General features: G+C 41.4%; 2 protein-coding genes and 1 pseudogene across 8 annotated transcripts; 1 reads left to right on the forward strand and 2 right to left on the reverse strand.

Moving 5' to 3' along the window:
- Window positions 1-5,036: 5,036 nt before the first annotated feature.
- LOC121492664 lies at window positions 5,037-5,662 on the reverse strand (annotated as a pseudogene).
- A 7,471-nt stretch (window positions 5,663-13,133) lies between these two features.
- HNRNPDL (heterogeneous nuclear ribonucleoprotein D like) lies at window positions 13,134-18,350 on the reverse strand. 5 transcript variants are annotated; one of them, XR_005988374.1, is made up of 9 exons: window positions 17,764-18,348; window positions 16,811-16,979; window positions 16,553-16,714; window positions 15,939-16,070; window positions 15,678-15,792; window positions 15,001-15,171; window positions 14,558-14,650; window positions 14,078-14,182; window positions 13,134-13,395 (listed from the first exon to the last, which is right to left on the reverse strand). XR_005988374.1 is itself a non-coding variant. In XM_041758671.1 (8 exons), the coding sequence occupies exons 1-7, from the start codon at window positions 18,204-18,206 to the stop codon at window positions 14,580-14,582; spliced, it is 1,263 nt and encodes a 420-aa protein (XP_041614605.1). In that variant the 5' UTR covers window positions 18,207-18,348; the 3' UTR covers window positions 13,134-14,182; window positions 14,558-14,579. The 5 variants fall into 5 exon arrangements, 4 of the variants coding, with proteins under 4 accessions (XP_041614605.1, XP_041614606.1, XP_041614607.1 ...); XM_041758671.1 differs by having other exon boundaries at window positions 13,134-14,182; XM_041758672.1 differs by lacking the exon at window positions 14,078-14,182 and having other exon boundaries at window positions 17,764-18,212.
- An 817-nt stretch (window positions 18,351-19,167) lies between these two features.
- Window positions 19,168-59,137, forward strand: ENOPH1 (enolase-phosphatase 1). 3 transcript variants are annotated; one of them, XM_041758675.1, is made up of 6 exons: window positions 19,168-19,475; window positions 37,644-37,745; window positions 46,353-46,555; window positions 49,125-49,257; window positions 52,553-52,676; window positions 58,004-59,137. In XM_041758675.1, exons 1-6 carry the CDS (start codon window positions 19,392-19,394, stop codon window positions 58,141-58,143), a joined length of 786 nt encoding a protein of 261 aa, XP_041614609.1. In that variant the 5' UTR covers window positions 19,168-19,391; the 3' UTR covers window positions 58,144-59,137. The 3 variants fall into 3 exon arrangements, with proteins under 3 accessions (XP_041614609.1, XP_041614612.1, XP_041614611.1); XM_041758678.1 differs by having other exon boundaries at window positions 19,168-19,446; XM_041758677.1 differs by lacking the exons at window positions 19,168-19,475; window positions 37,644-37,745 and adding an exon at window positions 40,593-40,724.
- The last annotated feature ends 1,811 nt before the right edge of the window (window positions 59,138-60,948 follow it).

Raw genomic sequence — 60,948 nt, forward strand, 5'->3', positions numbered from 1 at the left:
AGAAAGGTTTTTTTTTTTTAATTTTTATTTTTTATTTCAAAGTAATCTCTACCTACCAATGTGGGGCTTGAACTCATGACTCCAAGATCAAGGGGTGCATGCTCCACCAACTGAGCTAGCCAGGTATCCCTCTTCATAGAAAGTTTTAAAAAATTATTAATTCAATCTCTTGTTCAATTTGTTTCTTTTTGTGTGTGTGTCTGTTTCTTTTTATGTAGTTTTAGTAGTTCTTACCTTTCTAGGAATTTGTTCATTTCACCTAGGTATCTAATTTGTTGGTATAAAATTGTTCATTGTATTTCCTCAAAGGGAAGTTACATCATAAAGTTCTCTGTTCTGAGACTCATTTAAAAAAAATGCACCTTGGATTGTTACTTTATTTCTAGAGTTCTAAAAAAGTTGATTTTGACAGTTTATTTGGCATTGGCCTCATTGCTTTTATGGTGAAGTGAAATTTTGAATGCCTTCACTCCACTGTTCTGGAAGTATTTCTGATTAATAAGTCTGTTTTTTTTTTTTTTTTAAGACTTTATTCACGAGAGATACACAGAGAGAGAGGCAGAGATAGAAGTAGGCTCCATGCAGGGAGCCCAATGTGGGGCTCAATTCCGGGACTCCAGGATCACACCCTGAGCCAAAGGCAGATGCTTTAACTGCCAATCCACCTGGGTGTCCCAATAAGTCTGTTGTATATCTATACCTATATATATTTAGCTAAAAATGAATTTAATAATGGCTATTTTAGGACCTCACACCCTCTAAGAGAGTTGTAAAGCCACAGTTGGGAACTCTCATCCTGCAACGATTTCCAAATCCCATCACAAAATTGGTTCTGTAGGGACACCTGGATGGCTCAGCAGTTGGGCGTTGGCCTTCAGCCCAGGTTGTGATCCAGGATCTGGGATGGAGTCCCACATCGGGCTCCCTGCATGGAGCCTGCTTCTCCCTCTGCCTATGTCTCTGCCTCTCTCTCTCTGTGTCTCTCATGAATAAATAGATAAAATCTTTTTTAAAAATTGGTTCTGTAAAGATGCTTCTGTTTCAACTGCTGCTACTCCTGGTGTACAGAGATGTTGCTGCTTTCAACATTGACATTATCCATGCTAGAAACTGGATGCTGCTGCTAGAACCTTTAGGAAAGTACCTCTATTAAGAAAGTAGCTGACGGATGCCTGGGTGGCTCAGTGGTTGAGCATCTGCCTTCGGCTCAGGGCATGATCCCAGGGTCCTGGGATTGGGTTTCACATTGAGCTCCCTGCATGGAGCCTGCTTCTGTCTCCGCCTATGTCTCTGCCTCTCTCTCTGTGTCTCTCATTCATAAATAAATAAAGTCTTAAAAAAAAATAAAAAAATAAAGTAGCTGCCATCATGGCTGCCACTTGTCCTAATATTAACTCCATTAAATCAATTTGATTTACTAGCTCCTGTCTCCAAGTCTAATGTAGGAGAATTCTTATTGATAGGCCACTATCAATATCTGTGCTCTGGCTATAATGGAGTTTGGAAAGTGATTATTAAATTTCTGTTTTGAGTTTTACTCTTTGTTTCCCACCAAGACTCATATGATGAGAATTCTCCAGACATGGTAAGGCTGTCTTCATTTTCCATCTAGCCCATACAATGTCATAATGAAGGCAAAGTGATTTGCACATTAAAATGCTTGCTTACCATAATAAATCTTGCTTTCCATAAGTCTTTTTTAATCTTAGAACCACTTCACTCCACACTTTTCTTTTTTTTTTTTTAAATTATTTTTTTTTAAAGATTTTATTTATTTATTCTTGAGAGATAGAAGGAGAGACAGAGCCAGAGACACAGGCAGAGACAGAGCCAGAGACACAGGCAGAGGGAGAAGCAGGCTCCATGCACCGGGAGCCTGACGTGGGATTCGATCCTGGGTCTCCAGGATCGCGCCCTGGGCCAAAGGTAGGCGCCAAACCGCTGCGCCACCCAGGGATCCCTCACTCCACACTTTTCATTTATTTATTGAAGAAATGAAATATTTTAACTGTTGAATTCTCCACATTCTAGATTTGAATGGTTGCATTCTTAGTTTTTTAAAAATTTATTTATTTGAGAGAGAGAGAGAGAGAGAGAGAGAGAGAAAGCATGAGCAGGGGGACTGACACAGGGAGAAAGAAAGGGAGGAAATCTCCAGTAAACTCCTCCCTGAGTGTGGAACTGGACATGGGCCTCAATCTCCTGATTCTGAGATCATGACCTGGGCCAAAATCAAGTCGGATGCTCAACCAATGAGCCGCCCAGGCGCCCCTGGATGGTTGCATTCTCATGATAGTTTAACATGTATTTCTATTTCCTGCATTTCCTGCCTACTGGTAGTTGGATCTAGATTTAGCTGCTTTTAAGGTTTTTCTTTCTCTCTTTTAAGATTGATGCATTTTATTGTTTGTAAATGACATTTAAAAGACACCTCAATTTAAAAAAGCAGAAACAAAACAAAGAAACAAAAAAGTCAGGGGCATAAAAAAAATTAAAAAAAAAACAAAACAAAAAAGACCAAAAAAACAAAACAAAACAAAACACAAATAAGCCAGGGGCAAAGGAGAACAAAAAATGCAGATGGCAGGTCCTGTAGTTAGAAAATTAAATTGAGGGTAGCCTGGGAGGCTCAGTGGTTGAGCACCTGCCTTTGGCTCAGGGCGTGATCCCGGGAACTGGGATGAGTCCCACATCAGGCTCCTTGAGGGGAGCCTGCTTCTCCCTCTGCCTGTGTCTTTGCCTCTCTGCATCTGTCTCTCATGAATAAATAAATAAAATCTTTTTAAAAAATCTTTTTTTTTTTAATCTTAAAGAAAATTACATTTTCTTTCTCTGGCGTCGTGCCAGCGAAACATGACCACTACCTGATTTTGCTTTAGATCTGAAAATAATTTCTCTTATGTACTTTCAATGAGGGATAGTACCCTTGAGGATAACTCTGTAGCATGTACATTAACAGGTTTCCTAAGACCATCCCTGACTGTATATATCAGTGTTAGCCCAACTGAACATTTCTGGAGTTGGGAGTGGGATGGGCGGGCAGTGTTAAATCAAATGAGCAGTGTGGAGGCTCAAATGAGACAAGGACAAAGAACTCAGAAACCGTGAACCCTTAGGGGACGGTTGCAGAATTGACTGCTTAGTGTGACTAAACCAGCTAATCTCACAAGTGGCTCTGGCATCTGCCTTATCTCAATGCAATTCACAAACAAATGGCTTCATTACAGGTGGTACTCCACAAAATAACAACCAAGCACTCCTGGGCACATCCATTGAGCTCCATATAGCAGAGGCCCCTTACTGAGTCCCCACCTCCATTTTCTCCTTCATCTTTTAATCACAGAAGCCGGGGATCCCTGGTGGCTCAGCGGGTTGGCGCCTGCCTTTGGCCCAGGGCGCAATTCTGGAGTTCCAGGATGGAGTCCCACGTCGGGCTCCCTGCATGGAGCCTGCTTCTCCCTCGGCCTGTGTCTCTGCCCCTCTCTCTCTCTCTATCATAAATAAATAAATAAATCTTTAAAAAAATCACAGAAGCCCCTGAGTTTTAATTGGACACATGGACACCAAAGTAGGAGATGCTGTATGGCCCAGCATCCCTTCTAGCAAAGTGTGACCACACTGATTTGCGCGACTCCAGGTCATAGCCTTTTTTTATTTTTAAAGATTCTATTTTTTTTTAAAAAGATTATTTATTTATTTATTCATAGAGACACAGAGAGAGTGAGAGAGAGGCAGAGACACAGGCAGAGGGAGAAGCAGGCTCCATGCAGGGAGCCCGACGTGGGACTCCATCCCGGGTCTCCAGGATCACGCCCTGGGCTGCAGGCGGCGCTAAACCGCTGCGCCACCGGGGTTGCCCTAAAGATTCTATTTATTTATTCATGAGAGACACATAGAGAGGCAGAGACACAGGTAGAGGGAGAAACAAACTTCCCGCGGGAAGCCCGATATGGGACTTGATCCCAGGATCGCACCCTGAGCCGAAGGCAGATGCTCAATCACTGAGCCAGGGATCCCTGGGTGGTGCAGCGGTTTAGCGCCTGCCTTTGGCCCAGGGCGCGATCCTGGAGCCACGGGATCGAGGCCCACGTCGGGCTCCCGGTGCATGGAGCCTGCTTCTCCCTCTGCCTGTGTCTCTGCCTCTCTCTCTCTGTGTGACTATCATAAATAAATAAAAATTAAAAAAAAAAATCACTGAGCCACCCAGGCGTCCCTGGGTCCTATCCTTTAAAAAGAAACTGCTTTGTGCTCTCCTTCTCCAGTGTATTATTTACAGGAGCTGACCTTGTGGGCAAGGTCAACACCCCTGAATTGCCTGAACAGCGAGATGGAAGGAAACTGAGGTCTTGGTGACCTTGTACAGTGAAACCTGCCCCAGACCACTTGATTACACTTGTACTATTAGAAGAAAAGAATAAACTTCTAGGAGCCACTGTAGGTTAGATTCTCTTTGTTATAGCAGCTTAGCCTGTGGCGTCACCTCATTCACAACAGAATGGAAAGACGCCAGAGGGAGACTCCCAACTCAGGCAACACCCTAGAAAAGTCCACTCACAGTTCACCGCAGCAAACAGGTCAGAAAGTGATAGGCATCACACAGTTATGCCTCTTACTCCTTCTCCAGGAGAGGGCCAACTGCGTCCCTGGAGAAGAGGCCTTTATTATATCCAGTCTGTCCGCTGCAGACCTAGACCAAATCCTCAATAGGATTAGAGGCATGGCCTGCCTGCCCCACCAACACTAGGCAGGGACAGCCCTGTCGTACCTTTCCCCCCTATAGCAGGAAAGCTCCACACTTCTCCACTCTTCGTAATTACCATTCTTGAGAACAGACCAAGTCCTCTCAGGCATGGGGTGAGGGCAGCTGCTAGGGAGGGTCATCCAGAGCCCCAGAACAAATATCACAGCTGGAAAGAGGGAGAGAAGACTCCATGTCTGCCCTGGGTTTCTGGGGTCCAGGGGCCTCAGGATGCAGCAGCACCTGCTCCTCCTGTGCAGTCCGCCTGGTGAGAGCTCAGTCGGGCAGCTGTCAGCCACTAAAGAATCTCAACCACTGGCACCTGCTGCTGCTTAGGAATCTTACTGAAGAGTTCTGTGTGCTGGACCATGGTATCTGCTGGGCCGTGGATGGCATTGCATCTGTTCCCAGACACCATTCCCTGGTGTATGGCTGCCCAGAAAACTGTAGGAACTTGAGCAGCAAGCTCCAGATGCCGCTAGCTACCACAAAGGGGCCATACTCCACGGCAATGGAGATGCTTCAGGAATTGGGTCCCCTGGTGACTGTGCCCCCCTTCACTAGGAAGTCCCAGTACTAGTAACAGGTACCCCGGGTCTCAGTCTTGCTGGCCTTGGCACTCTGGAAAAAGCCCTTGAGCTTCACCATGAGCACATCAGAGTTGGTGTCGGCAATAAGGCGAGGGCCATTCTCAAAGAGGACCAAGCAGCTCAAAGGGTACGCTGAATTGTGCATCACTTACATCAGCTTCCTGGCCTGACCTTGGCTGCCAAAAATAGAGGCAGCTGCATGGCACGTTTCACAATCCACACAAAATATTCCTTGCTTCTCTGCCTCAAGCATCTCCAATTTCTGGGTGAGGAGCTCCACAGTCTGCTGGACACTCTTGCCCTCAGCCACAGGCATCTGGGACACACAGGTCACTCACAAAGTATCTGGTACAACAGTGGAATTGCAGTATTCTCCGGATGCCCACGCGAAGTGAAGCCCCCTGATGCAAGTTTCTGCCCAGGTTTTTCTCTTTTTTGTTAAGCATTTTAGTTTCACCAAGATGTATCTCTATAGATTTCTCTGTATTTGTCCTACTCGCAATTTGTTGGTATAATGAATCTGTAGATTGTCCTTTCATCACTTCTGGAAAAAGTTCAGCCATTTTCTCTTCATATATTGCTTCATTTTATCTTTTACCTTTTTTTGGGGGGGTGCTCCCCACCCCACAGGAAGAGCCTAAGGCTCCTCTGCATCTCTCCCGTGTGCCGAACTTGCCTTCTCAGGCGGGCTACTGTCTCTTCTAAAACTCCAATTAAACAGGTTATACCTACCTACTATAATCTTTATGTTACTGGTTCTCCACGGCAATTTTCATGTTTTTCTTTCCATGCTACATTTTGGATATTCTTCTTATCTATCCTTCAGTTTACTAATTAAGTTGCATCTACTGTCTTATTTAGACCCATCCATCTTTAGCTTTTTTAAAAAAAATTTTATTTATTTATGATAGTCATACACACACAGAGAGAGAGAGAGAGAGAGAGAGAGAGAGAGAAGCAGGCTCCATGCACCGGGAGCCCGACGTGGGATTCGATCCCTGGTCTCCAGGATCACGCCCTGGGCCAAAGGCAGGCACTAAACTGCTGTGCCACCCAGGGATCCCCATCTTTAGCTTCTAATTTCATTTGTTTTATTTGTATAAGTTTTTAAAAGGGATTTTGAGAGAGAGAGAGAGAGAAAGAGAAAGAGAGAGAAAGAGAGAGAAAGAGAAAGACAGAATTGGGCAGGGGCAGAGGGAGAGGGAGAAGCAGGCTTCCTGCCAAGCAGGGAGCCTGACCCAGGGAGCTCCATCCCAGAACCCTGGGATCATGACCTGAGCTGAAGGCAGACGCTTAACTGTCACCACTCAAGTGCCCCATGTTCTGTTTGAGGCTTTATCAGATCCACTGTGTTGCTTTAATACTTTCTTCTTCTCTGAGGTATTTTCAAGCTTATATTTTATTTCAACATAGTAAGCATGGAGGTCTGATTATCTACTGGATTTGTTCATTGTGTTGATTCTTACTCATGGTGGATTTTAATTTATTATGTATTGATCACTATATTTGAAAAAACACTCGTGGAAACCATCAGAAATCTAGGATAAAGAAAGGATTTTCATTTGCTTTTTCCAGGCTCTTGAGGCCCCTTATCTTACCAGAACTATTGTAATCTAAATTCTGAGGTTAAGGTTCTCTTAACTACCCCGGTGAGGAAACTGGATGCTCAGGTCTTTTGGAAGCCCTTAGTTTAATGGACTATTTGAGGTATTAGAGTCTCCACTTGGGGATGGCTTAGGCTTTTAACTTCTATGCCCTTTGTCTAGTAAGGCCATCAAACCCAACTTTGAGCACCAGGCTTACTTCTCTAGGTTTTGACCATCCCTTAGATTTTAGCCAGGTGAATTTTTCATTATATTTTTAGCTCTTTTAGTTCAAGAAGATTTAAAAATATATTTTACTGCTTGTCTTTGGAAGGATTGATTTGAATTACTTAAGCCACAGTTGCTGAAAATAGAGTATTTTTTGAAAAAATGTCTAATGAAAATTATATCTAATATAGATGTATACCTGAGTACATATTCTTACCCTATTGTATAGGAATGTGCTAATGCAAGGAAGGAAATGTAAATATGTACTGCTAAATAAACAATATGATCTTAGGAGCATTTTATGGAATAATTTAAGAACCACTGACATCTTTTTTTTTTTTTTTTTCTTTATGATAGTCACAGAGAGAGAGAGAGAGAGAGAGGCAGAGACACAGGCGGAGGAAGAAGCAGGCTCCACGCACCAGGAGCCCGATGTGGGATTCGATCCCGGGTCTCCAGGATCGCGCCCTGGGCCAAAGGCAGGCGCCAAACCGCTGCACCACCCAGGGATCCCCACCACTGACATCTTCATGTAAGGCTTTGTTTCCTCGTGGTTAACAAATGAGTTAATAAACTGTGACCATTGTTCTTAATCAAATTATACTAAAATTTTGCATACCTTTTCCAGAATTGTCAAGAGAACAGTAATTAAGGCCTGTATATTTCCTGGCTTAGAGTCTCTTGTTTCTGTTAAAGGCAGAGGAGAGAAATAGGCCCCCTCGTGTCCTTACTGGAGGATGACTTTGTCACGGGGCAAATATTTAAACCCAGGAGAATTGAAAATATTCAGATTAAACAACACTAGCCTGGTAGTACTGTGGATCTTGGCTATGGCAAGTCTCTGCACCTGCCACTAACACCAAGACCTCCTTTCTTGGGGATCAAAATAATAAATAAAAGAATCCCACTGTCAGTAGAGAACTGGAAGTGAGATGATGTCCCTGAATTTGTCATTGCGTTGGATTGGGAATAGAAGAAAAATAAAAATCCTTTTGTTGATATCTGTATCTTAGTGTTCTAAAATATATAATTAAAAAGAATAAGGGAAGACCTAGGCCAAAGTGAAGATTTTTTTAGTTTTGACAGGTTCTAAGTACTAGTTTACATAGAATGTAATTAAAGAATAAATATATAAAAACATAGAAGTATATATTAGAGCAGCCCAGGTGGCTCAGCAGTTTAGTGCCGCCTTCAGCCCAGGGTGTGATCCTGGAGACCTGGGATTAAGTCCCACATCAGGCTCTGTGTGAAGCCTGTCTCTTTGTCTCTCTCATGAATAAATAAAATCTTAAAAAACAAAATGCTTTTTAAATTAAATCAAAAGTATAATTTGGAGGTCTTTTTGTTTCTGATGAAGTCATTCAAATGCATGATTTAAGAAGTTAGAATTGTATCCATACTGTAGGCATTTTAAAATCACTTTTCCCGAGCAGCCCCGGTGGCTAAGTGGTTTAGCGCCTGCCTTTAGCCGAGGTTGTGATTCTGGAGACCTGGGATTGAGTCCCATGTCAGGCTCCCTGCATGAAGCCTGCTTCTCTCTCTGCCTGTGTGTCTGCCTCTCTGTCTCTCATGAATAAATAAAATTTTTTAAAAAATCACTTTTTCCCAGAATATGAAAGTAATGTATATGCAAAAATGCCTTTTCTTTTTCCTAATTTCCAATGATGTGTAGTGCTAAGGTCCTAGAAAGTGGTAATGAAAATTCTTTCAATATTTCAAATGTCTGATAGAAATCACTTGTTTTAAAAAATCTGCAGAAAAAAAAAGTCTGCAGAAACTAATGAAAATATTTGATTTTAGCTGGCATTACATATATTTGGTGGTATGGCATCATACCAACTGGTATGATGCCAGTTATCACTGTGGAAATCCTGACAGCTATATGCCTTTTTTAAGATTTTTAAAATATCTTTCATTTATTCATTAGAGACAGAGAGCACAAGCAGGGGGAAGAGGGAGAAGTAGACTCCCCACTAAGCTGGGAGCCCGAAGTGGGGCTTGATCCCAGGACCTGGAGACCATGACCCCAGCCAAAGGCAGATAGATAGATGCTCAACCATCTAAGCCACCCATGAGCCCTTAAGATACTAAGTAATCTCTACAACATGGGGCTTGACGCCAGCCACCCTATAAGCCTTAATAGAAATGTCATCATATGATGAGAGCAATATAGTCAGTAACTATAGCTGTTCAAAACACGCAGTCCAGGGGCACTTGGATGGCTCAATCAATTAAACATCTGACTCTTGATTTTTGGCTCAGGTCATGATCTCAGGGTTGAGATCAAGCTCATATTGGGCAAAACGAACCCCCCCTAAAGTCAATGAAAGAATATAAAGGTTGTCCTAGTTATGGAAACAGTTAAAGAACCCTAAAAATACCATTTAGCCCCCACTATTACTGTTCTTCCATCCCTCTGACTGCACTGTCTAGGAGAAACTGTCCCAACTGTCTCATGGTTCAAGACAACTTAAATAATCAGTCAATTCCATAGGACAGACCTCTCACGAGAATGAGTAGTTTGCTGCAGATGATCAAGACTCCATTGATCAAAAAAAAAAAAAAAAAAGACTCCATTGATCATTAGAGGGAAAAAAGTCAATTGTAACAAAAAGCTTACTTTCCAAAGATCTGAGCACTTAAAATGTATTAAAGACTGCTGACAGGTCATTCCTGGAGGTGACAAAAGCTTCTGCTCAAAATCTAAGACTCAGATGCTTAATGTGATAGAAATCAAGATTCCAAAATGTACAGAATTGCTACTTCCAATTAGCTAATTTCTCCAATTTGAAAAACCAGGGTTAATAAAAATTTTGCCTAGGGGCCTTTTGTGGGGTTGGTTGCTCTGATCTTTTACAACACTGTTAACCAGCCAACACACAAAGTAGAGAACATCTGAAGAAACCTTTTGTGCAACCTCATCAATAATCTGGAAATTTTAGTTATAAAAAAAAAGCCGACAACTTCAGGATACCTGGGTGGCTCAGCAGTTTAGCACCTGCCTTCAACCCAGGGTGTGATCCTGGAGTCCTGGGATCCAGTCCCACACACAGCTCCCCGCATGGAGCCTGCTTCTCCTTCTGCCTAGGTTTCTGTCTCTCATGAATAAATAAAATCTTAAAAAAAAAAAAGCCAACAACCTCATGAGCCTTTTTAAATTAGATGGCTTTCAAAGATATCTTTCTGAAACTACACTTAAATATTTATGTATAGACATAACCACTGGAACAGCTTATGTCAACTTGTCTACAGCACAGTGTTTCTCATGTTTTTCTCAGCTGCGTTGGCCTTTGGTAAGCCCGAACTTTAAACGTTGTTATTCAAAATTTCTATATTTTAAGTAAGAGGTACACTGAATATCCTTTTTCAAACTATGACTCGGTCCCAATACCTTGTGAGATGGTTAATATACCTCCCCCCAAATGGAGGTACACTTTTAACATATTTAAAAAGTAATCTCTACACCCAACATGGGGCTCAAACATACAACCCTGAGGATCAAGATGCACGCTTCCACTAAAGTACTCATCTTTTAAATAAAGACTAAAACCAGAGATTAAACTGCCATTTAAATACAAATCTTCAGAATGTCCATTAGCCTGTCAATTCCCAGGAAAGCACTATTTTCTACCCTAGTTTATAGACAGCAGTGGTTGAGAAGTCAAAGGTGAATTTTTATTTGCCATTCAACCAAAATTTGTTCAAATCCCACATCCAACTATTTCAAGACAAAACTATGAGATCCCAACTATAACCCTAAGACAACTCATATTTTTTTACGACAGTATTTTTGAATGACTTCATAGGAAAGGTAACAAAAGTTGCAGTACACCTGCAATGTCCTTGAATCACTTTTAATCAGTGAAACAGCATCCTGTGGTTGACATCCTATCAAAAAATCGTAATGGAAAGTGATGAAATTTTCAAGTATTAAAAATCATTAAAATTAACAATTAGCAAAAACCCAGCCCGTCACCATTTTGAAAGATGGAACAGGGAATGGGATAGATTAAAAACTCTGCTTATCCACGTTAGTATCTCAACAGACATCTTAACTCTTAAATATTCTTAATCTAATCAACAGGAGACTACAGAATATTAGCAAAATTAAAAGTTTCTATTAGGTAAGTGACACCATACAAAATGTGCTCAAAACCATTCAATCTTATTCTTGGTAACAAGATACACAGGTTACTTGAGTAGGTTTGTGGACTTCAGAATTTCAATCCTTACCCCTTTCAAATTAGTCAAATTATTTAGTTCTAAAAATACTTAAGGATGACACCTTGGTAAGTATCATTCAGCTAAAGTTAGTATGGACAGTTTAGCCTTGCCATATTAAAAACTTACATCAGTTGGCATCCATAGACCCTAAAATCTGAATTTTAGAGTCCAAAGCCCCTTGAGTAAGAATAGACAAATGCATTGTTTTTTGTAAATCTCAAACAATAATCTCTAGATGTAAGTATTTCTTCAGTCATATATATCAAGACTTGATTGAAAAGTTTGGATTTTGTTTAAAAAGCCTTTATTCATTTTTGCTCAGGGAAAGGACAATCTCAATGTCAACTTGTCACCTATTCATAAATTTGAACTTAACAGGATTCACTGCCCTAAAGACACTGCACCTACAGACTTTTGACAACATAACTTAAAATGAAAATCTCCCTTGTTCCCTAAGGTTGCATGTTTAAAGAATAAACAGTCCCTTGCAATAACCAACATTGATTGGTACTTGGCCTAGGTTTAAAGTCAAATAGCAAAACAAGAGCAAAAGGCGGCCAAGTGCATTGTAACTTGATAGCCAGCAAGTACAAACATCATTGAACAAAGGAAGTTGCAGGCACCAAATAAAACAAAAGGCAGGTTCATCAACGTGAAAAATTTACATTTTGAAGGTCAGATCAACTATTCCACAGGTGAACATGTAGGCCAAGGCTAAGGACTAATGTGGAACCAGAAACAAAACTGTTATCTTAGTACCAACTACACTGAATGTAAAACTCAAAACTTGAAATTACCCAGGAAATTCTCCAAAATCTAAAGCTAAAACTGCCTTTTGATGCACCAGGAAAATGTTTTAATAACTTGGTCACTTAGATTTGCACCGACATACATAAAATTTAAAGTGTATTTCCCCCCACTACTCTTTCCTATGTCTGAATCTGGGTATGCTTAACTACTCAGCTCATGCATTAAAAATGATGCAACCTACTACCATGACTTCTTAAACTCACACCACCTTAACAGTTAATACCCAAAATAGCTTCCTGAAAATGTCCCAATATTAAACATTTTGTTCAGTTTGGTGCTTGCTGTGACAATATGGAACAGAATACAACTAATTTCCTCAGGCACTACACTTCCAAGTAACTGAATCTAACTTTTGCTCAAGTTTCAACCTACCTATCTGCCAAAATGCTTGTTAAAATTTAACCATCTCTGATACTCTTAAACTGCAGCTCCTATATACAGTTTAACAGTGCCTTTCCCTGTGTATATCTGGACATTTTAATCAAGAGAATTAAAAGTCATGGTATTATGATTAGCCAAAGCTCTTCCTAACAGACCGATTCTGATTTAGCATAAAATAAATGGCTTCCCAGAGATAGAAACAAACCAATCTTTTCTATTCATGAAAGGAGCTACCAACATGCCTTGTGCCAAAAAGGTGCACTTTTCCAAAAACACAGTCCAGAAGATTGATGGTCAGCTGGAAATCTTCCACTAATGACATTATGACAAGCTCTCCAGATACACAGAGAAGAAACATTAAAAGTGTGGTGGAAACCTCAGCAGGGAAATGAAGCCTTAGAGAATAGTATACATCTAACAAAAATGGGGAACAGGGTGACACTGTAGCTGGCTATTCATAAAGGACCACAGTTTTTCCTCATGGACCAAATCTCCCTACAAAATAAACTGCGCCTCAATTATTGCTTATTTTAAATTACACTTTTACAGAGCTATTTAGTACCTGACGCAGAAAAACAATCACATAAGGAAGCATTTATTTGAGGTTTAACATGAAATCATACAAATAAAATTTGTATAAACACAAATCCACATCGAGTCGTAACACAGATAGCAAAAGACAAAGTAAAAACAAAGGAAACTAATTGGCGGCTATATACAGTTGGACACGGTTGTGTCTTGTACACTAAGAAAGTCTTTTACAAAATAATCATCTTAGATCAACAGAAGACCAATCTTCAATGTCGTCCTGCAAGATGGGTTAACTTTAAGCAATCTCCTCCTAAAAACAAAAACAAAATAGCAATTAGACTTGTGCAACTCTGAAAGCTTTCAAAGGTCCACTTTCATGAATTGTTTTAAGTCCTCAATTTATTCTTTTCTTCAATAATTAAAGATCACATGCATATTCAATAGCAAAATGTAATTTGGGTAATTAATAATAAATTTACCCTGGTGTTCCCAAATAATACAAAATTTAAATTTAGTAAAGAAATTGGGGAATACAATCTTCCCATATTCACAGGTTCAACTGTGCTAGATTAAGGTCTACTAGAAGCATCTCTAGTAAGCCAAAAAATATACTTACAAAAATGAATTTCTAATAGGCTTATTATGTTGTAAGAAACAAATTGCTGTGTGCATATGATCTTTAATTTATATTCCAGATTTTAAAGTTCTTGTTTTGGTTTGTAGATTTCACTATTAGCTATAAAAAGAAAAAGCAAGCATTAAATCTTAAAGAATGAACACTTAAAATGAGGCTCCACAATTGAAATACAACACTAAACAGAAGACCAAAATGATTAAGCTGTAAAAAGGCATTTATGTACTTTAACTCCTGTAAAAAACCATTTAAGTTAAGTTTAGACACTTAATCTTCAAAAAGATTAAAAAAGAAGCCAAAGTCTGAAGTTTTCCACTTTAATCTTTACGCTGGTACATGAAGTTGGAAGAGACCATACCACAGGACAGCGTTTTCTGGTGTATGCCTTGCGCTCTGCCCGCAACGTGCGACCCCCAGAGATAGACGTGGTCAGGGTGACACACGGCCTGCAATGAAGTTCCCGCTGGCGGGTACAAACAAGGTATAATGTCAGAGTTAGAAGACAACATTCTTGTTTTCCTTAAGTTGTACCCATTTCAGTACTTTACCTGTTAATAGTTCTAAAAAAGTTTAATTATTCCTCTAGACCACCTGGTACACAAAGCAAACAGAAAAACTCTTAAGTTTTTCTGTAATACTAAAGAAAGTGAGATAAGACTTTTAAAGTTAAAGATCTATAGACACTTTAGGCAAAACGGGCTCATAAAGCAATTAAAAATTAACAATTTAGTAAAAACAGACTACATAATATTTTGTTTTTACTTATTTTTCATTTGTCTATTGATCTTTAAATTAAATTATAGATATTTCCACTGGTTTCTTGTACTCTTACACACACCTGTTTTCTCCAATGTCCTCCTTTAGTATGGCTGGTAATTGTTTTGGTGATTGCCACCCCCTCTAGACGCCTTGCCGTAAGTGCTCTGTTGGCCTATTTTGAAAATACAAAAAAAATTATATTAAGATAGTTTTCCACAAAATGGTTTCATTATAAATACTTTAGAAGACTATTAAAAATGTACAACTCTGCATGCCAAATATTAAAATAGCAGATATACTAAATACCCATTATAAACTAGTCACATAACACATACTCTAAAATGTTTCTAACAACCAAAATATCTACATTAGGATAATCAACCTAGGACTATCAAATGCCTCAAAAACTTAACTCCAAAACACTTCAAGAATGGACTCCCCCCCCCCATTTCAGAATGAGAATGTACTTTAACATGGAATTCTAATACCATTGGTTTATGAGATTAAGTTAAATATTCTTACCACTGTAGTCTGCATATCCCTGTCCATATCCATAGTTCCCATAGTTATACCCAGTATAATCATAGCCGCCATAGCCACTATAGTTTTGATCACCACCATAGGCACTATTGTAATTTCCATATCCTTGATCATAATAGTTATTAAATCCTTGGTTCCAGTTTTGGCCCTGACCTGAAACAATGCACAATGATTGTTAGGAAACGACTTCTGACTCCCAATCCTAACACAATGTTGTGTTCCTGGCCCTCACTCTGAAAACCCTTAACAGGTGGAATGGACAGCTATATTGTTACCTGAGGAAGTTTTTATTCTAGTTGTGGTTAAAAGGGGGCAGAAAGTCCAATTGTGCCAGTTATCAAGCTTCCTAAATTTAAGGAAAATTAAGACAAAACAAGGACTCCTGCCCCCCCAGAAACTAGCATGCCATGGTGTATCATGTAATCTCAACTACATTAAATGGTCATCACTTTCCCATTAGTAAGGACACTGACAGTGTCCTAGTGGCCATTCTCTGAAGAGGCGAAACCAGTGAACAAAAACCCACCCACCAATGAGAGCATTTTTATGTTGGAAATCTGGCTTAATTTTCTTATGGGCTTATTCCTATGTAGCAGTTTACAGCCTAAACCATGGGGAGTCATATCCAAAGATTTAGGTCCCAAAGGATTAAGTCTCACCTCGTCCACGACCCCTAGTACCACCTCGTCCACCAGCTGCAGCACCTCTTCCTCCTTTTTGTTGTTGCTGTTGCTGCCTATATACCTCTTTGGGTTGTGCAACTTTGATTTCACACTATATACACATAAAGAAGAAAAAAAAAACCCTGGAGTTTTTACTGTAAGGTCAAGCCATTTTATTCTCATAAATTGAGAAATCTCATATTCGACAACAAAATACACCCTCTAAATTTTCACTTAATAAAAACAAAATGGCTTTACCTTCCCAGAACCAATTTGATGATATCTGCTTTCTAACAATTTCTTTACTGGCTCTTCGTCTGTATAGGTAATAAAACAAAATCCTCTTCTTTCGTTTGTTTTTGTATCCATGGGAAGTTCAATATTTTCAATCTGAAATCAAGAAGTACATTCAACATCATCCGGTAATGGTATAAGCTACCAAAGTGTTTTAGAACTCCAAAGATCCTTTTCAAACTTCAGTATAATATGTTGTCTGTTACTCTAGTCAGATTACTTCTGTACAGAAACACCTATTTTATTATCAGTATCACACCACAAAGATTCATCTGTGCAGCATTTAGAGAGCAAAACTTCATTTATTATCATTCTGTACCCAAGAGATGCCACTGGTTATTAATTCCAAATACTGTCCACTCCAAAGCACCTGTGCTTTGGCCAAAATAAATTAGATGTTGGTTTCTATCATAGCGCAGAAAACAGTAATTTAAGGTACAGTGACTAGAAGGGTCTCAAGCAGTTAATTTTAACCTGTTCCTCACCTGACAAATCAATCAATTCTGTAAAAGGCTGGGGACGAACACTCATGTATATAAACATTCCAAGTATGAAAGACATATAAAAACACAGCGCACCTCTCCAAAGGCTCCAAAATATTCTTTAATTTGTTCTTCGGAAGTATCTGGGCTCAATCCACCCACAAAAACCTTTTTTGGGGGTTCTTTCCCTTTTAAAGCTTTGGCCCTTTTGGGGTCTATCAACTTGCCATCCAGTTTGTGTTCTTTCAGTTCCAAAACCTAGAAGACAAGTGCATTTAATCTGACAATATACAACCAAGCCCCGAAACAATTTGCAAAAACACAGAAGCAGCACAATGCGGAACCTGCTCCTACCTTATCAACACTAGCAGCATCTTTGAAAAGCACAAATCCAAATCCTCTTGATCTTCCAGTCACTGGATCTGTTTTAATTGTACAGTCTACAACTTCCCCAAATCGAGACAAATATTCAGTCAGATCTTTCTTGCTTGTATCCCAGCTCAAGCCTCCAATAAACATTTTACTAGAAATAAAGACATTAAAAAAAGATTAGCAGCACCCCGCAGGATCACTTCAGTTGTGGAATTAGGTTTACGAAACGAACAGGAAGAAGCAATGTGTGTGCAAATAATTCAGTGTCTACAGATCACATATGAACAAAAGACCACGAAACCCCTCAAATTCCATCGAGGTCACTTATTCGAAACAACGAATGGACAGCTTGCTCACCATACCTCATAATACGAAGTTTCAACGAAGCCAAGAAAGCATATTCAACATCGCTTTAGCTTTAAAAATCCAACTTCCTAAAGTTGATCCCTCACAACTTAGATCTACCTCTTCCACAGCTGTCAAAGCAACGTTCCACCTCAAGAACTCCCAACGCATTCTGAAGGAGATCCGGGTACCAGTCACACACGGATTCCCAAAGCAAGAACTCCCTACACTCCACAGGGAAACTGTGCGGGGGCCCTAATACAGACACAATGAAAAGGCGGCGGCAGCTGCAGCATGTGGCGCAGCGAGGCCGGCCCCTCCCCCTCGGGCCCCACGCGGCGCCTGCGCACTCGGGACACAGACGCCGCCGCCCTCCTCCTCCAACTCCTCCGCCCTTCCCCCACCTTCCGCGGGCCTCTCGAGTCACCCCCTCTGTCTCCTACTTTCCTCTTCCCTCTAAGCTAGTGGGGCCCAGCGGGCACGCGGGGAATCGACTCGGGGCAAGAACTGGGGCAGCGCGCGGCTCCAGAGGGACGAAAGGCGCGTGCGGCGCGCTGGGGGAGGGGGAAAAGAAGAGAGGCGTGCGGTACCCGTCATCCTGCTGATTCTTGCTCGCGTTGATCTTGGATCCCTCTGCGAATTCCTCTATGTTGCTGTACTCGTTCATGTCCTCCATGGTGGCGGAGTTGTCGGCCGGGGGGTGCTGGCGCGCAGTCCGGGTCGCGGCAGCAGCGGCGGCGGAGCGTTGTATGGAGCTGGATTTAAAATGGCGGCGGAAGAGATCCGGGCGCCGCCTGCGCCCTCCCTTTATAGCCGCCCCGCCCGCCAATCGGGAGGGCTGCTGGGCGGTGACGTGGCGTTGGGCCCGGCGCGCCCCCTGCCGGGCCGAGCTGGAAGCGAGCGAAGGGAGGAGCGGGGCGAGCTGCCGCGGCGCCCGCGGCCGCCAATGGGAAAGGCTGCGGGAGGCTAAAGTAGCGGGAGCGGAGGGGAACAATGGCGGCGGCACATGGGAAAGCCGGGGCGGGACCTCCATCGCGGCCCTCCCGGCGAGGAGCGAGGTCGTGGGTGAGGGGACGCGGGCTTAAGAGGAGAGAAGCGTCAGAAGAGAAAAACGAAGGGGCGAAAAATCCTGGGCTCAAAATCCGAGCAGCGCCGTCGCAGGGCCACCGTCCCTCCGGTCTTGAGAGCCTTTGTCTCTGGCGTCCGGTCCAGCCCACTCCTAGCAAAGAGCCGTCAGCCCCGCCTTTTTCCAAAGCCCTCGGTCCCCCAGTGCGGACTGCTGCGGCGGCGGCTGCTGCTATCGATTAGCACCGTGGCCGGGCTGCTCCAAAAAAGGCGGACTGCGCCCGGCGCCGGCGGCCGAGACAGCGAGCGCGCCCTCCCGCCCGCCCGTCCGCCCGCCGCCGCGCGCACGCGTGTTTTGTCCTCGAGCTGGCTGGAACCAGCCGAACAGGAAGCGGGCGCGCGGTGGCCCCTCCGGGCAGCGGCGCGGCGCGGGCGCCTCCTCCGCTGCCGCCGCAGGCGCTCGGGCCGAGGAGGCGCCGCGGGCCCCCCAACCGGTCGGCCGGAGCCCGGGCCCGCGCAGTCAGGCCGGCCAGTCCCGGCACGGCCTCTTTTGCAGGCTGAGGGCGGGAGGAGGGGCGCGAGCCCGGCCCGGGTACTGTAAATACGCAAAAGCGGAGGCAGTGGGCGGGGAGGGGGTAGGTGCCGTAGAGGGCAAGGGGCACTCACATCCCCGGCGCGCCACTCGCGGGGCTCCCGTCTGCACGTGCCCCGGGCCGCTCCCGCTCGCTCAACCAGTCTGCGGAGAGCGCGCGCGCGCCCGCGCACCCGGCTCCCGCGCTCGCTTCTTTGTTCCCGCCCACGCGAGGCCCATATTGACGGATCGCGTTCGCGGCCCTCTGGTGGCCAATCGGCGTCGACGCCTTCGCCTCCCCCCCCCGCTCGGACTCCGCGAGGGCCGCCCCCTTCCCCTGCCCACGTGGTCTCGGCCTCGGGCCCCGGCTGCTAGGTGGTCGAGGACGCCTGTGCAGCGGCGCTCTCCAGCCTCAGCGGCGCGGCCGCGTTCCTCGTGCTCCGGGCCGCACGCGGTGGCCGGGTAGGACCCTCGTTCCTGTGGGGCTGCCGGAAGCCCAGGACGGTGCCGGGGGCGCAGTGGGCGCCGCCCTCCGCCCTTCCTCCGAGTAGGCCGAGTCCGGTAGTTGCATCCGGTAGGGAGATGGTCGTGCTTTCCGTGCCCGCCGAAGTCACTGTGATCCTGTTAGATATCGAAGGTACCACAACCCCGATCGCTTTCGTGAAGGTGAGGGGCGGAAGGGAGCGGGGAAGTGACTTGTGCTTAAAAGCAATTGAAAACATTTCTTTTTTTTTTTTTTTTAAGTGCTGTACACCTTGGACCAGAGACCTGAGGCGTGGGAGAGGCGGTGTGGCTCTGCCCTCGCTGTGGGGTGGGAGGAGGTAGAAAGGCTGCGGCGGGTCGCGGGGATATGCCTTCCGTCACCGCACCTGGTTTATCCTCCCCAGCCCCTGCTCCCGGTCAGATGCAGATGGGCGGGATAGCGGTGGGGGTGGGACGGTGGGTGGTGGCGGAAAGGGGCGGAGGAGGGCAGCCGCCCGCGTGCGGGGCCCGGACGGCCCGCTCCCTCCGCCAGGTGTGCTGCGTGCGCCTGGCTCGGTTGGCCTAGGCCAGGCGGCGGCTGCGATGGAGGAGTGGTCCTGGAGCCTCTAGTCCCTACGACGTCGACGGAGTGTCAGGAGGACTTTCAGGTAGCCGCGGTGTCTTGGGCCGCGGTGGTTACTCGCCCCTTTTCACTCCTGCTGGTAATGGCCGAACAGCGCTCCTCATGGTCTTGGACCAGGCACTGTGGAACGCTGGTTCATTAGCCTGTAGAACAAAAACGTCTAGATTCCGTTCGTTTTTCTCTGAAAATCATGGAAACTTGAAGCTCTTGCCCAAAGCCTCTATCCTAGGGCGTCACTATTAACCAAGCAACTGTCTACACCTGCTTCGTAGGCTTATTCGCGAGCTCTGCGTTATAGCAGGGCTTTAAAAAATATCTATATTCGGGCGGCCCGGGTGGCTCACTGGTTTAGCCAGGATGTGGTCCTGGAGTCCGGGGATCGAGTCCCGCATCAGGCTCCCCGCAGGGAGCCTGCTTCTCCCTCTCCTCTGCCTCTCTCTCTCTGTCTCTCATGAACAAATAAAAAGTCTTAAAAAAAAAAAAAACTATATTCTATTAGAATAAATATCAAAACAATGTTTAAGATTTTATTGATTCATGAGAGAGAGGCAGAGACCGGCTGAGGTCTGAAAAATTAATAAAATTTAAAAAATAAACAAAACACCCTAGATCACTTTTTGCAGCCTTCAGATTTAAATTCAACTTAGTATATTCGTATCAGCGTAGAGTTTAGTGATTCATCAGTTGAACGTAACACCCAATGTTCTGAAATGAAGGATAGATTCTTGTACTTGGTCTTGTTATTATTTTAGTTTTATTATTATTATTTTATTCAGATCTGTTATAATTTAATAACTTACTATTCATTTGTTACACATTAGTTTATCAAATCTGATGTTTCCAAAAGTATATTCAGAAGAAGTTAAGTCTGTTGGATATTTATAGTAATTCTGCAAAAAGGATTCCTTATTAAATGCACTTGGGGAAATGTTAGGCTATATAAGTTCAACTGGTTTCTTTATTGCACAATTTCTCAGAGCTTTTATATCATACACATACACACATAAATGCTTAATGCGTCTTCAAGAGAGTGACATTTAACAAATTTACTTGAACAATAAACTTTCAGCAGAGTATGTCAAGGACCAATCTTTTGAACACCTATTAAAGAGATACTAAATTATATCCTTGAACCTCTGAGCATGGAGGTGGGAATTGGAAGATGTTTGTTCTACTTGAAGATTTATTTTATTTATTTGAGAGCGAGCAAGAGTGAGGGGCGGGGGCTGGAGGCAGATGGAGAGGGAAAAGCACACTCCCTGCTGAGCAGGGATCCTGACTTGCGGCTTGATCCCAGTACCCTGAGATTATGACCTAAGCCAGGGGCAGACACTTAGTGGATTGAGCCTCCCAGGTGCCCGTTTGGTCTATTTTGGACTTTATGAGTCACATTAAGTATGTAGGACATACAGCCCTACTTTCTGTGGAAACAAACATTGATACGTGTGTGTATATATATATATATATATATGCAACTTGTGTGCTTAACTCATCCTGAGAACACTGTGAGGTGTGTGCATTGTCCACGTCATTGTCCACATTTTACTGATAGAAAACTAAGGTTCTTAAAAATTGAAAATTGGGATTTGAACCCAAACTGTCCTGACTCAAAAACTCTTACTCTTTAGATTATTGCACTTGACCTCCAAAATGAAACCACAGTGATTGCTGTGTCTTTGGCTTCTGTGTATGTGAAATGACACAGTTGATGTGAGAGCACTTTAGTTAACCAGAAGTACCTTAAAAGGGTATTGTAACAAAGTTCAGTTTATACTACCTCTTGGTGAGAGGTTTAGGAGTGAACTGGAACCGAACCACAGTAAGGATAGTTGAGTCTATAGAGATTTGGTTCTATAGTCCATGTATACTGTGAAAATTGTGTACTGTCAAAAATTGCCCTTGAAAGAAAGACCCTTAGGAAGTCATTCCTTTTGAGGAATCAATGGAGATTGATTTCCATTTTTCAGTAAGTCATGCTATCTCATGGGATTCCCTAGACTCTTCCCAGTCTGGGAAGTGGTGTTCTCTGGGCAGCCTGCTGCTCTATCACAACATGCCTCTCACATCAGACAACAAAAACTGGTTTTATTTACCAGCTGTTCTATCTTTTTCCGAGTTGTAGAATTATCAAATTCTAGGATGAGGGAGGCTCCTAGCTAGGATCATGCAGTGAATGTTGGAACCAGCTCATTAACTTCTCATAAACTGATGCCTGGAGGGAGGTCCTATATGAGGATCATCACAACTTGTTGGGGGCAGAGCAGCACTAGAGCCCAGCTTCCCTTCAATGTTTTCCCGTGCATATGAATTCTCAGCCTCCAGCCCTGCCCCTCACTGTAGGACACATGCTTCTGGAGTTGGTTTTCTTTTCAGGTACTGATTTTGATCGTTTATAGTGCTGATGATCTAACATTTTTTGGGCATGTACATCATCAACAGAATTGGAGCAGGCGCTGCCAACAGAATTTATAAATTGCGGGGGCTCCTGGGTGGCTCAGTCAAATGAGCGTCCGACTTTTGATTTCTGTTCAGGTCATGATCTCTCAGGGTCGTGGGAAATAAAGCCTTGCATCAGGCTTTGAGCTCAGCAGAGAGTCTGCTTGGAATTCTCTTTCTTTCCCTCTCTTCTCTCTCTCCTGAATAAGTAAATCTTTTAAAAAATTTATGTGTTATGTATGCATACTATTAAGTTATAAAATACATTAGAATTTGAAGTTGAGATTAAAATAATAAATGTGAACAAATGTTATTATGCTCTCTTCCCTTACTGCATTGAATTATCTTGCATGCACCATGGAGCCACCACTTGATTTTTGTCTGTGGTGTAGTATTTATTTTCTGACTTTGTATATTGTATTGTTCCAGTGTTTTTAGTCTGTTAGCCTATGAAATAACACCATCACCAGTTTCTGTAGTCATTCTGTCAGGAACTATTGTTTGTGGGTTTGGAGAAAATTATCCTCTTATTTCTGGAAGTAATCTTTAATTTAGTAGCTTTCCTATTATGTATTGACATCTACATGTAACACGTGTATGTAATAACAATAACGTGTAGTTATTTTCTGCAAAAAAAAAAAAAAGATAGTTAACGATTTCTACAAAGTCACTGAGAACCCTGTATTGGCAAATAATGAATCATTGCTCCTAAAGGACATACAGGGCTAGGTTCCTGTGGGCCTCTAATCACAACATTTCTGTGAGCTGATCAGTATGTAACCTTGTCTTATGTGTGTTTCTGTTTCTCTTATTTAATGTATATGGTTGATTGATTAACACTGAACTCACAGCCTGTGGTACTGTAACTCCTGCTTTAATGAAGCCTATCTAAACACATGTATTTTCTCCCTAAGGCATACAATTTCTTGTGCTTAGGAACACTAGGTCACACTTCAGCATTTTGCTTGGGGGCCATTTTGAACTGCAAAATCATCAACAGAAAGCACAAAATGCAAAAAAAAAAAAAAAAATACAGCACTAAATAGACTCTGAAAAGGATGCTTGTTTAAACTATGAGAGGTGAAATAAGAAAGCAGATAGTCACTTTGTGCTGGGAATGTGTATGATCAAGTGTTTACAGATTTTTGCCACCTTGCAGCAAGTATTGATTATGAGGTTACAAATACGTTTTGATTAGGATTAGGAGAATTTGCAAGTATGGAATTCACAAATAATGAAGATTGATAGTATCTAGTAGTATTTATGCGGATGGGCTTGAGCACTGTACAGGTCTGGATTAGCATTCTGGCTCCTCTCTGTTTTATGGCAAGTTAGTTAATAACTCTGAGTCAAGGTACATATTTCCTCAGCTATATGTTTTGTGAGGATGTCTACCTCATAAGGCTAATGTGGACATTTAATGAATGTTTAGCCCTTAAAAATTTTTTGTAAAATAAGTGAATCTGTTTACATCTATACTTCATCTACCATCCTAACAAACCTTGTTAGGGAATAGTGGGCAGGAGACATGTTTTCCATTTATGTCTTTGGAAAACTTTGTGCTTGAGAATAAAATCCTGTTAATAATTAAGAAGATCCCATTAACTGAAAATATGAATCTGATTGGGATTTTTGCCCCTAAAAATATTAAGTGAGGCATGGTGAGTACCCTAGCCAAAGGCTCTTGATATCTGTGCTTCTCAGACATCAGTGTGTCTACAAATCATTTAGGGATCTTGCTAAAATGTAGTTTCTGATTCAGAAGATCTGGTATTGGACTTGATGTTGAATTTCTCACAGAGGGATCCCTGGGTGGCGCAGCGGTTTAGCGCCTGCCTTTGGCCCAGGGCGCGATCCTGGAGACCCGGGATCGAATCCCACGTCGGGCTCCCGGTGCATGGAGCATGCTTCTCCTTCTGCCTATGTCTCTGCCTCTCTCTCTCTCTCTCTCTGTGTGACTATCATAAATAAATAAAAATTAAAAAAAAAAATTTCTCACAGAGCCCAGGTGATGTTGCTACTGATCTCTGTGTATCACACTTTAAGTATTTAGGCTTCATACAGATTTCTAAGTTATATCTATGTGTAGGCCGGTTAGCACTGCTCTCTTCTAATGGCTTGATAAAATAAAATAGATCAAGCAAGAGAGTATAGATGAATTAGAGAAGGTCTGTCATCATTAACAGAACCACAATCTCTCAAAGAGTTAAGCAAATTGGTTATGGATCAGTAAGGATGTATACAAGAGAGCAAAGTAATACAATAAGCCTAGTAGACACCAAAGCACTATGCAAGTGGCTACTTCCCAGTTTTTGCAAATTGTCTTTCAGAACTGATGTGTAAAGCAAAAGCACCTTTCTTAAAGGACAAATAGAATGTTAGCAAGGAGTTATGTGTACTTACAGGACTAACTAGATAGTACACTTAAATGTTTATTTAATTGAATATGTATGTACAGTAGGGACCTATGTAATAAGCCTTTGGGATAGTATCCTGGTAAATGGGCAGGTAAATCCTGGGTAAATGCTTGCTAAACCTGTTGTGTTAGTTTCTCATGGTTGCTGTAACAAAATTACCACAGACTTAGTGGTTTAAGACAATACAGATTTATCATGTTACACTTCTGGAGGGTCAACTCTGAAATGGATCTCATGGAATTCAAATCAAGGTTTTGGCTGGGTTATGTCCCTTCTGAAAATTCTAGAAAAACTTTTCTGCCTTTCCTAGTTTATAGAAGCTACCCACATTTCCTGGTTCATGGGCTTTTCCTCTGTCTTCAGAGCCAACCTCATACCATCTTTAGAACCAGTCTCTCACTCTCTGACTTTGACTTTCCTACTTCCTTTTGCCTTTAAGGATCCTTGTGATTGTATTAGGGCCAACCGCATAATCCAAGGATAATCTTCCCGTCTTGATTCTTTTTTTTTTTTTTTTTTAAAGATTTTATTTATTCATGGGAGACCGACAGAGAGTCAGAGACACAGGCAGAGGGAGAAGCAGGCTCCACGCAGGGAGCCCAACACGGGACTCGATCCTGGGTCCCCAGGATCAGGCCCTGGGCTGAAGGTGGCGCTAAACCGCTGAGCCACCCAGACTGCCCATTGATTCTTAATTTAATCATTTCTATAGTGCCTTTGCCATATAATGTAACATTCATAGGTTTTGGGGTTTAGGATATGGATATCTGAGAGTGGGAGAAATTTCCCCTTTACCATACTTGAATAGCACAAACATTTCTAATAGATGCCTTTATAGGTTCTAGGCTACATAGGAATGAAAATTTGTGATGGCTCCACTTTTGTTTTGAAATTTATCAGTAATGGTGTTAGATGAAATCTATAATATTTAAGATGTGACCTTTTTAAGATTGTTGTTGGTGTTTAAGGATTGTGCTGGTATGGAGGTTGGTAAAGACAAGTTTAGGGGCTGGAGTTTTACCTTAGAGAATGAAATATTTGGCAAGGTTTTGAATTAGACTAGGGGAAGAAAAGATCTCAAACTAAACTATTTTTTAAAGATTTTATTTATTTATTCATGAGAGACACAGGCAGAGGGAGAAGCGGCGGACTCCTTGCAGGGAGCGGAAAGTGGGACTCGATCCCAGGACTCCAGGATCATGCCCTGAGCCAAAGACAGACGCTCAATTGCTGAGCCACCCAGGCGTCCCTCAAACTAAACTTTATGTTAGGAAATATGAATTAGACAAATCCTTGATCCTATAAATAATATTTATTTGAAGTAGCAGATACCCATTTAATTGAAAATCAAAATGATAAATATTTTAATTGTATTTATTTTTGAAGATTATTTATTTAAAATATTTTTTTTATTATCCCGAGACCCATGAGATCATGACCTGAGCTGAAACCAAGAGTTAGACATTTGACTGAGCCATCTAGGCCCAAGCGCCTGTTTTTTAAGATATTATTATTGTTATTTTTTCTAAAGAATTCTGTTTTCTTTTTTTTTATTTTTAATATTTTATTTATTCATTCACTCAGAGAGAGCGAAGAGAGAGGCAGAGACACAGGCGGAGGGAGAAGCAGGCTCCACGCAGGAAGCCCGATGCGGGACTCGATCCCGGGTCTCCAGGATCACACCCCAGGCTGCAGGCAGTGCTAAACCGCTGCGCCACCGGGGCTGCCCTAAGATATTATTTTTAAGCAGACTCTACAACCAATATAAGGCCTGAAGAAATTATTTATTTATTTATGTGAGAGAGAGAACATGAGTGGGGAGCAGAGGGACAGAGGGAGAGGGAGAAGCTGGCTCTGCATTGAGCAGGGAACCTGTTGCGGGGCTTGATTCTGGGACTCCAGGATCATGACCTGAGCAAAGACAGATGCTTACCCCACTGAGCCACCCAGGTGCCTGCATTGTGGGACTTGAACTCAACCCCAAGATCAAGATTCGCACACTCCACAGACTGAGCCTGCTAGGTGCCCTCTTGATTCCCTTTAAAAACGTAATCCTGCTTGTATACTTTTCCTGGTGTTTAATAAATTTTTTTGAGATATATTTTATGTTAAAACACTTTTAGAAATGGATAATGTATTCTTGATTAACAATGGTTGTAATTTACTCTTTTATGTTCTTTTATATTTCAGCAGTATATTTTAGGGGATAATAATTGGGAAATGTTGAAGTTGACATTTCTTTCTCATGAAAACTGCTATGTTAATTTTATGGTCTTTCCGGGAAGAGAGCTTGTGTCGTCTGATAGTATATCCCAACTTCAGTTTAACATCCATTTGAATTATTTAATATCCATTGAAGTATTATTGCTTCTCATGTTTTCAGCATGAGAGGTATATGATGCCCATTCTGCCCTCAATAGGAAGCTACTAAAAGACAACCCTCAAGGCACAGAAAATTAGAAACTCTCTGTCTGTGCTGTTTATTATTGACACCAGTAACTGCAATTGAGTCATATTCCCTGTCTTCATTCACTCTATGAACTTAAGGCTTTTTCACCTGCAAGGATGAGGTAATAGGATCTGTTGTGCTTATAAGGTTGCGATGAAGACTGAATGAAGTGGAATGCAAAAGACTTTGAAAATTATAAAGTTCCAAAGAAACTGATTATAGGCGCACCTGAGCGGCTCAGTGGTTGAGTGTTTGCCTTTGGTTGAGGTTGTGATCCCGGGGTCCTGGGATCGAGTCCCACATCCGAGCCTGCTTCTCCCTCTGCCAATGTCTCTGCCTCCCTATCTGTGTTTCTCATGAATAAATAAACAAAATCTTAAAAAAAAAATAAAAGAAACAGTGAGAGTAATGCAAGAAGTGCCAGACTAATACAGAAAGTGCTTGTGAAGAGTCACTAAGGAAAAGTGACTTTACTGAAACCCACCTGCTTCACATTTTTTTTTTTTAATATTTTTTTATTATATTTATTTATTTATGATAGGAACACAGTGAGAGAGAGAGGCAGAGACACAGGCAGAGGGAGAAGCAGGCTCCATGCACCGGGAGCCTGACGTGGGATTCGATCCCGGATCTCCAGGATCGTGCCCTGGGCCAAACGCAGGCGCCAAACCGCTGCGCCACCCAGGGATCCCTGCTTCACATTTTTTTTACCATTTTTTTTACCTCCACCTTTGCTTATGACCCAAGTCAAACATATGGTAAGAACCGGACCCAGAACATGTCTAATCTCAAATAATTTGTGGAAGCATTGGAATGGCAGGACTTTCTTGAAAAGTAGCTGTTGGTGGTTTGTTTAACATTCCTCCAAACTTTCCCTATTGCTTAGTACTGTTTCCCAAAGGGAGATATACCCATAATGGTATGCGAGAGGATTTTTGTTGGTTCAACCAGAAGCAAAGGGAAGAGCCTTTGGAGAATCACTGTACTGGGTCTGAGTATATCAAGAAATGGATGGAGGGATGCCTAGGTGCCTCAGTGGTTGAGCATCTGCCTTTGGCTCAGGGTGTGATTCTGGAGTCCTGGGATTGAGTCCCGCATTGGGCTCCTTGCATGGAGTCTGCTTCTTCCTCTGCCTATGTCTCTGCCTCTCTCTGCCTCTCTGTGTCTCTCATGAATAAATAAATAAAATCTTAAAAAAAAAAAAGTGGATGGAAAGCACTACTGACCTGAATTTCTGGTCTCTTATTCTAGATCATTTTGTGTCACAGCACTTGCATAATCTTTCCTTCCCTCTGTCACATTTATTTGAATACCTGTCATGTGCCAGGCTCTGCTAGGGATCCAAAATCCTTAAGACCCAGCCATCATCTTCATGGAACCTGGTAAGGAAGACAGGTATATAAATGAGTTGTCTTTGCATCATGGAATTCCTTTGTGGTTTTCTGTTGGCTCAGAGATAAAGTTTCAATTCCTGAACTTCAGTGAACAGGTTTTTTTTTTTTTTGAACAGGGTTTTCCAATTTCCTATCCCACTATTCTGTTACACTTTTTTTTTTTTTTAAGATTTTATTTATTCATGAGAGACACTGAGAGAGAGAGGTGGAGACACAGGGAGATGGAGAAGCAGGCTCCCTGTGGGGAGCCCAATGTAGGACTTGATCCCAGGACCCCAAGATCATGCCTTGAGCCGAAGGCAGACGCTCAACCACTGAGCCACCCAGGTGTCCCTGTTACACTTATAGCTAAACATGCCTATTCAGGTCATGTTCTTTTATGCCACTACTGTTCCTCCGGCTTGGAATGTAATACTTTTTTCCTCTCCAAGTGCAGGTTGGTTCCATGTACTCATTAACTTAAGAAATATTTATTGTGCTAGGCCATGGGAATACATAGGTAAGACTTGACTTCTGCTCTTAAAGAACTTTGTTTAGGCAGGAATTTTAGAGTCCTCACATTTTTACGGGGCCATGCATTTGCATTTGAATTTGCATTTGCATTTGCAGCACATGCTGCCTTTGTTTTGTGTTGTATTTTTGTCCTTAAATACTTTATTTATATATTAGAGAGAGAGAGAGAGAGAGAGAGAGAGCATGCATGAGTGGAGGCTGGGGGCAGAGGAGAGAAGCAAACCCTCCCTGAGTAGAGGGCCAGATGCGGGCTCATTTCTAGGGTTCTGGGATCATGGCCTGGGCTGGAGGCAGACTTAACCAACTGCACCACCCAGGCACCCCTTTTTAAAATTTTAATAGCAACTGTTTAATTTCCTTATAAGATAGGAAGCCTGGTAGGTTATTAGGGTAATGGCCTACAGTTATATAGCTAAACTTTGTACATATGAATTGATTGGGACCCAATACAATCTAAAACCTAGAAATTCAAAATCACATAAGGCATTCAGTCGATGCTTTGTGATGTTGGTATGATGCATTCCAGAATGGGCATGGCTGAGATTAAGTTTCTCCTAGCCTCTGCTATCCTTGCTATTTCAGAATTTCTTTTCAAAGATAGAAGTCTTCAATACAGAAAAGGAGGATTCTTTGTCCTCAGGATGTATACATGAGGGTTGCATTAACTTGATTATTTTTTTCAATGATTCATTATGTGACCTTTTAACAAGTTCTTTAAGTATAAAAAGTGTGGGGCTGACACCCTTCACTGAGTAAAGAGACACTAAGATTCATAATTTGGAAACTAGTGGTAATCACGGCAGTGGGACCTGGGTGGGACTTTGGAGAGGAGCCATGGTCAGGCCAGTGTTGGGCAGTTCACTTGGTATGCTCCAAGAGGCTGGCTGACCCCTGGGCTGGGCCTTGTCTAAGTCATTGTAGGTTCAGTTAAGCTCATTAGATCCCTGTAGCCAGGAGGATGAAACTCCGGGATCTGGCTCTTCAAACCAAAAAAAAGGAAAAAAAAGACCGATTGATAAATTGTTACTGTGGTCTGTTTGTATTTAACCTTTATATGTGTGTGTAAAAAATGGAAGAAATAATAGTTGTTTCATAGGGTTATTATGAGATTTGAAATGAGATCTTTTAGACCATTCATTAATCAATTCATTGAATAAATTTAGAGTGCTTGGTAGTTCAGGGAGAAGGTCCATGCTAAAGCTATGGATTTGAGGATCATCAGCAATAGATAGTATTTAAAATCTTGAGATTAGATGAAGTCACTAAAGATTGAATATAGATAAAGGTGCTTGGAATAGTAAAGGCTCAGTAAATGTTGGCAGTTAACTCCCACTCTTACTATAACTGCTTGTATCATTGCTACTATTTATTAGAAATGTTACAGAACTGCCCCATAAACCCAAATTTCCCATTTTCTTAATACAAATGTATTTGAGAAACCAAAGGTTTATTAGAAATTTCTGTAGAAGGGCGCCTGGATGGCTCAGCGGGTAAGGACCTGCCTTTGGCTAAGGTTGTGATCCCGGGGTCCTGAGATCAAGTTCTACATCAGGCTCCCTGCAGGGAGCCTGCTTCTCCCTCTGCATGTGTCTCTGCCTCTCAATCTGTCTCTCATGGATAAATAAAATCTTTTTTTTTTTTTTTTTTAAAGAAATTTCTGTAGAGACTACCAGATCCAGGGAATTGGGTGGTCCCAGTGAGAAGTGCTCCCTGAAGTCATCCATCCACAGAGTTGGATAGGCTTAGGCATGGGTTTTGATAGCCTGGATTTGAATCCTGCCTTTACTTCTATACCAGCAGTGAAACCTTTTTTGGACCTCAGCTTCTTCATGTGTTCAGAGGGGTCACCTCATAGGGATGGCAGGTGGATTCAAAAAGGTAATTGTTAGGGTGCCTGGGTGACTCAATAGTTAATCCTCTGACTCTTGGTTTTGGCTCAGGGTTATGAGATTGAGCCCTGCGTTGGGCTCTCTGCTGGACGTGGAGCCTGCTTAAGCTTCTCTCCCTGCTCTCTTTCTGGGGTACAAAAAAAAAAAAAAAACCAAGTCAGTTCCTTCTATTTTCCTTCCACTGCTTAGGGGCTAGGACTCTAGGGCAATCAGGTTTCCTCCTCTGAAACTCGAGAGATACTGATATCTGTCTCTGTGCCTCTTTTTTATTATTATTATTATTATTTTAATTTTTATTTATTTATGATAGTCACATAGAGAGAGAGAGAGGCAGACACATAGGCAGAGGGAGAAGCAGGCTCCATGCACTGGGAGCCCAACGTGGGATTCGATCCCGGGTCTCCAGCATCGCGCCCTGGGCCAAAGGCAGGTGCTAAACCTCTGCGCCACCCAGGGATCCCCCTATTTTATTTTATTTTATTTTATTTTATTTTATTTTATTTTATTTTATTTATTTTATTTATTTGTTTATTGTTATTATTTTTAAAGATTTTATTTATTTATTCATGAGAGACACACAGAGAGAGGCAGAGACACAGGCAGAGGGAGGAGAAGCAGGCTCCATGCAGGAGCCCGATGCAGAACTCCATCCAGAACTCTGGGATCACGTCCTGAGCCAAAGGCAGACGCTCACCTGCTGAGCCACCCAGGTGTCCCTGTGCCTCTTTTTAAAACCATATCCCAGCTACTAGCCCCTTGTAATGATAACCTTTCCTTGTGTGATGTGATTCATTGCAGTTAATTATAGTTTATCTTTCTTAAATTGATCTCCTTAATGGGATTTAGAAGATAATTTTTTCTTATCTGGCAATGCACTTATTAATTCAATTTCAATGTAGATGATGAAATCTAATGTTCATTCCTAAAAGCTTCTGCTTTCCAAGGGGAAGGGTTACGTCCCTACTTGCCCCATTGAAGATAGAGCCTCTGTGGCCCCATATAGCAATGAGAGCACCAAACTTCTGGTAGTTGCTAGTATGGTCTTCAGGAAGGATATTTAAGGAGCAATTTTAATACCACAACTGCTGAAGGTGTCTGACAGATGGCATGGACCACTCCAAGAAGTAGCAAATTCCCATCATTCAAAGTGTTCAAGCGGGTACAAACTTCCAATTATAAAATAATTAAGCCCTGGCTTGTAATGTTCAGCATGGTGACTGTAGTTAATGATACTGTTATTGTATATTTGAAGGTTGCTTAGAAAGTAGATCTTAAAAGTTCTCATCACAAGAAAAAATTTGTGGTGATGGATGTTTAACTAGGCTTATGGTCATTTCACAATATTATATGCATATAACAAATCACTGTGTTGTACACCTGAAACTAATATATATCAGTTATACCTCAATTACAAAGATTATATACTGTCATTGCAGAAAATAGTCATGCAAAAAAGATTTTTCCTTGTAATTTCCTGACCCAGCGAGAAACTTTGTAAATAGCCATGTTCAAAAAAAAAAAAAAAAAAAAGAGAGAAAGAAAGAAAAAATAGCCATGTTCCCCTCGATTTTGTTCTGTGCATTAGATATTCCCTAGGATGGGTTTATGTAGTATATTTGTAACCTGTTTTCTTTCTTTTTTTTTTTTAACCTGTTTTATTTCTTATTTAGAGAATGTGATTTGTTTCTAAGACCCATCAAGCCACTTAATTTTCCTTTGCTTTTTACTTCTGAGATTAATAGAAAAATAGTCCATCAATACTGCCTTTGTGTTGTTTAATCTTCTGGCTGAAAAAGTTTTATTTGTTTATTTTTAACTTTTAAAAATATTTTATTTCATTTTTATTTGAAATAAGGCAGGCACCCCTGGATAAAAAAGTTTAAAGTTCTCAAATACTTGAAATCATTTGTTATGCTGTAGTGGTTCAGTGGAAGGCTTTTAAAATAGTTTCTTTAAATAGCAGTACTCTATGTATTACCCATTGCCTTTTTATTATCCATTTTCCTCAAAGGAGACTTGGGTAAACATTACAGCAACTATTTTATTCTTATTGATTCTATGACCTTTTTATTGAAACAATCACTTGACCATAGAGCAGATCCATATTTGGACTTCTAAACATTAATGAGGTGCCTTCTTTAATTAGATGTTCAGAAATGTTGTGGCCCTTCAGGAGCCTTAACGGGGCTCTTTCAGAAAGTTACCAGTGAGCTACGTGGAATAATAAAATTCCTGTTTGCATAGAATCCCCTCTAGCATTTAGTGGACCTTAACCATAGTCTCCTGAAACATGAATACTCTTATTTAGTTTTATGGTCTTTTGTTATGTGTACTACTTAACCATATCAGTGCCTTAGGTGCTTGGTGGACCAAAGTATTTCACACATTTATAGACCCCTTGGTTTATTGCAGCATTTTTTAATACTATAATATTCTGGAATTACCCATAGATGGCTTATGACTGAAGCTAAAACATTTGTCATCACAGTTTTTTCTGGAATTACTTTTAAAGCCTGAAAATGTTCAATGGGTAGGGTTGGGTGATAAACATTAGCTTTACAAAATCTGTTTTTATTAGAGCATTCTTAGGTATTATCAAAGCACATACAATTCATATAATTATTGGTTCTTTAAAAAATAAGCAACTTGAAGGCATTTTATTTATCTTATAAAAAATTTGCTCAAAAAGTATGTTGGAAGAAGAGGATAAAATCTTCATGATTTAGTTATTTGCACCATGTACTTTTATATGATGCAATAACACTTTTGCACTAAAATTGAAGTCTGCTATCATGTCAGTTCCAAGTCGTCTTGATATGCCACATGTTATACTAAATTCTGCCTTCATTGCCAAGCTTGTGTGTTTACTCAGTGCTGACGGTAGTTTTAGGTCTAGGGGAAAGGGGCAAATTGGATGATCAGGAATTCTGAAGTAATCTCTAACTTTTATTTGTATTTATTTCTTCACGAGACACAGAGAGAGGGGGCAGAGACACAGGCAGAGGGAGTAGCAGGCTCCATGCAGGAAGCCTGACACGGGACTCAGTCCCGGGTCTCCAGGATCACGCCCTGGGCTGAAGGCGGTGCTAAACCACTGAGCCACCCGGGCTGCCTTAATCTCTAACTTTTAAAGCTTTTCCTAAAAGTTTACAGTTATTTAAAACCTTGCACCCTTTATTTCTGTGAGTCCTCTGAGGAGAGAGGCTGTGTTCATAACTTAGTTATCAGAGGTGTCTGGCACTCAGTAGGTCCTCAGTAAAAGTTGAATGTATGAGTTGATTATCCTTGTGATTTATCCTCTGGGAACTTCTCTGCTATTATTTATTAGTAAATTTGGGTCAAAGGTGATCCTTGCCCAGTTTAAATGTTTGTTTGTACTGGAAAATATAGTAAGTGGTAAGGTCTAGGTGCTTTCTATCTCTGATTGCTATAATGACCATGCTTGGTACTATCATTCCCATTTAGCAGATGTGAAAACAGAGGCTTGGAGAAGTTAACTTGAACACAGCAATAAAAGGCAAAAGGTAGGACCCAGTCTAGCATACTGCCCAGAGTCTGTACTCTTCATCTCTTCTCCCCCAGAGGTTAAGGACTTTGGCTCTCAGGATTCACAGGCTCTTCATAAATTGTTTTTGGGACTAGTAAAACTGGATATGGGAAATTGGGCTTTGTGAAGCACAAGGTAGTCTGTAGCACTGCATGCATTTTTTTTTTTTAAGGTTCTTTTTAAAAAAAATTTTTTTAAGATTGTATTTATTTTTTCATGAGAGACATAGAGAGGGGGGCAGAGACACAGGCAGAGGGAGAAGCAGGCTCCCTGTGGGGAGCCCAATGTGGAACTCGATCCCAGGACCCTGGGATCACGACTTGAGCCAAAGGCAGATGCTCAACCACTGAGCCACCCCAGATGCCCCATTGTGTTTTTATACCTTTTGAGTATTTCAACTTTTCAGTTATTGGGAGGCCCTGAATCTAACCAACATCCCCCACTCCCTGGAGTGTTTCCAGTTGAGAGTTGGGGAATGGAGATAGGACATTGGAGGAGGATGACCAAGTGAGAAAGAAGCAGGTAGAGGATGAGGGATCAAAGTTGGCTTGTTTTTTAATTGTGAGACGTTTTAAATAAGGAAGAAAAAGGATTAATGTAGTGACCATGAACCCACCACAAAGCTAATTAGATTTTATATTATTTTGTTTCAGATCTTAAATCAAATATTAGATATAGCAGATTCTTGAGTACCTCTCATTTTGTTAGTTTATTTATATTAGAGTTTATATTCATGTTTATTATTATAATTTCAGTACATTGATTTTTAACTGCTATATATTGATTTAGAATATGAATGAATATACCTGAGTTTATCTCTTCTCTAGCTGATGAAGATTTAAGTTGCTTCCATTGATTTTTGTTACACCCAGTACTGCAATAAACATTTTTCTACTTTCCTTTTTGTGCACATGTGTTAGAGTTTGTGGTATGTGCTGAGGAGAGGACTGGCTGTGTGTGCACAAAATCTTCAGTTTTTCTCCATCCTCTCAGAGGGCATGCTTGAGTGGGGCAGGGGGAGCAGCTTTCGTCCTACCACAGTACATGAGTGGGGCAGAGTAAGTAGATGAAAGGAAGGATAAGGAGGGTCACGATGTAGGGCAGGATGAGAAAACCAAGTATTTAAAGAAAAGCAGAAGTATATCAGTATGGAAAAGGAATGTCTTAGAGAAAAAGCAAGCTGTCAATCTCAGCTCTTCATTTTCCTTCTTTGAGATCAGGAATGAGTTTTTATTGAGCTTAAACAAGACTGTTCTGTCAAGTACGCCGAACAGTTTACTTGTTGTATACTATTGAATATGGGGAATGATCCATTACTTACTGGGATGCCGCATGAGAACCAGCAAAATTGAATGACTTCTTTATTTTTACTAGGGCAGGTGAAATTTGAATAATGTATTATGAAGAGAGGTAAACGCTTCAGTCCTACTATTTATTCATTCATTGTTCTTTTTTTGTTGTTGATATATAGTTGACAAACGCTATTATATTAGTCTCAGGTGGACATTTATATACATTAGGAAATGATCACAATAGGCTTAATTATCCATAACCATACAAAGTTATTAGTGTTATTGACTATATTCTCTTGCTGTACTTTATATCCCTGTGAATTGTTTATTTTGTAACTGGAAGTTATAATGGGCATTCAGTAATATTTGAATAAATAAATAAGTGAATGAGTTTATTTATTTTTTTAATTTTTATTTATTATTTATGATAGTCACACACAGAGAGAGAGAGGCAGGACACAGGCAGAGGGAGAAGCAGGCTCCATGCACTGGGAGCCTGATGTGGGATTCGATCCTGGGTCTCCAGGATCACGCCCTGGGCCAAAGGCAGGCGCTAAACCGCTGCGCCACCCAGGGATCCCAGTGAATGAGTTTAAATACACAGATTCCTTGAGCTCTACTGGATTATATGGTTTTCCTTAAAATATAAGACCTCTGAGTTGTATACTTGGAGTCTACACTCCTAGTGTATTCATTTTCTGCTTTTTTAGATGGGTTATTGCTAAGACTGTTGCAGTCATCACACTCTAGGTTTGTACAGCATTCTGCTCCTCCTCTGCTTGTCTCACCCATTGCACCACATCGCAAGTCTTCATTTGCCTGCCATCTTCTTGTCCCCCCACTAGATTCCTAATCTTATTGAGAAAAGGGACTCAGATTTATTTTTTTCTTTTTGATTCTCTTTTCCATACCCCTCTAGTGGACACTGAAATAATTATTGAGTGTGCAACATTTGATCTGAAAAGGTACATATGCTCAATTGTAAGTAAATAAAAATTTTGACCTAAAAGAAATTACCTTGCCAACGTATGGATTACTGACAGGGAATTTATTTTTGAGTTGTCTTGCCCATCACTGTCTTATATGTGTTCTATAGGTAGTCTGATTAACAAGAAAGAATCATGGTGCTAAATTTTTTTAAAGCATTTGTTGTGCATGGACACCACTCTTGCAGATATTTGAGTCATGTCCTTATGCCAAATACTGTGTGTATCAACGATATAGCTATGAGCGAGGTGTACTTGATCCCTGCCCTCAAGGACCTGTGGTCTAGCAACGTAGTTTAGGAGTCTAGATTCTTTCTATAAAGGGCTAAACAAATAGACTTATGGACCGTGTGGTCTTGGTTACAAATATTCAACTCTACCATTGTGGCCCAAAAGTAGCCACTGATGCTGTAACCACGTGAGTGTGGCTGTTTCCAGTAAAACTTCACTTATAAGGGATGCCTGGCTGACTCAATCGGTAGAGCATGTGATTCTTGATCTCAGGGTTGTGAGTTCAAGCACCACGTTGGGTGTAGCGCTTACTTTAAAAAAAAAAAAAACAACTTTCATTTACAAAAGCAGGAGGTAGATTGATTTTGGTCCTCAAGCCATAGTTTTCTGACTCTTGACCTAGTTCATTTGTTTATTGCCCTTTGATTCTGTTTCACTCATATATACACAGCAGATATTTCATATTCCCAATGTAGTTTTCAGTGGCTTACTTGCTCCAGTTAGCAAAAATGAGATTGTTGAACTTAAATGACTAAAGCTAATCGTTTGTTTTGTTTTTTAACTTGTTTATCTAGGACATTTTATTTCCTTACATCAAAGAAAATGTTAAAGAGTATCTGCAGACACACTGGGAAGAAGAGGAGTGCCAGCAGGATGTCAGTCTTTTGAGGAAACAGGTTGGGCCATTTCTCTTCCATTGCTTCTACATTCCCTTGTGTCTGAGAATTGAGGATGCCTAGAGACTTAGAATGTGCTCTAAACATATTGTAAAATAAGCATTCTGGATTCACAGGACGTGGAAGTGGTAGCGACTTACCTGCTTAGGGATTCACACTACTTCATTAAACGACAAGATCATGGCAGTTTACTGTCTTTATAGTTGCCTCTCCCTGGAGCCATTTTGATTGCATAAATTTTTTTTTTTTTAAGAAATAAATAAAAACTTGAAAAAAAAAGAAAATAAAAAAATTTTTGTTTAAATTCAATTAATTAACATATAATGTATTATCAGCTTCATAGGTAGAGGTCAGTGATTCATCAGTCTTATATAACACCCAGTGCTCATTATATTACGTGCCCTCCTTAATGTCCATCACCCCGTTACCCCATCCTCTACCTTCCTCTCCTCCAGCAACCCTCAGTCTGTTTCCTATGATTAAGAGTCTTTTATGGTTTGTCTCCCTCTCTGATTTCGTTGTGTTTTATGTTTCCTCTTTGCCCCCATGAGCCTCCATTTTGTTTCAATTCCACATATAAGTGATACCATATTGTCTTTCTCTGATTGACTTATTTCATTTAGCATAATATCCTCTAGTTGTATCCATGTTGTTGCTAATGGCAAGATTTTGGTTTTTTGGTGGCTGAGTAGTATTCCTGTGTGTGTGTGTGTGTGTGTGTGTGTGTGTGTGTATACACACCACATCTTTTTTATCCATTAATCTATCGATGGACATCTGGGCTCTTAATTTGGCTCTTGTACACATTGCTGCTATAAACACTGGGGTGCAGGTGCCCCTTTGGATCACTGCATTTGTGTCTTTGGGGTAAATACCCAGTAGTGCAATTGCTGAGTTGTAGGGTAGCTCATTTTCAATTTTTTCAGAAACCTCCATACTGTTTTCCAGAGTGACTACACCAGCTTGCAATCCCAACAACATGAATGAGGGTTCCCCTTTCTCTGTATCCTCGCCAACATCTGTCGTTTCCTGACTTGTTGATTTTCACCATTCTGATTGGTTGAGGTGGTATCTCATGGTACTTTTTTTTTTTTACGATTTTATTTATTTATTCATGAGAGACACAGAGAGGCAGAGACATAGGCAGAGGGAGAAGCAGGCTCCTTGTGGGGAGCTTGATGTGGGACTTGGTCCTAGGACCCAAGGATCATGACCTGAGCCAAAGACAGACGCTCAACCATTGAGCTACCCAAGTGCCCCACTCACTGTACTTTTGATTTGTATTTCCCTGATGCTAAGTGATATTCAGCATTTTTTTATGTGTCTGTTGGCCATTTCTGTGTCTTTTTTGGAGAAATGTCTATTCATGTCTTCTGCCCATTTCTTGATTGGATTATTTGTTCTTTTGGTGTTGAATTTGATAAGTTCTTTATAGATCTTGGATATTAGCCCTCTATCTGATACGTCATTTGCAAATGTCTTCTCCCATTCTGTTGGTTTTTTGGTTTTGTCGACTGTTTCTGTACAAAAAGCTTTTTAGCTTGATGAAGTCCTAATAGTTCATTTTTGCCTTTGTTTCTGTTGCCTTTGGAGACATACCTAGCAAGAAGTTGATGCAGCCGAGGTCACAGAGGTTGCGGCCTGTGTTCTCCTCTAGGATTTTGATGGATTCCTGTCTCATGTTTAGGTCTTTCTTCCCATTTTGAGTCTTTTTTTTGTGTATGGTGTGAGGAAACGGTCCAGTTTCATTCTTCTGCATGTAGCTGTCCAGTTTTCCCAGCAGTATTTGTTGGAGAGACTTTTTTCCATTGGATATTCTTTCCTGCTTTGTCAAAGATGAGTTGACCATAGAGTCGGGGGGTCCATTTCTGGGTTTCCTGTTCTGTTCTATTGATCTATGTATCTATTTTTGTGCCAGTACCATGATGTCTTGATTACAGCTTTGTAATAGAGTTTGAAGTCCGGAATTGTGATGCCACCAGTTTTGGTTTTCTTTTTCAACAATCTTGGCTTTTAGTGGTCTTCTCTGGTTCCATAAAAATTTTAGGATTATTTGTTCCAATTCTTGTGAAAAATGTCTATGCTATTTTGATAAGGATTGCATTGAGTGTATAGATTGCTCTAGGTAGCATAGACATTTTAACAATAATTGTCCTTCCAAACCAATGAGCATGGAACATTTTTCTATTCCTTTGTATCTTCCTCAATTTCTTTCAGGGGTTTTGTAGTTTTATGAGTACAGATCCTTTGCCTCTTTGGTTAGGCTTATTCCTACGTATCTTACGGTTTTGGGTGCAATTGTAAATGGGATTGACTTTCTTAATTTCCCTTTCTCCTGTCTCATTGTTAGTGTATAGAAACACAACTGATTTCTGTGCATTGATTTTATATCCTGCCACTTTGCTGAATTCCTGTTGGGAGCCGTGTGCCAGGAAGGGGTTAATGGATCGAGCAATGGCTCTCTGTTGACTCTTCCAACCGAGGTCTCACCCTTGTTGAAGGCTTGTGGCTCAAGGACGCATACTATTGCTATCTATTCAAGGGCGCATACTGTTGCTATCTACTGTGAAAGGACATGTCTGGAGAACTAAGCTTAAAATATCCTGCTTGTTAAACAACCCTGCTTTATAAAAGAGTGAATAATACAAATAAAGTTGGCATTGTGGCTGAATCCGGCCATATGTCCCTCCTGCTCCCACTCTGTTTATGTCTCTTTTCTTTTCCTCATTCCCTTACCCTCATCCCTGGACGGTTGTCGCCCCCAGCGCGCACGACAAATTCCTGTATGAGTTCTAGCAGTTTTGGGGTGGAGTCTTTAGTGAGTGTCATGTCATCTGCAGGAAGTGAGTTTGACTTCTTTGCTGACTCAGATGTCTTTTATTTCTTTTTGTTGTCTGATTGCTGAGGCTAGGACTTCTAATACCATGTTGAGCAGCAGTGATGATAGTGGACATTCCTGTCATATTCCTGATCTTAGGGGTAAGGCTTCAGTTTTTCCCCATTGAGAATGATATTTGTTGTGGGCTTTTTGTAGATGCCTTTCATGATATTGAGGTATGTTCCCTCTCTCCTTACACTGAAGAGTTTTAATCAAGAACGAATGCTGTACTTTGTTAAATGCTTTTTCTGCATCTATTGAAAGGATTATATAGTTCTTGTTCTTTCTTTTGTTAATGTAGCATATCACGTTGACTGATTTGTGGATGTTGAACCATCCTTGCAGCCCAGGAATAAACCCACTTGGTTGTGGTGAATAATCCTTTTAATGTACTGTTGGATCCTGTTGGCTGGTATTTAAGTGAGAATTTTTGCATCCATGTTCATCAGGGATATTGGTCTGTAATTCTCCTTTTTGGTGGGGGTCTTTGTCTGGTTTGGGGATCAAAGTAATGCTGTCTTCATAGAAAGAGTTTGGAAGTTTTCCTTCCATTTCTGTTTTTTGAAACAACTTCAGGTATTAATTCTTCTTTAAATGTTTGGTAGAGAGACGCTTGCATAGCTTAGCAGTTGAGTGTCTGCCTTCAGCTCAGTGTGTGATCCCAAGTTTGGGGATCAAGTCCCGCATTGGGCTCCCTGTTAGGAGCCTGCTTCTCCCTCTATGTCTCTGCCTCTCTCTCTCTGTGTGTCTCTCATGAATAAAAAAATAAATGTTGGGATCCCTGGGTGGCTTAGCCGTTTAGCGCCTGCCTTTGGTCCAGGGCACGATCCTGGAGTCCCGGGATCAAGTCCCACGTCGGGCTCCTGGCATGGAGCCTGCTTCTCCCTCCTTCTGTGTCTCTGCCTCTCTCTCTCTATCATGAATAAATAAATAAATAATCTTAAAAAAAATAAATGTTTGGTAGAATTTTGTTGGGAAGCCATCTGACCCTGGATTCTTGTTTGTTGGGAGGTTTTTGATGACTGCTTCAATTTACGGACTGCTTCAATTTATGGGATTCTGTTCAGATCTTCTGTTTCTTCCTGTTTCGGTTTTGGTGGTTTATATGTCTCTAGGAATGTATCCATTTTTTCCAGATTGCCCAATTTGTTGTCATATAGTTGCTCATAATATGTTCTTATAATTGTTTGTATTTCTTTGATGTTGGTTGTGCTCTCTCCTCTTTCTTTCTTTCTTTCTTTTTTTTTTTTTTTTAAGGATTTTATTTATTTATCCATGAGGGACACAGAGAGAGAGAGGCAGAGACACAGGCAGAGGGAGAACCAGGCTCCATGCAGGGAGCCTGACGTGGGACTCGATTCCGGGTCTCCAGGATCACACCCCGGGCCAAAGGCAGTGCCAAACCTGCTGGGCCACCTGGGCTGCCCCAATTGTTAGATCTCCTTGTTGGATAGACTGTTTAATTATGATGTAGTATCCTTCCTCATCTCTTATTACTGTCTTTGGTTTATTTATTTATTTTTTTTAAGAGATTTTATTTATTTATTCATGAGAGACACACAGAGAGAGGCAGAGATACAGGCAGAGGGAAAAGCAGGCTCCTTGCAGGGAGCCCGATATGGGACTCAATCCCAGGACTCTAGGATTACGCCCTGAGCCGAAGGCAGATGCTTTAACCACTGACCCACCCAGGCATCCCCAGCTTTGGTTTAAAATCTAATTTGTTTAAAATCTAAAAGCCACCCCAGCTTTCTTTTGATGTCCATTAGCATAACAAGTGGTTCTCTACCCCCTCACTTTCAATCTGGAGGCATCTTTGGGTCTAAAGTGAGTCTCTTGCAGACAGCATATCAATCTTATACCGTATGTCTTTTGATTGGGGCATTTAGTCCATTTTACATTTAGAGTAACTATTGAAAGATATGAATTTAGTGCCACTGTATTACTTATAAAGTCACTGTTTCTGTATATTATCTCTACTTTTCTGGTTTATGTAACTTTTGGGCTCCCTCTTTGTTTGAAGGATCCCTTTTATTATTATTATTTTTTAAAGATTTTATTTATTTATTCATGAGAGACACACAGAAGAGAGGCAGAGACACAGGCAGAGGGAGAAGCAGGCTCCAGGCAGGGAACCCGATGTGGGACTCAATCCCAGGACTCCAGGATCACACCCTGGGCTGAAGGCAGGTGCTAAACTACTGAGCCACCCAAGGGATTCCTGAAGGATCCCTTTTAATATTTCTTGTAAGGCTGTTTGGTGATCATAAATTCTTTTCTTTCTGTTTGTCTTGGAAGCTTTTTATCTCTCCTCCTGTTTTGAAAGACATCATAGCTGCATAAAGTATTCTTGGATGTGTATTTTTTTCATTTAGTACCCTGAATAATATCATGCCAGTCCATTCTGGCCTTCGAGGTCTCTATGGGTAGGTCTGCTGCCAGTCTAATATTTCTACCCTTTTAGGTTACAGACCTCTTATCCCCAGGCTACTTTCAGGATTTTCTTTGTTTCTGAGATTTGTAACTATTTGCACTATTGTATGTTGGAGTATTGACCTATTTTTATTGGTTTTATTGGTGGTTCTCTGTGCTATCTGGACTTGAATGCCTCTTTCCTTCCATAGGTTAGGAATGTTCTCTGCTATAATTTGCTCCAATATACCTTCTGCTCCTCTCTCTCTTTCCTCTTCCTCTGGGACCCCAATTATTCTAATACTGTTTTGCTTTATGGTATCAATTCTCTCTCGAATTCTACCCTCGTGATTCAGTGGTTATTTATCTATTACTCAGCTTCTTTATTCTCTATCATTTTGTCTTCTATATCACTAATTTGCTCTTCTGCCTTATTTATCCTAGCAATTAGAGCCTCCATTTTTTTTATTGCATCTCATTAATGGCCTTTTTGATTTCAACTTGATTGGATTTTTAGTTCTTTTATTTCTCCAGAAAGGAATTCTCTAGTGTCTTCTTTACTTTTTTCAAGCTCAGCTAGTATCTTTATAATAGTTATTCTGAATTCTAGTTTCAACATCTTACTTATGTCCATACTGGCTAGGTCTCTGGCAATCAGTACTTCCTCTTTTCTCTCTCTTTTTTTTTAATTTATTTTAATTTTTATTTATTTATGATAGAGAGAGAGAGAGAGAGAGAGAGAGAGAGATTGGCAGAGACACAGGCAGAGAGAGAAGCAGGCTCCATGCACCAGGAGCCCGACATGGGATTCGATCCTGGGTCTCCAGGATCACGCCCTGGGCCAAAGGCAGGCGCTAAACCGCTGCGCCACCCAGGGATCCCTCTTTTCTCTTTTTTTGAGATGAGTTTTTCTGTCTTGTCATTCTGTCCAGAGAAGAATAGATGAACGACAGAACAAAATACTAAAATGGAAAGGACTCCAGGGAAATATACATTAAACCAATCAGAAGAGACCTGAAACCAAAAAATAAAAAGAGAGTGAGAATATACTGTATGAACATACTGTAATAGAGCAACATACTGTATCCTGTATATTTTGGTCTTTTTGTTAGAAAACTAGATCCCAAAATTGTAACTGTGTATTTTGGTCTTTTTGTTAGAAAACTAGATCCCAAAATTGTAACAAAAGAAAAACATGTATGTACAAAAAAAATAAAATACAATGAACGGATAGTCTGTAAAATGAAACTGTAAAAATGAAAATTAAAAGACAAAAATAAAGGAATATAAATTAAATACATTGAAAGAAAAAAATAAATACATTGAAGTGTTAGAATATAACTGTAAAGATGAAAATTAAAAAAGACTAACAAAATGGGGAAAAAAAAGTTGATATGAAATGACAGGTGAAGAGAACAGAGCCATATACTAGATTCTCGGTGTATTTTGGTCTGTTAGAAAAAACTGCATCCCAAAATTGTAAAGAAGGAAAAACTTTTATGTATATACAAAAATAAAATTAAATACAGTGAAAAGATAAATGTAACTGTAAAGATGAAAATTAAAAAAGATTTTTTAAAAAGTTGATAAAAATAAGTTGGTTGAAAAAAGAAGAAAAAAAATACTGAAAAACTAAAGAATCATGGAGAAAAAAAAAAACATTAATTCTGTATACTATTTTCCCCTAGTGCTGGAGTTTTGCAATTCAGTGTGATTGGTAAACTTGGTCTTGGCCAGACATTCTTACTGATCTTCTGGGGGAGGGGCCTGTTGCACCGATTCTCAGGTGTCTTTGCCCCATGTGAAACTGCGCTTGACAGGGGGCCAGGCTCTGTAATCTGCTTCAGATTGCTCTACAGTGGCTTTGGTTCCCTGAAGGCTTTCCACCCCACTTTAGAGGATGTGAGTGAAAATGGCGGCCTCCCATTCTCCAGCCCCAGAGCTGAAAGCTCGCACCCCCCACCCCTCAATGCACCCTCTAGGAAAAGGAATCAGTCGCCCCTGTCTGCGTGTTCCCCGTCCACCTTCCTTGCTCACCTCGCCTGTGACTGAGCGTTTCTGTCTCAGGGATGCACAACCCCCTTTCAGGTGTCCAAACTCTGGCATGCTGCTGTGCCGCTCTTCCCAGAGAAGGAAGGGAAGGGTTTTAAGGTTCTGCCACTTGCCTGGGCCCTTGCTCTGGGAGCAGTTGTGCCAACCCTGCTGTGGTTTGATGTTTATGGAGACCTGGAGTTGAGGGCCCACTCCTGGGCTCTCTGATTGCAGCTGGCTTCCCTGGTCCAATGCCTGGGAGCTCTCCGATGCCACACTCAGGCACCCTCCCTCCCCCCCTCCCCCCCTTCCCCCTCCCCAGCCCCCCTGTGATCCCGAGGATCCTGAAGCCACACTGTCCCACCTAGGATTTTGCTCCACTTGGCACCTGAGCACCTTTCTGGCAGGGACATCCCTCACCTCAACTGCTCTGTCACTTTTCAGTGCCAGCTGCTGGAGTCTTTTCCACCTGCAGTCAATCTTCCCATATATCGCCTCGGATTCACTTCTCCACACCTCTTACCTTGCCGAAAGTGGTCTCTTTTCTATGTGTAGAGTTGCAGCTATTCTTTCCTTAGAACTCTGGTTGAGTTTGCAGGTGTTCAGAATGATTTAATAGCTATCTAGTTGAATTCTTGGGACCAGACGAAACTAAGTAGATACTCCGCTGCCATCTTTGGCATAAACTAATTTGACATTTTCTTTGTTTCTTCCTCAGTTCATTATAGGACAGAGAAAATGATCAGATTTAATTGAAGTCTTGGTTTGTTGATCCTAGTAAGTGAATCGACACACTGGGTCTTACTATATCATTTTATCATTGTATGCTGTCTCTCTTCTCATGTACAACATGCCTCTCCATTTATTTATTTATTTTTATTTATGATAGTCACACAGAGAGAGATGAGAGAGAGGCAGAGACACAGGCAGAGGGAGAAGCAGGCTCCATGCACCAGGAGCCTGACGCAGGACTCGATCCCAGGTCACCAGGATCGCACCCTGGGCCAAAGGCAGGCGCCAAACCGCTGCGCCACCCAGGGATCCCTGCCTCTCCATTTAAATTTCAGCTATAACAATATAGGAAAAGCAAAGTAATTTATTAATTATAAGTCACTTTCTTTTAGGAAGCATTCATATCAGCCCCCCAAAATGTAAGACAGTTTAATTGTAACAGGGCTAGGTGTTAATGATAGTTGGAGAAAGTTGATTGGCTGGGTTTTCAGATCTTAAGTGATCTTTATAAAAAACAAGTAAGAAACAAATTTCATGTTGTTTGTGACTTAAAGGCTGAAGAGGATTCCCACCTGGATGGGGCTGTTCCCATCCCTGCTGCACCTGGGAATGGAGCAGATGACCTGCCGCAGATGATCCAGGCTGTGGTGGATAATGTGTGCTGGCAGATGTCTTTGGACCGAAAGACCACAGCACTGAAACAGCTGCAGGGCCACATGTGGAGGGCAGCATTCGCAGCTGGACGCATGAAAGCAGAGTATGTAGCTGCTCAAGTAACTCTAAACATTCCACCAGCCCTGAAACCAAATACATTTTTCCACTGGCTCGCTCTCTCCAATGTTGTTTGTGTGATTAGTAAAATAGATAAAATCAACACTCTTTTTATTTTAACAAGCAGGTGTTTGTTTTGTTTTTTTTCAAAGCCAGGATAAAGCGTTCCACCCAGCTAAGCTCCCCAGAGCTGCATGCCTGGCTTTGTGGGGTGGTTGAGGACTTTTAGCCCGGTTTAAAACAGGTACCTAGAAAATGGCGACTTCTTTGAGCTTGGTCATATTTGATCTTTTTTTTTTTAAAGATTTTATTTATTTATTCATAGAGATGCAGAGAGAGAGAGAGAGAGAGAGAGAGGCAGAGACACAGGCAGAGGGAGAAGCAGGCTCCATGCAGAGAGCCTGACGTGGGACTCGATCCAGGGTCTCCAGATCACGCCCTGGGCTGCAGGCGGCACTAAACCGCTGTGCCACTGGGGCTGCCCATATTTGATCTTTATTTTTTTTTATATATATTTGATCTTTAATAGGCAAGTGACAGCACTGTTCAGCTATTTCTCAGAACTGTCAAATTACCTGCTTTCTGCTCTGCTGCAGAAGTAAGAATGCTTTGAAATTATTTATGTGTCCTTTTATGGTTGCTCAAAATGTCAGGGGTATCACTCTGTCCTGTGCTGTTACAGCAACTTCCACAGACCCTCTGACTCTTGGTTGTGGTGTTCCTGAGAGCCCTCCTGTTGAAGGAAACTCATGAGTCCTGTATTGCTAAGGAATTTTTTTGTTAAGATTTTATTTTTAAGTGGTCTCTACACCTAACATGGGGGTCAAATTTACAACCCTGAGATTAAGAGTTGTATCCTCTACTGACTGAGCCAGTCAGGTGCCCTGCTAAGAATTTTTTTTTTTTAAGATTTTATTTATTTATTCATGAGAGACACAGAGAGAGAGAGACAGACAGACAGAGGGAGAAGCAGGCTCCATGCAGGGAGCCTGATGTGGGACTCGATCCCAGGTCTCCAGGATCATGCCCTGGGCTGAAGGTGGTGCTAAACCGCTGCGCCACCTAGGCTGCCCGGAAATTCTTTTTTTTTTTTTTGCCCAGAAATTCTTCCTAAGACAGTGCCACTAAGTATTTTAAGCCATTGCCTGATGTACACCCTAAGATTCAAGACTACTTCTAGTTGCTGCATTTCTTTTCCTGTCAAATGAGATGCCATTCCTTTATGTACTTTACAAGGGGCTTCCACTTTTTAATATATATACATATATATATATTAAGATTTTATTTATTTATTAGAGAGAGATTGCGAGGGATGCACATGTATGAGCAGGGGGAGGGGCAAAGGGAGAGGGATAAGCCGGCACCCTGCTGAGCGCAGGGCTCCATCCCAGGACTGCAGGGCTCCATCCCAGGACTGCGAGATGAACTTACTGAGCTACCCACACACCCTAGGGGGCTTCCACTTTTTAAAGGCTGCATTAGGATTTCAGGATAGGCCAGTCATCTGGTAATATCTGCTAGTTTACTTTGTAAAACTCAAAAGAGTGGAGGCAAGAGAGGATGCTCGGACTAGTCAGTCCTTCCTTCTCTCAGACTTTCCTTAATCACAAAACCAGGGACTTCTAAGCCCTGCATTGGAACAAAAAAATCTGCACAGTTCAACGTGGAAGAATCCTGTCTGTGATTGCAGAAAACGCACAGAGTAACCCACAGGTGTATGTGCTGGTTTCAAACTAGTTGATCTCTTTCCTTCAATTAGTGGAATATATTAAGCTGTTTTAGCCAGTAGGAGACTTTGCTGACATTTTCCAGTTCATCTGTTAAAGATGACTGGTTCCACATTCCAAGTTCCTTGTGCTTCTCTTTTCACCTGTTTTGCGACAATTTCACCACCAAATATGGAAGACCCTGTAGAATTGGGAAGCAGGCCTTAGTGTCAGGAGTCAGAAAAGCTAGACCCTGTTTGCTGGTAAGCTAATGCGAGATGACATAGTGTTCTAATAGATTTGTTATGTCATTTATTTCTGTATTGTAAAATTTTAGGTTTTCTTGGTTCTCAAGAAATGTAGTTCCATTTTCTAGCTAATCAAACATTAATAGCTTTGAACCCTCAAATGGTTTTCTTTTCATTGTCTGTGAGGAAATCTTTTTAAAGGTATTTCCATGCTTTCTGAAGGCACATCAGACATAATTTAACCTCTTATCATGAATTACATGGAAAATTATATAATTGCTACTTTTTTTTTCTAGTGGGAATTTCAATAAACACTTATTTCATCTCTTATTTGTTATCCACTCTTTATTGTCACGAGTGTCACTGCCTGTCAAAAACTGTTCTCCCCTCCACCTAAATTGTTGCTTCTAATCTGCGGGGATCCTGAAACTCCAGTGATGATAAGCTTGTTAGATAGGCAGCAGTTTGCAGTCTCTTGGAGGTGCTTCCCATGGTCACCCTTTGGGCACAAATAAAAGAACCCTGTTAGAACTATTTTGACTGGTTCTCACCTGGCTAGATAACGTGTTCCTGCATTTGAACTTGGTGGTCTTTCCTCTAGGTTCTTTGAAGATGTAGTTCCAGCAGTCAGGAAATGGAGAGAGGCTGGAATGAAGGTGTATATCTATTCTTCAGGGAGTGTAGAGGCCCAGAAACTATTATTTGGGCATTCTACGGAAGGAGATCTTCTTGAGGTAGGTCACCTGATTACTTTGTTTTTCTGACACTGTCAAAGCATGAAATAATGAATCTTAAAGGGATATCCTACAGTTATAAGCCAAATCAACATTCAGATCATTGCGTTTATGTATGCTAAGGAGGTGGTAAAGAGAAATAAATAAACTAGGGAATACATTGAAGGAGAAGGGTAAAATGTTTAGTCTTGGCATTGGCGGTTCTTAAGCTGTTGTGAATAATGATCACCTGGGGAGTGTGTTAAAAGTATAGCTCCCTGGGTCTTGCTTTCTAGCAAAGCTGCATTGGCAGGTATGGGAATGGCAGAAGGAGGGGCAGGGTCAGGAATATATATGTTTGTGTATATGTAAATGTAATATATGTACATCTAGATATATGTAATACAGCTAATAAGATATGAACTGGCTTATAAATCAGCTGTCTTGCCAGCATTAGAAAATTGTCAACTCAGATGAACTAGTGGCCCACTTCTTTTGGTTGTTTAAAGTAGCAGGTTAGCAGTACAGTAGTGGCACATACTCCATCCAAACATGCACACATAAGCTTCTTTAACGAAGCTTTAGTACAGGGTAGATTCATTTGTTTCTGAGATTTTGGAGAGAGAACAAATTTTATTTTAGCAGAAACCTCATTCTTCTACAAGAGCACTGGGGGCGGTTATTAAATGGTGATACGTTAAGGCCACCTGTTAATCTTATAGATGAAAAAATTCCTGCTAGTTCCTCTGTCCCACCATCGTGGCGCCCTCTGGAGGACAGGGCAGGCACTGCAAAAAGGGAAGGCATTTAGGACTTGAAGAAACGCCAACCAAATACAGGCAGAACTAAGTGATGTACAGTAGGTCACTCAGTCAGCTATCTTTTTTTTTTTTTAAATTTTTATTTATTTATGATAGTCACACAGAGAGAGAGAGAGAGGCAGAGACACAGGCAGAGGATGAAGCAGGCTCCATGCACCGGGAGCCCGACGTGGGATTCGATCCTGGGTCTCCAGGATCGCGCCCTGGGCCAAAGGCAGGCGCCAGACCGCTGCGCCACCCAGGGATCCCCTCAGTCAGCTATCTTTTAAATAAATATTTATTGAGCTTCTGCAATGTACAGAGAACACTTTGGCTTTTAAGATTGTAATATTCTCATTTTAGTATTTTCCTGTGTTTTATCTTAGCTTAAATCAAATTTTAAATCAGGAAAAAAACCCTTTAACTATTGGTGTACAAATATTTGTATCTCCTCTGAATACAGATGTAAACTACTTTTTTGTTCTCTCTAATGGAACAGACAATAAGGTGATAGATAATATACAGTAATAACTACTGAATTCAATGATAAAAATGTACTGAGTGAGGCAGACTTGAGAAAGAAAGAATATATAAAACCAATCTTAACTTTTTAAAAGTTAAATCTATAATATTAAAGTTACCATAATTTGTTTTTGGGTTATCTTTAGGCTTGTTTTTGGTTTGTGAAAGTTCTGAAAATATTCAAAAGATCACATCGTAATAGCTGATTCTAAAAATGGACTTATTTTAATTAATGTTGAGTAAATAAGCAAGTTACAAATTTGATCCCAGTTATTTCTAAAACAGCTAGGATATATACTAGCTCTTGAGTAGAATTTCAAAATGTTTTCATTAAAAAATGAAAGTTTCAAAAAACAAAAACAAAATAAAATTAAAAAAATGAAAGTTTCAGGGGTTAGGGAACAGGGTAACTGGGCAATGGACATTAAGGAGGACACTAGATGTAATGAGCACTGGGAATTATGTAAGACTAATGAATCACTGGCCTCTACCTCTAAAACCGATTATATATTATATGTTAATTAATTGAATTTAAATAAAATACTTTTATTTTTTTAAGATTTTTTTATTTTTAAAGATTTTATTTATTTATACATGATAGACACAGACAGAGGCAGAGACACAAGCAGAGAGAGAAGCAGGCTCCATGCAGGGAGCCTGATGTGGGACTTGATCCTGGGACTGCAGGATCACTCTCTGGGTCAAAGGCAGGCACTTAACTGCTGAGCCACCCAGGCATCTCTTTTTTTAAGATTTTATTTATTTATTCATGAGAGACACAGAGAGAGAGGCAGAGACATAGGCAGTGGGAGAAGCAGGCTCCATACAGGGAGCCCAATGTGAGACTCGATCCTTGGACTCCAGGATCATGCCCTGGGCCGAAGGCAGGCACTAAACTGCTGAGCCACCCAGGGATCCTAAAATTTTTTTTTTTTTAATGAAAGTTTCGGGGCAGCCCAGTTGGCTCAGCGGTTTAGTGCCACCTTTAGCCCAGGCCGTGATCCTGGAGCCCAGGATCGAGTCCCACATCCCGGCTCCCTGCATGGAGCCTGCTTCTCTCTCTGCCTATGTCCCTGCCTCTCTCTGTGTGTGTCTCATGAATAAATAAAAAAAAATATTTAAAAGTTTTGGGACGCCTGGATGGCTCAGCCGGTGAGCGTCTGCCTTGGGCTCAGGACATGATCCCAGGATCCAGGATTTAGTCCACATCGGGCTTCTAGCAGGGAGCCTGCTTCTCCCACTGCCTGTGTCTGCCTCTCTCTCTCTCCCTGTGTCTCTCATGAGTAAATAAATAAAACCCTTAAAAATAATAATAATTAAATTAAAGTTTCTTGAAAGTTAACTTAAGCTTATTAATGAGGCAGGTTAGAGAAATCTGCTCTTTCTGGGATCAAAAGGACAATGTTTAGGACATGTCTTTAGGAGTGAAACCCAGTCCAATAAGTAGTTTGAATGCAAATAGGGTTTTAAGGATAAAAAGCAGTGTATGTATATTTTAAAAGATTTTGTTTGTTTTTTTAAAGATTTTTATATTCATTTATTCATGAGAGACCCACAGAGAGAGAGAGAGAGAGAGACAGAGACACAGGTAGAGGGAGAAGCAGGCCCCATGCAGGGAGCCCGATGTGGGACTCGATCCTGGGACTCCAGAATCACGTCCTGGGCTGAAGGCAGGCACTAAACCCCTGAGCCACCCGGGCTGCCCTAAAAGATTTTGAATATAAAATTAATGCTAATCACAGAAAAAACAAAGTAAACTGTAACATTATTTTATATACATTGAATTGGTAGTTTTCTTCCAAATGTTTATTTCTATAAAATCATTATTTTCTGTAGCTTGCATAGTTATCTATTAAGTACACTTTCAGGGATTATTTATTGAGGGGATGAAATCACTATGATTGTCAAGTATTTTCAGAGCAAATGGAGGAGAGGCAAAGAGGTTGGGTGGCAAGGGTATTTATAACATCAGTCTTTTCTTTCCCTGTGTGCAGCTTGTTGATGGTCACTTTGATACCAAGATTGGACACAAAGTGGAGAGTGAGAGTTACCGAAAGATTGCAAACAGCATTGGATGTTCAACCAACAACATCTTGTTTCTGACAGACGTTACTCTAGGTGAGTAATTTGACTTCCTATATTGGATACTCCAGGGTAGGTAGGTGGATACTCCTGTAGGAGTAGGTCCCACTCCTGTGGGACTGTAGACACATGACCTCTATAAAGAAAGTTTGTGTGGACCTTTGAAAAATGAAACAGGTTTATAAAAAGAAGCCATGAGTCAGCTGATTCATATTTCTCTCCTTTTACCTATCGTTGGGGGTTGTGCGTGGGCGAGTGGCCCTGGAAAGACTAGATCTTCTCACTGTAACTCTTATCTGTGCTTTCCTACCCATCCTTCTGTACGCACACATACACATACACACGGATGAAATTATAAAATAATAAAGGACAGTTTAAGGGGTGTCACTGTGGGAAGAAGCATGTAGGCAACAAAGGAGGGTAGGTGCATGGTTGGCTAGGGACATAAAGTTATAGTGGACCAATCGTATGTATTTAACAGTGAGATGAGCTAAAACACAAAAGAAACAAAAAACTGTAGGGGAGGAGAACTCTGAATGATCAGAGCACTTTTGCCTCATTTTTCCAGTTGCTGAGCACTGCTGCACAGTGAGTGGGAGCCTCCTCTCCATCTTCCCTCAGGTGATCTCAGTCCCTGGGCACCCCTCATGCTCTGAACCTCTTGCCTTGTCATGCAGGGTATACCTATTTAAAGACAGACATCTTTTTTTTTTTTTTTTTTTTAACATAGAATGGCTGTCTTTATTACATATGGTACATTAGCAGATGCATTATTAAAGATTGAACGTACATAGCAGCACATACTGTACTGTGTTGGTAATTTAAGTGATTTCAAGAATACTTTTGACCAAATGTAAAACTCACAGTCCAGCTCCTACATAAGAATGTTGACTCTCTAGAGAATGACAGCAGGAAACTACCGTGAATGAGGAAAGAAGCAGTAGCAGATGAAGAGGTGGTGGGTGCTGGTGGAAAGTTGGGCTCTGGTTTTTCTCTGACAGCCTCTACTTGGGAAGGCTTTCCCACACACCTACCTGGCTCTGGCTTTGGGTGGCATGCTCATTGTCCTTAGAGTTTGTGCATCTCCCGGGGGCGCCTGCTTTTGGTGTGTTTATAATTGCATCTGTATTTGAGGGCAGTTCTTTATATTACTGTTTTCTGCTCACCTTCTTCATCTTCTGCATACCCCAGAGCAGGACTTTGTGTATCGTGCTGCTGCCCTGACTTACTGTGTCTGGGCTGGTAGACTGGGGAAGGGCATTAGGGAAAGAGGCCGAGGGCTGGATGTTCTCTTGCCTGGTTGGCTCCACGTGACTCCTGGGCCCCTCGGAGCCTGTAGGCCATATCCCTCTCTCTGGTCCTTCCTATCTTGTCAGGGAACTAGAATCACCCCCAACCACTGGGACTTTCAGAGATAGGGCCCAAAGGCATATCCAAGCTGCTGACAAAGATATCTTACCAGAAGTAATGTGTATGAATTGTATTCTTTCTCTGCTGCTGATCTTTGGGCTCTTGGTCTGTTATGTTAGACAAGAGTTACAGGTATATAAGCAAGTACTGATTTGTTAAGTTGTTTTAAAAAAAATCTTAACGGGCCCAGATCATATAATGCCTTCGAAAAGTTATAATAGTGTTTTCTAGAGAAAGAAAGACTTAATTTTACCTGACATACAGTAGATATCCAGTAATTGTTAACGTCTTTGTTAAATTTCAGGCCATGGTGAATGTAGACTGAAATTTCTGATCCAGGTAGATGGTGCCAAATCACAGCCATTTGTTATCTTGAGTTTTGAAAACTCAGCAGATTGCATGTCTTACATGTCCTGGCTTGGGTCAGCTTCAAAGTCCAAGGGTTTCTACAAACTGTGGTCTTGGTTTTCTACATTCCAGAAAGCTTGATACATTTGCTTTCTGACTGCACCGAAGGAGAGGAATAGATAGACAGTTGCATGGACACACTACTTCAAGGGAGCCAGGCCACAGAATTTTCTGTGAGGGAGGATAATTTGAAGACCTTTCACTTAGTTTTGTTCCTTATGGAAAGGAGATAGACCTCGCTCTGCTGAGATTAGCTGCTTTAATTTTAATCTGTGAATTACTTTTGTGTCATCATTCATATGAGAGGGGCTGTTGGAGATGCAAATCCGTGGTTTGCCCTCTCTGTGATTTCCTAGCACTTTGGATGATAAATTTCTGCAGGCTTAGAGTGAGAACTGTTTTGTGGCTGGAGCTCCCATGTACTTAGCCTGTCCCGAGTGTACTGGGATCAAATGTGTTGTGATGCCCAGATCTTCGCACCGTTCCTCACTTTTTGGTTACTTTTAATAATTACAGTCCCTGTTCTAGTAAGATCATCGACAGGTTCTTTATATTGTTGTCTTTAACCACGCTTTCTTTTTCTAGTAACACAGCACATCTATAATTTTATGTCTTCTGCTTTTCACTTGAGCCACTTCCTTGGCCTCTAGTCCCAGAAACTATTCTTAACTTTTGTGAATAGAGATAATCCCCAGATGGGCCTCAAAACAAACTTGGCTTTTTCCAAGGTCTCTGCATGGAGGTTTGTCTTGCGCCTCGTCTTCTGCCAGCTGCACAGCCATCTAGGCGGCAGGGCCAGAACTGGGCTCATGGGTAGCTAGGCTGGGGCCAGGCGGCTGGCTGCGTGCCACGTTCTTCCCTATTATTTCTGATCCTGAGTTTTTGATACCACATGCCCAGACTGCTTTGCCAAGGCAGGATGGAAGACTAAGTTGAGATCCCAAATAACATCCAAGTATGAAAAGAGATCTGAAAGACTTCGTGCTCTTGGAGGAAAGGAAGGAGGTCCAGGATTTTAAGTCAATATTATGCCAACAGGGCAAATAGATGCTTAGAGGCAACACTTGCCTGCTGGTTATCTGGGGTTGAATGTGGCACAGCCACTAGGGATTGTGATGGCTCAACTCGGTTGGGATCCAAGGTTGCTAGTTAGGAGGAAAGCTGTGCTTGAGGCAGTCAGGCTGGGAGCTAGGGATGAATGGAAGGTGCCTGCAGAGTTTGCCTGGAGGAAGGGGTTTCCACAGGAACAGGGGATTGTTTGGTCTGGGAAGGTGACAGCTCTTTCACAGGAAGAGCAGAAGCTACATACACACTTGGGTGGTGGAAAAGACTGCTGCCCCTTTACCTCCCTCTGGGAACTCACTTCTCTCAGCACTGCTGCTCTTTAACCCATTTGGATGCTGTGACTATTTTCCAAAGGTTAGGAAGCCACGGAGGTTTATTACACCAAGTCTAAACTCCATAGAAAGTGTTTCAGAGTCTTTGCAGTTTTGCTCTGTTCACATATGCCCCCTTGACCCATGTCTTGTCTCCCACACTCACTCGCTCCATTCTTCCAATATTTATACATGTATTTTGTGTCTGCCCAGAATGCCTCCTGTCTTGTCATTTTTTTTCCCTTGAAACTTCTAGTCAAGACTTACCTTCTGTGCTGAGAAGTCATGTGTCAAATTGCAGATCCTAATTCAGTAGTTCCATGTTGGAGAGTTGAGATTCTGCATTTTTTAAAATAAGATTTTATTTATTTGGGGGTGGTGGTGGTGGAGGGAGAGAGAGAATCTCAAGCAGACTCCCGAGTGCAGAATTTGATGTGAGGTACAGTCCCACAACCCTGAGATCATGACCCGAGCTGAAATCAAGGGTCAAATACTTAACCTACTGAACCACTCAGGTACCCCAGAGGTTCTGCATTTCTGACAAGCTTGTAGGTGATTCCCCTGCTACAGGTCCATAGGTCATATTTGGGATATTGTTCTAGAGCAGGAGTTGGCAAGCTTGTTCTGTAAAGGGCCAGGTAGTGTATTTTAGGCTTTGCAGGCCCTCCAGTCTCTGTCATAACTCTAACTCTGTCCTGGCAGTGGAGAAGCAGCCACAGACCATATACAAATGAATGGGCATGGCTGTGTTCTAATAAAACTGTATTTACAAAAGCACATGGCAGGTCATAATTTGCTCACCCTTATTCTAGAGCACAGACATTAAGTGAGGCTGACACTTTAAAACTTTGGCTCAACCACTCACTAGCTCTCTCACCTTCCATTTCTATAGAATGGGGATAGTAATACTAACTACCTCAAGGTTGTTGTGAAAATCTAAATGAGAATGAATGCTCCACGAAGGCAGGAACTTTGTTTGGTTTTATATGTCTATTTCTAGAATAAGTAATACCTGGCACGTAGTAGATGCTAAAGTAATATAAGGTATTAGCTGTTATTTTTCACACGGAAGCAGAATGGGGAGAAGACTGTAACCCAAGGCATATTAGAGATACCCCTGCTATCCCTAGCTTCCCTAGTTTAATTTTACTAGTCTTATTTTTCCTTTACCCACCATGCAGTTACTGATCTTTTTTTTTTTTTTTTTTTTTTAAGATTTTACTTATTTATTCATGAGCGACACAGGAGAGAGAGAGAGAGAGAGAGAGGCAGAGACACAGAGAGAGACACACAGGCAGAGGGAGAAGCAGGCTCCATGCAGGGAGCCTCATGTGGGACTCCATCCCGGGTCTCCAGGATCACACCCTGGGCTGCAGGTGGTGCTAAACTGCTGTGCCCCTGGGGCTGCCCTGCAGTCACTGATCTTAAGGCTCTCAAAGTCTAATGAGAAGAGAGACAACAGGTAATAATGTGTCAATTCATATAGTTGTGACAGAGCTAAATACAAAGTGTTAAATGCTGTAATACACATGGCAGTAGTTCTGGAAGATATTTGAGCTGAATTTTGAAGAGTAGGGATTTGCCAGGCAAAAAAGATGGACACTCTCGCCAGGGGAGTATGACGTATATAGTATATAGTGTATATATATATACTATATACTATGACGTATATAGTATATAGTGTATATACTATACACTAGGACAGGGAAGTCCAGACCATTCTGGTCTGTCAGGTATAGTTAATGTATTTGAAAAAAATTTTTATTATGGGGACACCTGGGTGGCTCAGTGGTTGAGCATCTGCCTTTGGCTCAGGTCATGATCTCGGGATCCTGTGATTGAGTCCCACATCAGTCTCCCTGCAGGGAGCCTGCTTCTCTCTCTGCCTATGTTCTGCCTCTCTCTCTCTCTCTCCTCTGTGTCTCTCATGAATAAATAAATAAAATCTTAAAAAAAAATTTTCATAATGGAAGAATTATGCTTCCATTAAGAAAAATGTGGTCAGACACCCCCCCCTCCCCCCCCACCAATGTGCCCATCTTCTAGCTTCAGCAATGATCCAGTTGGGGCTAAATGGGTTTCCTACTTACCCACATCCCCCAGATTACTTTGAAGCAAATCTCAGACATCACATTTTGATGTATCTGACACATACTTTGATTTTCATAGAGGCCAGTGCTGCCGAGGAAGCAGACGTGCATGTCGCTGTGGTGGTGAGACCTGGCAATGCAGGGCTGACAGATGATGAGAAGACTTACTACAGCCTCATCACATCCTTCAGCGAGCTGTACCTGCCCTCCTCAAGCTAGAGCAGGCGCCGGAAGGAAGACCAGCCTATCCTCGCAGAGTTCTCTCTATAGTCTAGTTTTATTCTAATGGTGAAAATAACTTACTTTAAAAAATATATATATATATACACACACACATAGGTATGTAAGTGTATATATGGGTGTGTTTCAGTTGCCTTTCACAGGCACACAAGTGAAAAAAAAATCTCTGTTCAGTGAAAAGGAAACTTATTTAAAGATACTTTCTACATAGAAATTGATTGAAACCATGACTCTAACCCTTACTAAGGGCAAAACATAGCTGATAGAAGAATTACTTCAATTCAGGTCACATGTGTTAGGTTTATCAAGTTGTGTACCAAAATGGAAAGGTAGATTTGAGAAGTTACTCAGAAGCCTTGTTATTTTAAAAACTGGAAGTATATCACAGACTTATTCCTAATAATTCATTCTCCTTTTAAATTATGAGTTAGAAGATTCTGACAGGTGAATTTCAAAATATTAGCCTCCCGGTGTACAATAGACAAAGCTATTTGTTTCTGTTCCAAAAGAGAGCAAATTTGGGAAAAGAAATTCATTTGAGTCTTGATGAAGCAAGTATCTATTACTAAAGAAACTTGCTAATAATCATCATGGCACCCCTAGCAAGCGGTGGTTGCCTTACCAATGAAAATGGTGCATTGATATAACAACTAAAATAGGAATGTGATTCTTAATGTTTAATGGAATAGTCCTAATCCTGTCAGTTGTTACCATTATAGATTTTATAGTTGCCTTTCTAACTACTTTTTAGCACAGTTTGAGAATATATGTTGCTATTTACTATTGAAAAACAAAAGATTTACTGAAATCCTTCCATAAGATCCTTCTAGAAGAGCCCTAATAATGTAATATTTTCCTCTGAAATGGATGCAAAGAGTGTAAATTTTATAACAGCATTATTTATCCTGGTTCAATCCTAATGGAATGTTATGTCAGTTTTACATTGTGCTTAATAAAAACTTTTTCTTCCTCACTCAGCTTTACATAGGTTCCTGAAACATATCACCTATTGCCATTAGCAAAAGACAAACTGAAGAGAGATTGAGAAAATAAGAACTTTATTTAGTTTTGCCTTAATCTTGTGTGAGTGTGTGTGTGTTTTAATACAATACGAGTAGAAAATCATTGACATAGAGTTATATATGCATATATGACCTCAGTGGTTATTAGTTCACTTGGATAGGAAGCATTCATGTTATGAGTGGGATTTCTTAGATTTTTGAGAATCTTACATTTGAGATATATAATATAGTGTTTGAAGGAGGCAAATGTTCTCTTAATTAATCAAGAAAAGCTGTAATGAACCTTGAAGGAATAATTTTGGGGATGCTTTGAGTATGAAGAAGTATTGCAGATTAGAGAGGACAGAGAATATAGAAGAGTTTATGTTGATAATTTTTATCTTTAGTAAGTAAAAAGTGAGGATTACGAAAATATAGAAGGATAGTAATAGTAAAAAGGAAATGAGTTAAGTAAATCTTAGAAACGGTAGTAATTTATAAATCATAAGGCTATAAATGGCAATAAAGGAATGAATTTCCTATGGTTTTCTTTGAAAAAACTCATGGGAAGATGATAGAAGAGGTGTCGTTCTTTTTATAAAAGATTTATTTATTCAGGGGGATCCCTGGGTGGCTCAGTGGTTTAGTGCCTGCCTTTGGCCCAGGGTGTGATCCTAGAGTCCCGGGATCAAGTCCCATATCAGGCTGTCTGCATGGAACCTGCTTTTCTCTCTGCCTGTGTCTCTGCCTCTCTCTTTCAGTGTCTCTCATGAATAAATAAATAAAATCTTAAAAAAAAAAAGACTTATTTATTCATGAGAGACACAGAGAGAGAGAGGCAGAGACATAGGCAGAGGGAGAAGCAGGTTCCCCACAGGGAGCCCCATGCAGGACTTGATCCTGGACCCTGGGATCACTCCCTGAGCCTAAGGCAGATGCTCAACCCACCACTGAGCCACCCAGGCATCCCAGAAGAGGTGTCTCTTGATGCCAGTAAAGGAATAATTGGAAAAATAAGGAAGCAATGAGAGAAAATTATGCAGCAGAGTCTAGATTAAAAGGAATTAGGGGTGCCTGGGTGGTTCAGTCAATTAAGTGTCCAACTCTTGATTTCCACTCAGATCATGATCTCAAGGTTATGAGTCTCATGGTGGGCTCTGTGCTGGGCATGGAGCCTACTTAACAAAAAAAAAAAAAAAAAGAAAGAAAAGAAAAGAAAGAAAAATTAAAGGAGGGATCCCTGGGTGGCGCAGCGGTTTGGCGCCTGCCTTTGGCCCAGGGCGCGATCCTGGAGACCAGGGGAATCCCACGTCGGGCTCCCGGTGCCTGGAGCCTGCTTCTCCCTCTGCCTGTGTCTCTGCCTCTCTCTCTCTCTCTGTGTGACTATCATAAATAAATAAAAATTTAAAAAAAAATTAAAGGAAAAGGAGGGTATTCAGTGTGTAGCCAACAGAGAATTGAGATGGAAGTGCTGTAGACTGTTTGGGCTGCTCTGACTAAATCCCAGAGACCTGGGTGGCTTATAAACAATAAAATTTTATGTCTCACAGTTCTGGAGGCTGGGAAGTCTGAGGTCATGGTGCTGGCAAATTCACTGTCTGGTGAGAGCCCATTTCCTTACAGACCAAAGTCTGCTTTCTGTAACCTTACATGGTGGAAGGAATGAAGGAGCATTCTTAGGCTACTTTTATAAGGGCACTAATCCAGGGCAGCCCTGGTGGCTAAGGTGGCTCAGCGGTTTAGTGCCACCTTTAGCCTGGGGCACGATCCTGGAGACCCTGGA

The sequence above is a fragment of the Vulpes lagopus genome, chromosome 6 (assembly GCF_018345385.1).
Source record: "Vulpes lagopus strain Blue_001 chromosome 6, ASM1834538v1, whole genome shotgun sequence".
Taxonomy (NCBI): Eukaryota; Metazoa; Chordata; class Mammalia; order Carnivora; family Canidae; genus Vulpes; species Vulpes lagopus.

Coding starts and splice junctions, on each gene's coding strand:
- HNRNPDL (XM_041758671.1), bottom strand. CDS start 18,206: ATGGAGGTCCCGCCCCGGCTTTCCCATGTGCCGCCGCCATTGTTCCCC. Junction 16,071..16,552: donor ATTTTGGAGCCTTTGGAGAG/GTGCGCTGTGTT, acceptor TCTTGATTTCAG/ATTGAAAATATTGAACTTCC. Junction 15,793..15,938: donor ATCAAATTGGTTCTGGGAAG/GTAAAGCCATTT, acceptor ATGTGTATATAG/TGTGAAATCAAAGTTGCACA.
- ENOPH1 (XM_041758675.1), top strand. CDS start 19,392: ATGGTCGTGCTTTCCGTGCCCGCCGAAGTCACTGTGATCCTGTTAGAT. Junction 37,746..46,352: donor TCAGTCTTTTGAGGAAACAG/GTTGGGCCATTT, acceptor TGTGACTTAAAG/GCTGAAGAGGATTCCCACCT. Junction 52,677..58,003: donor TCTGACAGACGTTACTCTAG/GTGAGTAATTTG, acceptor TGATTTTCATAG/AGGCCAGTGCTGCCGAGGAA.